Source organism: Ictalurus furcatus, chromosome 14 (assembly GCF_023375685.1).
Source record: "Ictalurus furcatus strain D&B chromosome 14, Billie_1.0, whole genome shotgun sequence".
Taxonomy (NCBI): domain Eukaryota; kingdom Metazoa; phylum Chordata; class Actinopteri; order Siluriformes; family Ictaluridae; genus Ictalurus; species Ictalurus furcatus.
In genome coordinates, this window is record NC_071268.1 from 2,788,955 (window position 1) to 2,861,043 (window position 72,089).

The 72,089-nt window shown below is 42.3% G+C and overlaps 1 protein-coding gene and 1 long non-coding RNA gene across 6 annotated transcripts; one reads left to right on the forward strand and one right to left on the reverse strand.

Annotated features, from left to right (window-relative positions):
* Positions 1-218: 218 nt before the first annotated feature.
* On the forward strand, positions 219-35,798 carry ppp6r2a (protein phosphatase 6, regulatory subunit 2a). Of its 5 annotated transcripts, none has more exons than XM_053641168.1 (24): positions 219-235; positions 9,138-9,296; positions 10,942-11,196; positions 11,544-11,730; positions 11,938-12,075; positions 12,644-12,709; positions 12,853-12,965; positions 13,661-13,774; positions 17,486-17,612; positions 17,773-17,925; positions 18,144-18,344; positions 19,917-19,981; positions 20,093-20,208; positions 20,670-20,755; positions 22,004-22,084; positions 22,220-22,317; positions 25,875-25,932; positions 26,035-26,162; positions 26,335-26,498; positions 26,627-26,753; positions 27,826-27,863; positions 28,080-28,200; positions 30,293-30,403; positions 35,158-35,798. In XM_053641168.1, the coding sequence occupies exons 3-24, from the start codon at positions 10,970-10,972 to the stop codon at positions 35,198-35,200; spliced, it is 2,562 nt and encodes an 853-aa protein (XP_053497143.1). In that variant the 5' UTR covers positions 219-235; positions 9,138-9,296; positions 10,942-10,969; the 3' UTR covers positions 35,201-35,798. The 5 variants fall into 5 exon arrangements, with proteins under 5 accessions (XP_053497143.1, XP_053497141.1, XP_053497144.1 ...); XM_053641166.1 differs by lacking the exon at positions 219-235 and adding an exon at positions 242-548; XM_053641169.1 differs by lacking the exon at positions 219-235 and adding an exon at positions 242-548 and having other exon boundaries at positions 27,829-27,863.
* Positions 18,860-21,624, reverse strand: LOC128617925 (uncharacterized). Its single transcript, XR_008387641.1, has 4 exons — positions 21,203-21,624; positions 20,862-21,065; positions 20,063-20,719; positions 18,860-19,957 (listed from the first exon to the last, which is right to left on the reverse strand). It is a non-coding gene; the product is annotated as an uncharacterized LOC128617925 (long non-coding RNA).
* Positions 35,799-72,089: the final 36,291 nt, after the last annotated feature.

Here is a 72,089-nt window from a genome sequence, read left to right on the forward strand (position 1 = left end):
GAAACGGAGGAACCGTGGAAAATATACAGCAATGTTTGTGCAAGTAGAAGAGCTGGTTTTAGGAAATCCTTTTCCACACTCCAAACCAGTAGGTGGCGGTAAGCTGTTGTTTACGTAACCGCATAAACCGAAGAAGAAGAATCAGAAGACGAGGAAGAAAAAGAAGGAGTCGGCGCACTGGCGCCCCCTGGTGAGTAGGGCAGCTCGCGCGGTTCTGAAACTTAGCGCTCCCGTGGTAGGGTTCGCCATTTTGAATTGAAGAATATGACTTTTTCTTGCTTGCATGTGAAGCTCGGAGTCCGTCGATAGTTTTGTGATTTGTTTTAGTCAGGAGTGTGATGGAGCGCGTCATGCATGCTGCCTGGGAGAGATAAGTTTTGCGGCTGGTACAGAGTCTGTGGAACGGATTTAGCGCCAGTGAACTGCTGCTTTATAGCTTCACAAGCAAAACAGATCCTCTGTAGTGTGTGTGTGTGTGTGTGTGTGTGTATGAGAGAGTGAGAGAGAGAGAGAGAGAGAGAGCAGTTAAACTCCGCGCTGAGCCCGAGGTAAGTTTGTGTAAAATCACGGCGATGTCTGTCAGCGGCTCATGTCTCTGTGTTTGTGTCTCAGTGCTCCTGCTCCTGCGGTTCATCCTCCGGGGAATGTGTTTACTTTACTTCAGTTTCAGTGTCTTGGTGACGTTTTCCGAGCGGACATGAGCAGGGTTAAACAGTCTCACTTAACACACAGCGACACACTTCCACGTCTCCTGTTTCATTCGTTACGAAACCAACTTTACTGAACTAATCCGCGCTGTCCGTCTGATTTTCTTTTTAAACTTGGGCACGGACAGTGTACCTCGCTAGCTATGCTAAGCTAACGTCAGTGGTCTGGCGGTGTTTGCTTTGATCAGGCCTCGGATCGCTGTAACAAATACACTAATAAACTAAGTTACACACTTAAACATACTTCTGATCTAAAAACAGTCATTCGGATGATTTTCACATGTTATAGATTTGAGCTTTTTTTTTTTAATGACGTTGAAATATTTTAGACTAGTTTTTCAAGAAACTGTTAAGTGTACACACACACACACACACACTGGTTCACATTACTCCAGTAAAGCTTTTATTCACTCACTTCACGACAGAAGGCTGATTCACGAGGTAAAACTCAGTATTTTACTGTATAATTTGAGCAGTGTGTGTGTGTGGTTTTCAGGATCATCCCAAAGTTGACATTAATGTTGGAATGTTATTAATATTGAGCTGTATTTCTCTTAAATCGGCCATGCTGTGGTCCAGTGTGTTCTCCTTCCTGTGTAGAGGTGAAGAGGAAACCCTGGACCTGCAGGTGGGATAGTTAGGAACAGACAGCTCTGTAGATTTGATATAAAAGCTCTGTATAAAATCAGGGAGCTGTATTTTTCACCTCATCTCATATTTTCCTGAAGTTTTTCCTGGCTGTCAGTCTTTGTGCAGCGGGTGTAGGTGTGTGTAGGCTGCAGGTGATGACACCTGATCACAGGCTGCAGTATATTATTACTAACGTTTATCAGACCGTCTGTCAGGAGAATATTACAACAATTATTATAATGTCAAACAATTTTTAAATAAATAAATAAAAAATCAGATACCTGCAAAGTGCAGTATTCGTGAGCGGTGAGTATGGAATGGGCTCCAAATCTTTGGGACTGACTCGTAGTTTTCCTCGAACCAGTTAACTGACTCTTTTGGACAGACTCTTAGTTTTCCTCAAACTATGAAACTGACTCTTAATTTTCGTCGAACCAGTATACTGACTCTTTTGGACTGACTCTTAGTTTTCCTTGAACCAGGTAACTGACTATTTTGGACCGACTCTTAGTTTTCCTCAAACCAGGAGACTGACGCTCTTTTGGACTGACTCTTAGTTTTCCTCAAACCAGGAGACTGACGCTCTTTTGGACTGACTCTTAGTTTTCCTCAAGCCAGGAGACTGACGCTCTTTTGGACCGACTCTTAGTTTTCCTTGAACCAGGAAACTGACTCGCTTTGGAATTGACTCTTAATTTTCCTTGAACCAGGAAACTGACTCTTTTTGTGACTGACTCCCAGCATGTTTAAAGTGAACTGAAAGGTGGACGGTGACATGGTGCATTAATGCGTCTTAAGAAAATGAAGTGATGTAAAAATTATTGAACTACTTACAAGCTAACTGGTTCATAGATCTTTACTAGTTTATTTTAAAACAGGACATTAGGAATAAAATATTCAGAAGCTAAATAAAAGAAACAGTGTAAATGAGTTTTGTTTCATGGTATGAGTTGTGCTTGAAGTGAGAGCTTTCAAGTCAAGTGGGTTTTTATTGTCAATTGCGAGACAGGAAATACACTGGGACAGGAAATACACTGGGACAGGAAATACACTGGACCAGGAAATACACTGGGACAGGAAATACACCGGACCAGTAAATACACTGGGACAGGAAATACACCGGACCAGTAAATACACTGGGACAGGAAATACACTGGGACAGGAAATACACAGGACATGGGCTGTAAACTATAAACTATTGTGTAATGTAGCAGCACAAGTATAGCAGCAAAACTGGCATCAAAACCAGTTTCATAATCTAAAAGTGACTGATGCAGCTTTATAAAGTGCAGGTGTGCAGTGGTACTGAGTCTTACTGGGTTAGGTGTTCGGCTAGCCCAGGTGGGTGTTGGGATGCAGCAGGGTGTTGAGTAATCTGACCTCCTCAGGGAAGAAACTGTTGTGGAGTCTGCTGGTGGTGGCACGGGTGCTCCTGTACCTTCTACCTGATGGCAGGAGTGTAAAGAGTCCATGAGAGGGGTGAGAGGGTCATCCTCAATACTGGTGGCTTTGCGGATGCAGCGGTTGTTGTATGAGGTGTCGATGATGGTAGAGAGACCCAGATGATTTTTTCAGCTGTCCTCACAATCCACTGTAGGGTCTTGCGGTCAGACACTGTGCAGTTTCTGTACCATACGGTGAGACAGCTGGTCAGGACGCTCTCTATCGTCCCTCTGTGGAAGGAGGTGGGGATGGGAGTTTGGCCTTCAGCCTGTGCAGGAAGTGCACGCGCTGCTAGGCAGGTGGTGTTTTTGAGTCTCTCCTCGGTTGTTCCATTGATGTGCCGTGACGAGTGGTCCACTCGGGTCCTCCTGAAGTCAACAATCATCTCTTTAGTCTTATCATCATTAAAAGATAGATTGTTGTCTCTACACCATTCTGCGATCAATGTTGCTGATGAGGCCCACAACTGTTGTCTTCAGCAGCCTTGATGATGTGATTAGAACTGAATTTTGCAGCACAGTCCTGAGTCAGCAGGATAAACAGAGTGGACTCAGCACACAGCCCTCGGGCGTGCTGGTCTTCAGTGTGGTGGTGCCGGTGGTGGAGTAGCCGATACTGACAAACTGGGGTCAGAAAGTCCAGCATCCTGTTGTCCACTCGTAGACTAATCATTCATCTGTTCAGTCATTCACAACGCATGACGTTGTCGTATGAATGCGTTGTCATCCGATACGGGTATTGCAGTGGCTGTGGTCTCATGTCTGGTTATTCTGATACGGAAGAAACGTGAACGGTAGTGATGCACCGAAAGGAAAATTTTGGGCTGAAAACCAAAAGAAAAAAAAAAAATATATATATATATATATATATATATATTGTATAATTGTGTTAATATTAGACTTTTTAATTCATTTAATGAATTTACTGAATCTGAATAGAACAACTACAAACCAATAAAATTCACACTTTTATTGAAATTAACACCAAAACAAAAATATTCAATATTATTCTTCATTCAGTTCTGTAACAATTCAATTTAACAGATTTGTTTATCCAATTATCCAAACAATATAGCGATAACTATTAAGATATGCAAAACTGCAGTGCGGTAACGAATGTAGCAGCTCCAGGCTAGCGTCTTGCAAATACAAAAAGTTGAATTAATTTAATATATTTTCGGCTTTTTTTTTTTCTTTCGGCCAAAAGAAAGACATTTATTTCTATGCATCTCTAAAGGTGTATAAGGGATCGGATTTGGAGGTAGTTAGCAAAGTTTTGGCTGTGGTCATGTATAAGGGGCAGAGATAACTTCAATTTCTCAGGAACCGTAAGTGCAGTCAAGCTGAAATTATTTGTCACATTACTCAGCAAACTCTGAATCTCAGTAATTATCTATGTTGAGATTTGTAAACAATATGGCGGCTCCATACTAATCAATCATTGCATGGCAGAGCTTCATTTACTCAAACATCTATAAGACCGGGCTGTCATTGAGCTATCTCCACCGATCTTGAATGGTGTGTCTCTCTAGGGGTCCTGTAGCAGCAGATGCAATCTTGATCAAACTATTCGTTAGGGGGCGCTGTTCATGTCAGTGCACAATTAATGACCAGTTATGGCCTACCATTCATTGCCCGTACAGCAAGTGTGAAGAGCACATGCATAGTTTGTACAAAACCAGTTACAATAAAATCATTAAATTAGATTCCGTTAGGTTAAATTTTGGCAGTCGAGGTCATTCAGCTATGATATAAAATATAGCCTGCAGTATGTGGTATACACTCTGCAAAGCATTGTGCTTTTGTCCTGTTTGTGGTGTTTGCTATCTTAGCTTAGAATCTTGTTTTCTCACTGAATGACAAGACAAATTATATAAAGGCTAGAGTAAACACTGCTTATAATATATAAGGTGGCTTATATTTTACCTTCCCTTACTTTATGTAATTAACTTTGAGTTAAGAATTCAGCCTTACCATTTGTTCTCTGGGAACTGCAATGCCAGTGCGTTCTCTGATTCATGTTATGTTTGAAGGCACCATGTGGTTGCCGGAGCAGACAAAACTGGGAGCTTGAGCACTTGTATTAATCAGCCATGCTTGCCGGCTGATTGGCCGATGACTAATTTACCTTAAAATGTTTGATATTGGCCAGGCCAGTTGATCGGTTGACCAAGTAATACAAGCTACTAATGTTTGGCTAAAGTAACACAAGATAATGTTTCTGATAGGGTATGAAAAATAATAAAACATTACTGTTTGTAGTTGTAAAACCAGTCAAGTAGAACAACTCCACAGTTAATTACCACGGTTCAACCCATGACAATGCACGCTTTCACACTCTGAAACGCTGACCCTTTCACACTCTGAAACGCTGACCCTTTCACACTCTGAAACGCTGACCCTTTCACACTCTGAAACGCTGACCCTTTCACACTCGAGCACTGACCCTTTCACACTCTGAAACACTGACCCTTTCACACTCTGAAGCACTGACCCTTTCACACTCTGAAGCACTGACCCTTTCACACTCTGAAGCACTGACCCTTTCACACTCTGAAGCGCTGACCCTTTCACACTCTGAAACGCTGACCCTTTCACACTCTGAAACGCTGACCCTTTCACACTCTGAAACGCTGACCCTTTCACACTCGAGCACTGACCCTTTCACACTCTGAAGCATTGACCCTTTCACACTCTGAAGCACTAACCCTTTCACACTCTGGAGCACTGACTCTTTCACACTCGAGCGCTGATCCTTTCACGAGCTGCCCCTTTCACACTCGGAAGCGCGCTGACCCTTTCACAGTCTGGAGCACTGAACCTTTCACAGTCTGAAGCACTGACTCTTTCACACTCGAGCACTGACCCTTTCACACTCTGAAGCATTGACCCTTTCACACTCTGAAGCACTAACCCTTTCACACTCTGGAGCACTGACTCTTTCACACTCGAGCACTGACCCTTTCACACTCTGAAGCATTGACCCTTTCACACTCTGAAGCACTAACCCTTTCACACTCTGAAGCACTAACCCTTTCACACTCTGAAGCACTGACCCTTTCGCACTCTGAAGCACTGACCCTTTCACACTCTGAAGCATTGACCCTTTCGCACTCTGAAGCACTGACCCTTTCACACTCTGGAGTACTGACTCTTTCACACTCGAGCACTGACCCTTTCACACTCTGAAGCACTGACCCTTTCACACTCGAGCACTGACCCTTTCACACTCTGAAGCACTGACCCTTTCACACTCGAGCACTGACTCTTTCACACTCGAGCACTGACCCTTTCACACTCTGAAGCACTGACCCTTTCACACTCTGGAGCATTGACCCTTTCACACTCTGGAACACTGACCCTTTCACACTCTGGAACACTGACCCTTTCACACTCTGGAGCATTGACCCTTTCACACTCTGGAGCATTGACCCTTTCACACTCTGGAGCATTGACCCTTTCGCACTCTGAAGCATTGACCCTTTCGCACTCTGAAGCACTGACCCTTTCGCACTCTGGAGCACTGACTCTTTCACACTCGAGCACTGACCCTTTCACACTCTGAAGCACTGACCCTTTCACACTCTGGAGCATTGACCCTTTCACACTCTGGAGCACTGACCCTTTCACACTCTGGAGCATTGACCCTTTCACACTCTGGAGCACTGATCCTTCCACGAGCTGCCCCTTTCGCACTCGGAAGTGCGCTGACCCTTTCACACTCTGGAGCATTGACCCTTTCACACTCTGGAGCACTGATCCTTTCACGAGCTGCCCCTTTCGCACTCGGAAGTGCGCTGACCCTTTCACACTCTTTCAAACTGGGTAATCGGGGTAAAATGGTGTAGCCTTTTACTTTTCTTTTGATGTGTTTAACTGTGGTGTGACTGTGTTTAGTTTAGAGGAGAATTGTAGAATAGCTTTGTGCTGAATGAGTAGCTTGTGGTACAGTTACAGCGTCAAGGGGAGTCACTCCCCTGTGTAGTGTGTTACATTTAAACAGCTACATAACAAATAAAAAGATTTGTTTTACAGAAATCAATAAATGAGTGTTTTCTTCTTGGTGGTTAAACATACTGATCTTCCAGGCAACTAAAACTGATCACTCAGAAACAAAACCTGCAATTGCTAGTGATTTTTTTTTTTTTCTTTTCTGTTAACAAAATTTCTTCAGTTGTCTTCATTACAACATCTGAGCAGTCAGTTGGAAAAGTGTCGACCACTTGGCTCTCGATGTTAGTCTGTTCACTGTGGGTGTGGGGAGACAGATATGATGTAGCTCAGGGATGACGGAGACCCACATTTACACTTGTGTCTTTCATATGCCATGCATCATAAAGAATCTTAAGGCTAAGTGAACAACTTCTCAATGAGCAAGTTAGGAGAAACTTTTTTAAAAATAACTGTTAATCCTAATATAAAGATTCCCAGTTTTCCGGTTTAAGAGTAAATCATAAAGGGTTTTGCTGTTAAAAGCTGCGTTTAAACCCATGATCATCTCAGTGTAGTCTACAGTAGAAGTTCTCATACTTTTTACAGCCAGTCATCTCTTTAATCTGAAATTAATTCCATGTACAGCTGCAGTACATGTTTGTAGTCTTTCATAATTCACTGACTGAAGTTCATTTTGCGAAATGTCATCCGGTGAGATCATCAAAATAGACCACCCTGAGACTTTTATATAGAAAACAATTCAATGACAAATGAAGATTTATACGACAGTCACCTTTTTAATTACTGCTAGTTTGCCATATTGTTGTGATTTATTTGTATATTTGTATTGTAACTTTTCCTGTTTTACTTCAGTGGTCAAGTCTGTGCCTGGTAAATATTAGTGAACTTTACTATTACGTGGAGCAACCACGTTTTGTTATAGACTCAAAGGCCATTTTAATAGGAACACGTGTATATCTGCTCATTCATGCAGTTATCCAACCAGCCAATCAGAAAGCAACAGCACAAAGCATAAACAAGCACAGATACAGGTTAAGAGCTTCAGTTTACATCAAAGATCAGAATGGGGGGGGAAATCTCAGACTGCTGGATTGAATATTTTAGAAATTTTATTTTAGAAGCATTAAAATGTCTCCAGGGTCTGTGTAAAGAGAGCGCAAGAGTTCTGTGATACCCAACATGGTGTGTCAGTAACGCTGAAAACACTAAGACATGACATCTCAAGTTGTTTATTAAAACAGTCTTTACTCTTTTTGCTAGTCCACCCTGAACGACACACGAGCAAACTAATAATAAACCAGAGTAGGAACCATGGAACCATGGTTCCTTAGTGTACATTTCCTCCTCGTTTTGTTTGACAACATGGAGGAGCTGGTGTCTAAAAAAAATTCACAAGGAACTGCTGGATTTCTACACAATGGACATTGCACAAACACGGTTCACCAGAAACGACGCTGAACCAAACAAAAGCATTTGAAAAAGCTGCCCATAAGAAAACAAGTAAATGCTGAAAGGATGTAACTGATGCAGTGAGATTTCAAATGGTCACAGATATAATAATACCCATCAGAATGGCCAAAATGAGGGTTTTAACCAACTTCTAAAAACACGTTATTTATGTGCTTTCAGAGTCACAAATATTTTTCTAACACTGCCATTCCCCAGAGAAGTGGCCATTCTCCCTCCTCCAAATGGCATTCTAGAAGTATAAACTAGACAAGCCAAAGCCAAATAACTTTCTACCCCCGTGTTGAGCAGAAAAGCATCTCAGAACATGCTTGAGGCTCAGAATCTTGAGGCTGATGGGCTTCAACAACTGAAGACCACATTGAATTCCACTCCTCTCAGTTACAGTGGGCACGGGTTCTCCAAAACTGGATAGATGAAGATTGGAAAAAAATAAAAACATTGCTTGTCTTTTTTGTTTTTTTGTTCCATTCTGTGTAAACTCTTGTGTGTGGAAAATCCCAGGAGATCATCACGTTCTGGAATACTAAAACAAACACATCTGGCACCATCATCCTTTTCAGTCAAAGTCACTGAGATCACAATTGTCCCCCATTCAGATGTTTGATGTGAGCATTAACTGAAGCGCTTAACCTCTATCTGTATGCCTTTTCTGATATTATACATGCACTGCTGCCACATGATTGCTTGATTAGATAATTGCATGAATGAGCAGGTATACCAGTGTTCCTAATAAAGTGGTTATTGAGTGTACGTCGTCATACATTTAGTCTTGTTGCAGATAAATTGGTACATGTGTAGTGTTTGTTCTGCAGTCACTGACTGACAGTAAAGTGTTTCCAGAATGAGAAGTGGTTTATGGTCACAGACGTTATGTCGTACTCGTTTGCCTGCGTTTCTCTGTTTTTGTTTCTCACTCATGCTTCTGGTCTTCCAGGGTTCCTCTAAGGTAATTGTGTTCTGAGGAGGCTCTGCTGGGAAGCGGACTCCATGCTGATTACTGCTAGTTCGCTCCATGCCCTCTGCTGTCTGCCACTCCAATGCCTGTCTACTTGTGGAGAAGGTGTAATTAAGGATTCACTCATTTCATCTGCTGGTAAATGACTCTTCATTCATAACATGCAATTTATCCACAAGAGGCCAGACTTTTGACGTAGCAGCGTTTATTTATGAAAACTAGGGTTTATGTGGAACAAATGGAGGCCTGAGAAAACCCTTCACTTGGGCTAAGTCATTTTCTGCTGTATGTAATTGCCGAAATCGGTGCTTTATTTGCACATCTCCGCATAATCAGTTCCAACTCCACTGAAAGATTCAAACATATCTCTTCGTTTTAACGTACGTTGCTTATGGAAAAACTACATTACTTTTAATGAATTATAAGTTTCCAGTGGGAAATGAGTTGACTTGACTCATCAGCATCATCCACAACAGTCTCTGTCTCATGACCTGAGGTGAAAAGCCGCGTAAGCCATTTACACATGAGCCTCGCCATCTCTTCACTCCACAGATCGCTGTCGTCTCTTACATTGGTGATCGTCACTGATTCACTGAGTTCTGCTCTGTTAAATTTCTTGTTATTAATGCTTTATTAATAAGGTCATTGAAACATTTTAAACCGTTGTACAAAGTCGTCTCTACCGATCTGTTTCATTCTCTTTTTGTTTACGTCCATTTCACTACGGCGCATGCAGTGTCGTGAAAATGTAAACGCCCCCTTAGTTACTCATTTAACCAAATTTAATTGATAATTGGGTTCAAGTAGATCACGCGCACCCAGGCTTGATTACTACCGGTCCTGTTGAACATAAACATCGCTTAAATACAACCTTTCCAGCAATGTGAAATAAACCACAAGCTGCACCTTTTTCCACGATTAAAAGAAATTCCAGAATTCAGCATCCTCATGCCTTATAGAATAATGTTCTGTGGACTAATCAGTGGAAAGTGGAACTTTTTGGAAGATATGGGTCCTGCTACATTTGGTGGAACCCTAACATGGCATTTCCACAATAAGAACATCTTATAAACAGTGAAACATGGCTGTGGAGGTGTGATGGTGTGGGGAGCTTTGCTGCTTCAGGGCCTGGGCGACTTTCCGTAATTGATGGAGCCATGAGTTCTGCTCTCTACCAGAAGATCCTCAAGGAGAATGTCCTGTCATCAGTCCTGTCTGAAGTTCAGGCGTAATTGGTTTATGCAGCAAGGCAATGATCTGAAGCACGAGCAAGTCCACCTCTGAATGGCTCAAATGAAACAAAATTAAAGACCAAAGTTTTTAACAAAAAAGTTTAAAAAAAAAACAAAACAAAAGAGAAAAACGTTTTAAGGACCAAATGAACTGCTTAATGTTTCAAAAATCAGACGTTATGATCCAGATTTGGTGCAGTTCATGCAGTAGTAAGCATTGTAGTTAAGGATATAGATGATCTAGATTGCCACTTGTTGTTATAATATTGTTATATTGTGGTGAATAATAATTACGTGTATTTTTCCAAATTTTGAATACTTCTAAAATCATACCCGAGTTGTGAGTGAAGTTACTGACATTACACTGAGATGTTTATCGTGTGTTTAAAAATAAAAGCACCTTTAGGTTTTCATCTTGCATCGTTCCTATGACTTCAGTTCAGAGCCAGATTTGATACTAAAATGTTTATTTTTAATTGTTGTTCTTTTGTTCATTTGCATATGACTGATTCTTTGCCACACACCTACAGCTGCCTACACTCTTTTTCCAGGCACGTGCTTCCTCTTGCAGCCGTTGCCATGTTCTGGAAGTTTGACCTGCACACCACCTCCCACATCGACCAGCTGCTTGATCGGGAGGATGTAACTCTGAAGGAGCTGATGGAGGAGGAAGACCTGCTGCAGGAGTGCAAGGCACAGAACCACAGACTCCTGCTCTTTCTCTCACAGGACCACTGCATGCATGAGCTGGTCGGCCTCATCACAGAGGAACCCTCTTTTGACCTGGAGGAGAAAATACGCTTCAAGTAAGATGTCGCACTGAATCATTTTTTAAAAGGCGAACCATTTGATGAGTCGTGTGTAATCCCAACATCGTTCCACAATCGGTCTCTGCAGACCCGTGTGTTTCTCTGTATTGGACACCGCTTACTGATTCGGATCAGCGGTTTACTCATCATTTTCTCATTCATTATTTCACCATCCAGTTTAATGATTTTTTTTTTTAGGAATATTTATGCTTATTTTATTCACTTTTCTCAGTAGTATACGCTTGTCAAAACAGTAGTCTCTTTACATGGCATTGAGAGGAAAAAAAAAAAAAGAATAAAGACAGTAGGATCTAGGGTAAATCTTTTATTCTCTATTCATCTAGACTTCCGAACATTGCCTGCGATCTCCTCACCTCTGATGTGAACACCATTAATGACAAGCTGGGTGGAGATGTATCTTTGCTGGAGAAGCTCTACAGCTTTCTAGAACAGGATCCTCCTCTCAACCCCCTGCTGGCCTCCTTCTTCAGCAAGACCATCGGTAACCTGATAGCACGCAAAACAGAGCAAGTAAGCGCTTAAAACCTTAAAACGTGATTGGCTTGCAGTGCCCAGTTTACTTTGTTTAGAAGTGGAACTGGCATTTGGATTTCCACTGACATGCAGTTATTTTGTGTGTGTGTGTGTGTGTTACTTGTGACATTACTTGATGTGCTTCGATCATCTTTATTTGGTCAGAAGAGCATGCGATTTTAAAACGATTTTGTTTGCGTCTAGATGATCTCGTTCCTGAGGAAAAAACACAACTTCATCAGCCTGGTGTTGAACCACATAGACGTATCCCCCATGATGGATCTGCTCCTGCGTCTCATCAGCTGTGTGGAACCAGCTCCCCTCAGACAGGAGGTTCTCAATGTGAGGGCGCACACACGTTTCTGGGCTCAACATTTTGTTTCTTATAGTCGATGATGTTCAGCGATTTTTCCCCAATCATTTAGCAGTTCATCTTATGAAATGTGTAGGTTGAATAAAAACAAAAAACGTATACTCTGTAGTAATGGCACAAAGATTTTAATATCTCGTACTGTTCAAGATTTTTAAGACATTTTACTGATTATTTTCAGTAACTAGAAATCACACTGAATGATGATGATGATAGATCAATAACCAATAGTAGGTAGTAGTCAATACCACTGTCTTCTCACAATTCCACCGATTTCAGCTGAGGTTGACTCTACTGAATCTTAATACCTTTCCCACAGCTGAGTGACTCAATGGATTTACACTACACTGAGTTTCACTAGTCATTAATAGTGTCTTGCCAAATTGCTGCTTGTACAACTCATTAAAAAAAAACAAGAAGTTTATTTCTTCCCCTCTTGTGACTAATCTCCGCTGCAGTTAACTGCGGTTTTAATAATCTGTTCGGAGTGTTTCCTCTTGTTTCCCGGTTCAGAAAATGTGCTTAATGTTCTGTCTCCAGTGGCTGAATGAGGAGCGACTGATCCAGAGGCTGACTGAGCTCATGCACACAGGGAGAGATGAAGAGGTGAGAACATCAGCAGTAAATGCATTCTTTATGAAGTCCTATGTGATCTGCATACCAAGGGAGGTGCTGTAGATGATTTGGACAGATTAAGGAACATCTGGCATGTTGGGCCGTTAAATAAAAGTTCTCTTGTATTCCTGCAGAGACAATCAAATGCGTCCCAGACTCTCTGTGACATTATTCGTCTAAGTCGAGATCAGGCCAATCAGATCCCAGAGGCCATGGAACCAGACCCGTTACTGGCAGTCCTGGAGTCGTAAGTTTCCCTGTCAGTTGTTGGAACAGACTTGTCTCTACTATTTTTAATAACGGTCACAAATGGGCTCATCCACCCCAGAAACCTGACCCCCCCAAACACACACACACACACACACACACTATGCCTGAATGAAAGGCATAGTGGTGAATGATTATACTCTTATGAGTTGTATGTGTATCTGGTTGATACATTAGGAGAGAAAATCTTTTCCTCCACAGTGCGTCACGCTCAGGAAGACAGCCACTGTCCACAGATAAGCCATAATTGTCCTTGATAAACATAGATGTGATAAACCATATCCCATCGTTTGCAAACAAAAGAAAACTTTTGAGAGGATTTATTTGCTCCTCTGTAAATCACTTAGTAATTAAAAAAGTGTGTGTGTGTGTGTGTATATATATATATATATATATATATATATATATATATATATATATATATATATATATTGTATATTATATATATATATATATATATATATATATATTATAATATATTATATATATATATATAATATATATACATTTTTTTTTTTTTTATCACATAACTAAGTTCTCAGCTATCTTCAATGGCTTGTACATGTTCCTTAGGAATGCCAGGTATCATTTTGTTTTCTGAGATGATTTTTAACATGCATAAGAGAGAAGTAGTTTTGAACTATTACCTGTTCTAATAGTTTTGTTTATATTTAGAGAAGAGAATGTGGCGCAGCTTTTAAAGAGCATGTTTGAGAAGATGACCAGTGAAGCCTCTATTGTCAATGGAACTCAAGTGCTTCTGACATTACTGGAGTCAAGGAGGACAGGGTGAGTTGAACCCTTACAACACTGAGAACAACTTCCTACATTGTGTGTGGCAGCCTGGGAAAATCCTTCACATGATGAAAGTTTAGTATTTTTCTACGAGATAGATAGATTTGAAAACTACAGGCGCTCCTGAGCTGAAAGTGGTGTATTATTAACACACATGCCAATCACAAGTAGACTTTAAAGCATTTTAAAATCAGGTTAAAAGTGAAAAAGAAGAAAAATGTGTTTTTAAAGTTTCCATTTTCCGATTGGACCTCATCATCGTCTCTTCACTTGACTGATCACTGTCCGATCTTATATCACTTGGGTTCTCAATAAAAAAAAAAAAAATCCACATTGTTTTGTAAAATCCATCGTTGGGATGTAAAGCTATATTACTGGCAGGAAAAAGTAAATGAGCAAAGTGGAAATATATACATAGATAGATATGTAGACATACACACACCCCATCTCCTTATGTTCCCGGTGATGTAAACAGGGATGTCATTCATTAACCCATCGATGATGAAGTGTCTTCCACAGGAAATGAGAAAGCCTTCAGTCTTATTTTGTGAAGGTGTTCAACAAAACAATTGGCCAGTTTCCTCTTGGTTTGTTCGATGTATAGCTCATTGCATCTCTTGCTTAAAATAAATAAATAAAATCCTGCAGTGATGCTCAAGGAGTTATGAGTGACTAATCCTTTAGGGGCTGTGATTTTAGTATCCGCTTTAATAAATTTACAAGTCAAACCTGTAGGATGGTTTGCATACAGAAGTACTGTAGTTATTTTAGACTGGTCATTTAATTCACTCCTGACAGGCAGGTTTTTTGATGTTTCTGTTTGTGGACTTCTACACAGTCCACTGCTAAGACAGAGAGAATTCTTTTGGTGCTCTATTATCAGCTCACTAATAAAACAGTGAAGGAATTTATACTAAAAACCTCAAAATCTTGCTGAATGATCTGGAGACTGCTTTCCTTTTTATAGAACCTTCACTTGTCTCCTTCAGACAGGCCGAAGATGTTCTTGTCAGGAGTGAATTCAATGAGAGTGGAGTTTATTCTCAGGGATGGGACTTTTAGCTGTTACGGGGTCATTTGCTTTTGGGTTTAGGACATTAGCAGAGGCTGTTTATTTTGTTTCTGGGGTGTTTAGCAGAAGGGGATATTTATTTTTTTGTTTGGGGCATTTAGTATTTAGAGGGGTTTTTAGTCATGTGAAAAAATAAGTACACCCCATGGAAATTGTTGGCTTTTTTGACATATTTGAATGAGCAAACATTTGATCCTCTTTGAAACAGTGCTTATTGAAAAAAAATTATATAACTGAACAAAACCACAAACAAAATGTACTTTTTCAATCATTTATTCAACAGAAATATCAATAGATGTGATACTGTTCTGCGGAAAAAGTAAGTACACCCTTGGCCTCGGAAGTTAGTTTTGCATAATTGTCCTCCAGGCTTGCTGGAATTTTTGACCACTATTCCATGCAATATTCTTTCAGCTGCAAGATGTTTGAGGGTTTTCTTGCATTTTCTGCCTGTTTTCACATCCCCGCACGACATTTCAATGGGATTCAAATCCGGGCTTTGACTAGGCCATTCCATAACCCTCCATTTCTTCTTTTTGATCCGTTCAAATCCCTTGGTGGATTTGCTTGTGTGGTCATTCCTGTTGAAAGGTCCACTTTCAGTTCAACTTTTAGACAGATGGCCCCACATTATCTTCAAGCACTCTTTGATATGATGCAGAATTCATAGCTGAATCAATGAATGCACGCTGTCCAGTGCCTGAGGCAGAGAAGCAACCCCAAACCATAACATTTCCACCACCGTGCTTCACAGTTGGTATGAGGTGGTTCTCCTGAAAAGCTGTCTTTGGTCTGCGCCAAACATGTCTGCTGTTACTGTGACCAAACAACTCTATCTTTGATTGTTCTGTCCAGAGCACATTATTCCAAAAGACCTGGTCTTTGCCTGTATGCTCATTGGAAAACTGTAGTCTTGCAAAGTCTTTTTATTGACACGCCTCCCACGCAGGTCAAATCTGTGCACTCTCTTTCTGATTGTAGAAGCATGCACTTTCACACCAACAGTTGCAAGACTTTCTAGTAGACCCTGTGATGAAATCTTGGGGTTCTCTGTGAATTCTTATTGCATCAGACGGTCTGATCTTGGGCTGAATTTGCTGGGACGGCCGGTCCTGGTCTAATTAGCAGCCGTTTGAAATCTGTGCCATTTGTAGATGATTTTCCTTACGGTGGAACGATGTGTTTCAAATAATTTAACATCTTTTTAAATCCCTTTCCAGACTCATAGACATCCACAACCTTTTTTCTAAAGGCGTTCTAGAACTCTTTAGATCTTGGCATGATGCCACCGCACACCTCAATAGCAAAGCGAGAGGGATATAAATAAGACCGGTTCCACCTGCACTCTTTAAGCAGGTTCTAATCACTGGAACTCAATCTTCAACACCTGATTCTAATTGTATGGATTTGAAGGTGTGATAAATGTAGGGGTGTACTTACTTTTTCCCTGTGACTGATCTGTTTTTTTGTTAATTTTACGTAAAGATTACTACAAAATGTCAGTTTTATTTGTCATTTGATAGGGTGTATCACCTTTATTAATAGGCCCTGTTTCAAAGAGGATCAAATATTTGCTTTTACAAATATGTCAAAAAAAAAAAAAAAGCCAACAATTTCCATGGGGTGTACTTATTTTTTCACATGACCATATATTTTGGTTTTGGGGAAATTAACTAACAGGCGACATTTTTTTTTAGGTTTTGGGGTAGTTAACTGTCAGGAATAACAATATAGCAGTTTCTTTATTGTAATTAAAAATTATTACTAATTAAAAATTATAATAGTGGCTTGTGACTTCCACCACCCTAACAAAGTAAAAAAAAAAAATCCTGGATATCTTGGGGCCCCTGAACTCAGTTTGAGAACCATGGTAATGTGTAAAATGATGCATTAAAATCACATTAGGTTTGATGTTGATCTGAAAACATTTGGGAGTTTAGAGGCAAGACGTAACTCTTGTATGCTGTATTTCTGTTCTGCAACAGTTAATGAGGTTTTTAACCTTAGTGGTTCTACAAAGTGCTTTACACTGCTTCTCATTCACCCATAATCACTCACACAAACACACACACACACACACCCCCCAGTAGTAGCAGAGGCACAAGGCACTAGCTTGCCATCGGGAGCAACTTGGGGTTCACTGTCTTGCCCAAGGACACTTTGGCATGTGGAGCCATGTGGGCTGGGATTCGATCCTCCAACCCTATGATTAGTAGACAACCTGCTCTACTACAGCTGGTTGTCTTCTGTGGTGCGCCACACCTGACCACAGTTTGTTCATTACTGGAATACAGTCATAGCGCAATTGTTCAACCACAATTAACAACAATGAACTACAAAAAAAATCTCGGATAAAAAAAGACAACCCTGTGCGTCAAAGTGATGATGATTTACTGATAATAATAAGATAATGAACCTAAGGCAGCAAGTGACTACACTACTTTATGCGAGTACATTTAATAGCACATACCTTACAGCCTTGGATTATTATTATTATTATTATTTTACTGCTTTGAAATACTATAGTGGACTTTTTTTTTATTCTTCGAATATAGGAGCGCTGTATATTTAATGTACACTAATTCTGTTTGTTTTTCAATTGAAAAATGGCCTTTGCCTCTTGTCTGTTTCAGGCTGGAGGGTCTAATGGAGCTGTATTCTCAGGGATGTGAAAGGTCTTACACTGTCAACAGCAGTATTCTACGTACTATTGAGCCTCATCTAAAGGACTTCCAACAACTTCTACTGGACCCTCCTAAGGTACTGGCCTCAGTTAAATCTGCTTCACTGAGTGTGAAGTGTGATTTCATTGAGAGTGTGACTTTTACTTTTTTTTTTTCTTTCTTTTTTTTGAATTTACTGCTCTTTTAATCCACTTATTAATTTTGTCCACTTTTTTCTGCTCTTTTCTCTAATGCAGAAAAGTGCAATACTCACAACTGTTGGTGTTCTGGAGCAGCCATTGGGGAACACGCGCCTTCATGTGGCCAGGCTGGTGGCCTCTCTGCTGCAGACAAGCGACAACAGCATCTGGCAAGAGCTCTGCAGGCTTAACACCATGGACCTTCTGCTGGTGAGGAGTTCTCTTCATTTTTACTCTAACTTAATCTCTGGACTCCTGGTATTCTCTCCCCCAAAACACACACACTTGATTTTATGATTTATTGACATTCTCCTTGCTGCTCATTGACTTTTATGTTTGTAATGGAACAAAAGCCTGTGGGCTCTATTGAGTTTTACTTTGGAAAATACTTTTGAATTTTTAAATTTGGTTTTCTCTCTTGGTTACAGGATTTATTCTTTAAATACACCTGGAATAACTTCTTGCACTTTCAAGTAGAGATGTGTGTGACATCGATTCTGAACCACTCGGCTCACATGGGTCTGCATGCTTCGATTCTCCAGAACCACGAAGACAAGCCTGACTCAGACGGCCAGAATAGCAACACAGACGCACCACACGCGCCCACCCGTGCTGCCTTGGTGGCCAATGTAATCACTGCAACATTTCAGCTGTAGTTCCTTCTGCCCTACTTTCATGATAGTCTGGGAATGATTTGGAGATTTATAGTGTTTTTCCACCTGCCAGTGCAGCGCAGCTCGGCAGTTTTCCCATAATCCTCCACGCCATTGCTAATTCCATGAAACTGAGCTCAGGAGCTCTGTTCCGTGAAGCACAGCCAAGCAAGCCGTGCTGTACTCGAGTACCCATGTTGAATGAGCTACTTGCATGAACACTTCCGCATTATATTTACCATGGTTCCTGTTTCTGGTTCATCCGTTACACTCGTAATCGTAATGGTACCTGATATGTAAAATACTCACTGTACTCTTCGCTATAAATACACACCTACGATGGTAAGAAAATACCTATTAACAGAAACGAACATGCAAGCTAATGTTCGCTCACACAGTTCGCTGCAACATGTCTTGTTGCTCACGGGGTGTCCGAGTGTCCCGGTTGAAACTGGATACCAGTGGATACCATGATAATGGCTTTTAGACACATTAAATTATTATTGTGGATTTCTTTGACGATTTATGTCAGTCTGTCTTTTTTGGGGGGGTTTTTCATGATAACCCAAAATTAAATATCGCTATTGCATGTTCGACATGTTATCAGCATGTAAATGTATTAGTAATTTAATAATAATAATAATAATAATAATAAGGTACAATATTTGGTGTTTATTCTTATCCAGTGCCTTTCTCTCCCACACACTGGGTCGTATTAAGCGAATTCTGTAGCCGTTTCATTTCAAAGAGCGACGGCACTGTACTTTTTGCCGGTCTTCTCTGACCCTCTGTGGTTTTGGGTTCGTCTAGCTGATCTGGTATGAAGTATCTGCCTTTGTATGAGTGGAAACGATGAAGTGGTCATGACGTAGGTTTGTTAACGGTCATCTCCTGTCAGGTCACTGAGCTGGGAAGCTGTTGTCTTATGAACACTCATTTTCATCATGTTGAAACTTGAGAACTGAACAATTTCAAAACGGAAGTGTATAATAGTCTTCAGTGCAAGCAGCCCATTTGGGTGGTGTTCTTGCCCAGATATGGGTGGAGATAAAAATATATATATTAATTTTTAATTTTAAATTACTAATTAATTAATCAAACCCTCACGCAGACATCCTGATTAACGCCTCTGGCTGAAATTGTCTCAGCCACAAAAGTCTTCAGTCGGAGGCTAGTGTCCTGTCTGCCAAAGTTTCTCACTCTTTTCAGAAGTCTTTTCTTTCTGGTCAGTTTAAGAAGCCAACAGTTTTAAACAGTAATTTAATGTTTTGGATTCATTTTAGTTTATTTAGCCATGGTAATAATTTCTTATTGCTATGTAGTTTGATTTTAACTTGTTTTCTCTTCCTTAATCTGAGTTAAATCTACATGGGTTATAACATCCTGCTCAGCTGCTAGACTGTACGCTGGATAACTTTGTTGTCGACTTTCAACTGGCTATTAAAGGGTTTCTCTAAACTTTATGGTCATGAGCCGCTGCTGATTGTATTGAAATGTGTCATTGTGCTAATAGTCCAGCCTGTCGTTCTGTCTGTGTGTATTGTGCAGCTCTTCCAACAGTGTCGCCTGGTGCAAAGGATTCTGGACGCCTGGGAGGAGAATGACAGAATTCAGTATGAGCTGCTTCAGTTTTTCACCATATAACCACTTTTAATTAAGGATATGTAGTATAGCGTAGATGCTTTTTCTCTTACTGTTGGTTTTATGGCCTCTAATATCTCTAGAGCTGAGGGTGGGACCAGGAGAGGTAACATGGGTCATCTGACTAGAATCGCCAACACTGTGGTACAGAACCTGGAGAAAGGACATGTCCAGTCTCAGATTAGTGATCTCATCAAAGGTGAGTGTGAGTGAGAGATCCAGCATCATAGCCATCTTTTTCCTCTGAGTTTTGTGCTTATCCTTCCTTTTTTTCCTTCCCATTTGAGGCTAATGTGGTAACTGTAATAAAAACATCTAACAGCGGAAACTCATTTCAGTTTTTCTCAGTTAAAAGGAGAGTAACGAGGTATCTGAGGTGATGGAGAGCTTTAATTGCTTGTATTTCAGCCAAAAAAAAGCTGCATTTTGAAAAATATCACTGTCCTGATATATTTACTTCAAATGCATCTATTAGTCAGTTTAAATGAGGGAATGTTTGTGCGCATTTTAGACTTTGCAGCAGTTCTGCCCCAAGCCTACAATTTTTTTGTGGGTGTATAAGAATGGCATTGTTTTAATGATGTTTTTGGATAGGCTACAACTCTCTTTTTCTCTCTCTCTCTCTCTCTCTCTCTCTTTTTCTTTGTTGAATATTTTCAGAGCTCCCTGAGGACTGTAGAGGGCGTTGGGAGAGTTTTGTGGGAGAAACCCTTAGAGAAACAAACAGGAGAAACACAGTAGACTTGGTGAGCAGATATTATTATTATTATTATTATTATTATTATTGTTGTTATTATTATTATAAATCACATTACTGTTTTACAAAGTTGTGTTTTACAAAATAATAAATACCTGTTCATCTGTAATTACTAGGGGTGTAATGATCCATCGACATGTACTGTTATATCGATCAAATAACCAATGAGCCGATGTACTGATGCCATGCGTAAACATCGATGCGTGTATCATTTTTCAGATGGACCAGCCGTAGAGGCTAATCGGGAGAATTCCCGGTGGGCCACTCATAAATTGGGACGGCAGATGTACCACTTCTCTCTGTACCTCACACACACACATATGCAGAAAAAACGTCACAGTATTGCATGACTGATGACTAAAGTAACTAATTACACCACATTTGTTTTTAAAGCAGAGCATCAGTTCCTTATGCCTTAAAAATGCTGTTTGCTCACGTCACTTGGCTCAGATCGCCACCTGCGCTCGCTCTCTCTCTCTCTCTCATGCACACACACACACACACAACACACAGGTTGTTACCATGGAGATATAAACAAATGTGACTTCATATTTGTTTGAACCAACATTTTTTTTCATAATGTTAAAGTTGGACTTTTTGTAGCAGAACAGAATACACAGTATGTTATTTGTTATGATATATATACACACACACACTTGTTGAAACATGTTAGTAATAAATATAGCAGGATAGAAAGAACTGAACTGTCACTTCATTTATCCAAGTTCTTCCACCACGAAAAAAAAAAAGGGCTGGTCTTGGGCATTAAACTCCCGAGCTGAAAATGGGTCCCACTCTGTCCCTGAGATGCAGCTTTTATTTAGGACATTCTAATTCCAGCCACTTCAAAAGTCAAAGTTTAAGTTAACAAGTATTTATTCGTACTAAAATATGGAGAATTTAATAGTGGACAAAAGCTAAATAAATATTTCAAAATATATTTTGGTCACATCTGTGAACTAATAGAAATAGTACTGATTGTGTGAAATAGAAACATTGTTTAATATCGGTCGCAGGCCCCTGGACCGGTCGAATTGAAATCGCAGCGAGGAGGTCATCGTGGTATCGGCAAATACCGAATTGCTATTTAAATAATCGATGTTGGATCGTATCGTCATGAAACTTGTGATTTACACCCCTAGTAATTACAGAGTTGCGCCGCTGCTCCACCCTGAATTTGTTCGGTATTTCATCATGCTAGGTCTTATTTTACATGCTAGGTCTTACCTTGTTACAGGTCAGCACACATAACCTGCATTCTTCAAGTGAAGATGATGACATGGAGAGCCCTTTCCCCAATGATCTGTCTATCCAACAGGTATAGTCAATGATTGTGTTTACAAAATATATACTTTGTGACCACTGTCAAGTGTCATCCAGAATGGTATAAAATGGCCGATCTTCCTGACATGACTAACAGCCATAATGTCATTATTACCTGTTTATCATCCAGGCATTCTCTGATTATCAGATTCAGCAGATGACCGCTAACTTTGTAGATCAGTTTGGCTTCAATGATGAGGAGTTCAGTGAACATGATGAAAATATCAAGTGAGTTTCTGTCCTGACTCAATTTTCCTTTTAGTTTTAATTCTATCTGTCTCTTTGTCTGTCTCTCTTATTATTATTATTATTAGTAGTAGTAGTATTAGTAGTAGTAGTAGTGGTATTAGTAGTAGTAGTGGCCCAAGCACAAAGGACCTTTATTATTTTTGTTTGGATTTTTAGGTGTCCAATTCAAGCACTTTTTGGGGGGAGTTAGGGGGATTGGGGGGCCAAGCATGTAGTGTTTAGACACTATTGTTTTCATTAGGGTTTTATTCTTCCCCTTCTTCTTTTTCTCTGTGAAAACTGATCAGAACTGATCATGTACCATAGATGGTACAGGCATGAAACTTGCTCAATAGATAATACTCCCTACTGCTTCTTACGCAAGAGAGATGAGCCTGATTGGCCTGATGGTGACATTATAGTATAGTTTTACGTTTATAGTTTTGCTTTACTTTTTATTTATTTATTTATTTGTTTATTTATTTTAACTAGTTGTATAGTTTTACATTTTGACTCATATCATGTGAAAGGTAAGTCATACAAAAACATCCTTTTCCAAAAGGATTTAAAGTCTCCAAAATAAAAATGAACAAAAAGTCTCAACCTTTTAGCTCAGTTTAGCTTAGATTTTGAACTAATTTGCATAATAAACAAAACCTACTTTTGTGAACTAGTCCTAGGATTTTTATCCTATCTTCAAGAAATTGATCAGTCAGCAGAGTCTACACTTCAATAATTATCAAAAACATGTTGAGATTTCTAAACAATATGGCTGCCACATGGCATAATTATAATGGGGATTATAATGGGGGTGGAGCCTAATTTACTTACAGTTGTAAGTTCTCACTCTTTGGATGGATTCACACAAAATTTGTAAGACACATTAAGGGCAAGGTCATCTGCAGAGTTTGGGATGTGGTCTTCCATAGTGGCAGAGTTACATTCAGATAAAAGTTTCTCATAAGGCTGATCAAGCTAAAAATTGATGCAGCCTGTGTGCTAATCTGTGAGTGGTTTTTTGATGATAACCTTGTTACTCGGTCATAAAAATCGGCCATCAGCAAATCAGATTTCGGCAGCCGTTTAAACAGGGTATGGAGTGAAAATTTCATGTCCTGACTTAGTGACTCGTTATAAAAATTTGCCTTTGTCCCCATTTAACGCCGCCCACTCAAAATGTAAGATCATTTGCATAATATGTGAAACTAACTTTTGTGATCTCATCCTAGGATTTTGGGCCTACCTTCACAAGATTGGTGTCCAAAAAACTTACAAGAGTCTGAAACTCAGTAATTATCCAACAGACGTTGAAATTTTTAAGCAGTATGGCTGCCACATGCCAATCAATCCTAGTGAGGTGGAGCTGTAGTTCAGTGCAGCTTGAATGGATTTACACCAAACTTGAACACCATGTTCAGTGCAAAGTTTTGAGAAAGACTGCTTAAGTTAAAACAGCTAAGTTGAAGTCTGATTTGCACATACAAACAAGCGTACTGCTTGTAAAATGAGGTGTCCAAGTCTTTCTTGGTCTTATTCACTGACTCAAGCCATAATAAATCTCATTATTTGTCTAGTTAGCCCAGCCCACACAAAATTAAGGAGGTTTAGATAATATATAGAAGCCATGTGTTTACAGATGCTAGGTTTTTTAGCCTATTTTCTCAAAACTGATGAGATGGGCCCGATCGGCCTAATGGTGGTGCTGTAGCACAGAGTTTTATATTTTGACCAATTTTTCATTAACCGTATCTCGATAAAAAATATATATATATTTTCTTCCGGAGTTCTTCCAAACAAAACAAAGCCTCAAAATCATTTAGCTCCTAGGACCTTTGGCTTATCTTCACATAATTGGTGTGAGCAGAATAATGATGAAAAACAGGTTGAGATTTTTAAGCAGTATGGCTGTCTCATTCCAATCATTGTGTGGTGGGGCTTAATTTACTCAAAGATCTGCAAGACAGGTTTGCATTGCGATATCGCCATGAAACTGGAGTAGTAGGTCTCTCTGGGCACCCTCTAATAACCCGTGCAGTCTCACTCAAATTGGCCAATTTGGGGTGCTATTAATGTGTTTGCAATTAAAATAAAAGCACATGTCTTGTAAAATAAAGTGTACAGTGAATCTTTTTTTTTCTTCTTCTTCTTCTGGTTTGTTAGCTGAAACCATATAAGTAGCCCCACCCACTCAAGATGGATTTGCAAGAGCGCTGAAGGGCGACTAGATTGAGTCCATGTGTTAAGCCTCAGATGTGGTCCTCCATAGGGGGTCATCCATATAATTGACTTCAACAACATGGCCAGCATCAACCAGTCAAACCTTCAGTACTTCAGTGTTAGCACTGAGCTATTGTCACAAATCATGTAGTGTACTGACTTCTGGTCACTTTAGTGTTCTATGCAACTTGGAAAGAGTAATATCAGTATTAAATAATATTTCTGATACCAAATTGCTTTAGCCTCCCCAAAGTCCTTAAGTATCCTCAGAAAGAACAGATGTTGCTGTGCCTTCAAGTTCTCTTTATTTTCATATGTTTCCGGAATATAGAGTATACAATAACAATGAAATTCTTATGGGTGAGCTGAGTGAGACTAGTCCATGATCATAGACTGGGCTCTTGTCCAACATCTGGATAAGTAAATCATCTGGAGTTGTTGAAGATTTGTGCAGATGATTTTGATGCAGTTACCACTGTCCTGTGAAGGAGTTTTTGGTCGTATGCGCTCAAGTTGCTAAACCGTACAGATTTAGAACAGGTCAGCAAACTTTTTATTGTATTGTACTTTTATCGGTAAAAGTGGCACCAGTTGCAGCGTTTGTCCCAATGTTCTTAAGTCTCCTCAGATGGGACAGATGATGTGCCTTTTTGAGGATGGTGTTGGTGTTTATGGACCAAGTGAGGGAGACTGACAGCTGAACGCCCAGCGTTCTAAAGCTGCTGTTGATTTCTACAGGTGAACCTGTAGAGATGTTGACAGAAGAGTGAAACCCCTCTGTGTTTCCTGAAGTCCACAATTAGCTCTTAAGTTGTACTAACATTCAGAGCCTTCTTGTTGTTGAAGAATCTCCAGGATTCTGCTAGAGTCAGGAGCTGTCCATGCATTGACTCGTTAAATGTTTAAGCGTGTCAGTGTCTGTTATCTGCATTATGGTTCTGCTGGGTGGAACCTCCACATGTGTAGCTGAGTTAGTTTTGTTAAACCAAACATACCAGTTATTGAGTTCATCAGGGGATGAGGCTGGGCATCATCGTGCAGTACAGATGGGTACGTCCAAAATCGCCTGTAATCTTTGTCACATGCTGCGATCTTCAGAGCTCGTGTAGTGCTCTGCAAGCTTTTGTCAGACCGTATGGATTTCTGCAGGTCAGTTGACATTAAGGCGCTGGCCCAAATATAGTTTCACTTCAAGTATATCAGTAGTAAATGGTGCACCAATTAGAAACCATAAAACTTTTAAAAGATTAGTACTTTTATTAGAACCTACACTAATCACCTCCTGGTACTCTGTGTCATCTCTTGACACATCTCACTCTTAATTTCTGTTTTGCTTTCAGTGCTACTTTTGATCGAATTGCTGAGATTAACTTCAGTATTGATGCAGATGATAATAGTGTAAGTGTCTGGAGCTGGTAGTCAAGCATATACTTTTTTAATTTGGATTGTGTTTGATGAATGATAATGCATGTTTGGGAATGCCCTTGTATATAATTATAGGCCAGTGCTGCTGCCTTTGAGGCTTGCTGTAAAGAGAGAATACAGCAGTTTGATGACTGTGAAGAAGAAGAAGACATTTGGGAGGATAAAGAGATCAGCTATGCAACTCGAGTGAAATCCCGATCTAGGTATGACTAGGTATAACTTTTTACTATGTAGGAATAAAATGGCAAACATTTTGAGGAGGTTTGTTTTAAAATTGCGTATCTTGATTCTGCAAGTAATGACTGAGTGATAGTCAAATGTCTTTTTATTTATTTATTTATTTATTCATTCATTCATTCATTCATTCTCTGTTAGGTTTGGCGTGTCTTTATCTTCAGGAAGCTCACCTAAAGGTTCTGTGAGGAACGGGAAGCCAGGCCGCGGGTCGGCCAAAGAGGACGAAGATGAGGAAGGGGAGAGTCAGGTCTCTACTCGAGCAGCAACCAGCACAAAACACCCCACACCACAGACTCCACCGAGTAAGTTTTGTTCTAAACTGCTCCCATGAAACACATTCTGTCATGTCCTACCTAGTGTTTCAGTTACTCCAATGCAAGTCTCAGCTAGTCTTCATTTAGTGAATGACCTCTGAGGTGTATCTGTTTAGGTCCTGTGTGCACAGCTGATTGTGATGAAACGAAGGACACTGCTTGGGGCTCCGCCTCCAACCAGGCCAACAAGGACCATCATGGTACAGGATGGCCCAATTTCACAGAGTTTCAGCCTTTCTGCAGGTAATCTGGGCATGGGACGAAACTGTTTTAACCAGTTGCTAACCTTAAACCTTTAGGCCAGTTCACACCAGACACATTGCATGCATCAGCACGTCACATTCCAGATCAAGACTCGACTCAGTCTCATTTTATAAAGTGTTTCAATACACCAGCTGCATTACAGGTGTCAAAGCGTCAAATTCCAGCTTGCACAATGCTGCCCTTGTACTTTTTGAGTTAATATTTTCCCCCACTTGTGCACAAGTGAAGTGTAAACTCTATAGAAGCCCGTTTATATCTCAAAACCACACTTTCTCAAAGCTGTGCTGTGCATTATTCAGCAGGAAAATCATAATCTATATCATGAGAGTGAGCAACCTGTATTTGAATGACGAAATGTCTGTATACTTTGATACTTTTTTATGCTAAAGACCAGATTCTGCAAGAAAATCATAGACTTGTCGGAGACCCAAAGCTTTCTTACATATAGAACGTGTCTTCCATCTAAAGAGAAATAATGCTTTTGTGAAGTGTGCACGAGGTTAAGGTTGGTCATTTCACACTAAAGCCTGACATTTTCTGTAAAAAACAAAAACTATGTTCATATCTTGGAATGGGAATTTGAGAAAAATGGACATTCGCTTAACCCCAAGCTAAGAAACTAGCGTACGCTGTCGTATCATCATCTCGTGATAATGTTTTAGCATGTTGCTGTCTGGGTGCCCTTCAGAATGTGTAAGCCTGCATCCTTATGAGGAAAAGAAACTACCAGAGTCTTACCACAGTTTATTCAGTTTTCATTTCCATCGACAGCCTTTTAATGACTATGCAGTCCTGCTCAAGCTCTAAATGTTATGCTGACCTCCAAAAGCAGTATAACCCATTCTGAGCATTTCACTCTGCTGAGACAGATCTTCTGTTAATCCTGAGAACTAGTTACTGCTCGTCCCCTGGAAGATGGTTTTCTTACAACACACTTAATATTCTCTGTAGCGCTGTAGTTTTATTTAAATCTCATTCTCGGGGGGTGAGGGGACAAAATATGTACATTGTCTCTGAGCGTTTGCCGTAACTGATTGAGTGTTTGTCCCAGCAGCTCCAGTAACTCTGAGAACCAGTCAGAAAAGAAAGGTGAGTGTTCATTATTTATGTCTTCAGTAATGAAATTTTCCTATAAATATAAACTAAAAATGGAGTGTGTGTGTGTATTTATGTATTTATATATATATATATATATATATATATATATATATATATATATATATATATATATATATATATATAAAAATGTGTGTGTATATATGTATATGTGTGTGTGTATATATGTATATGTGTGTGTGTGTATAGTTTCAGACTGCAGCTCTTCTGTAGGCTCTGACATCAAAGAGGATCTGGGAAATGACGAGGCTGAGGATGCATTCAAATCAGCAGGCAACCGAAAAGAAGCAGCAGCAGCTCAGACGTACAGGTTAGGGTGATACTTCTCATAAACGAATTGTAACAAACACTAGATACTTGATTTAAATGGCATTTCCATGATTTGTCCGTCAGTGTTTCCTAACTAGTGTGGTCTGTGGCATAATTACAGGGGGTCTTTGCGATTATTTAAAAAAAAAAAAAAAAAAAAAAAAAAAAAACCTTAAAATATGTTTGTTTGTTTTTTTTTAAATGTATATTTGTGAATATTTGTTAAATATTTCAAAATATACTTTAAATACATTTTTAGGCTCATTAAATTTCAGACTTACGGCTTTTTAAATGAACCTATATGCTTAGTCCAATGAGTCCAATTCCAATGAGTTTATTCATATGAAATTTTCACCAGACATCAGTATTAACTCAAGAAATCCAGAAGTATAAAGAATTACCAACATTAAAGTCCATAAATAAAGTTATGTGTAATGAAGTGGACACGGGGGGAAAAAGTATCGAACATGCTAACTGAAATGTATTTAATACTTGGTGGAGAAGCCTTTGTTTGTAATGACAGCTTCAAGACACTTCCTGTATGAAGAAATTAATGGGCCGCAGTATTCAGGTGTGATTTTGGCCCATTCTTCTAAACTTACTGTCTTTAAGTCTTGTTCAGTTGGATTCGAGTCAGGTGATTGACTGGGCCATTCTAATACCTTGATTTTTTTCTCTGAAACCAGTCGAGAGTTATCTTTGCTGTATGCTTTGGATCGTTGTTCTGCTGGAAGGTCCACCCATGTCTCATCTTCATCATCCTGGTGGATGGCAGCAGATTCTTCTCAGGAATCTCTCGGAAAAGGCCTCCATTCATCGTTCCTTCAATTATATGAAGTCTGCCAGTACCATGTGATGAAAAACAGCCCCAAACCATGATGCTTCCACCTCCAAACTTCACTGTTGGTGTAGTGTTTTTAGGGTGATGTGCAGTGCCATTTCTTCTCCAAACATAGTGTGTAGTATGACAGCCAAAAAGTTCAGTTTATCTCTCGTCTGACCAGACTACACTCTCCCAGTATTTCATAGGCTTGTCCAAATGAGTTGTAGCAAACTTTAAACGAGCTTCAACATGCCTTTTCTTTAGTAATGGAGTCTTGTGGAGTGAGTGTGAGCAGTGGAGTGCATTGCCTATTGTTTTCTCTGTGACGATGGTACCTGCTGTGTCCAAGTGTTTCTGGAGCTCTTTCTGAGTGGTCCTTGGCTCTTGGGCTACTCTTCTGACTATTCGTCCGAATCCTTGGTCAGAAATCTTGTGGGGAGCTCCTATGCATAGCCGATTGATGGTGGAGTGATGATGTTTCCACTTGTGGATAATGGCCCCAATGGTGCTTACAGGAAGATTCAGAAGTTTTGAAATATGTCTGTATCTGATTCCATCAATATGTTCCACAACAATAAGGTTGTGAAGGTCTGGGGAGAGCTCTTTGCTTTTACCCATTATGAGATGTTTCTTGTGTGACACCTTGGTAACGAAAAGCCTTTTTATAGACCGTCAATTTGCTAACCCAGCTGGTATTAATTTGCACAGATAGGGGGTGTAATTACTTACGGATTTCAGTGGGTTCCTTGCCTTACCTTGCCTTGGAGAACTGCTTTTCCGTAGCGTGTTCAATTCTTTTTTCCCGTGTCATTCCACTTTATTACACACAACTTTTATTTATTCTTTATATTTGCAGATTTCTTGAGTCTGATATCTGGTGACAATTTCATGTGGAAAAACCTCATTGGAAATATATTTACTGAAAAAAAATCTTGGCGCGTTCAGTACTTATTTCCCCCCACCGTATATTAATATATGCATATTGTGTGGGGGTCAGCGAGGATCGGTCATAACATGCTAGGGGTCCATGGTTGGAAAAGTATTGAGAACTACTGATCTATGTTGCACCAGTTCCTCCAAATTGTTGGTGCATGCAAGCATACCTGGCAAATGAAGGGACTCTGATTCTCATATATTTATGTAGTTATTAACTGTTTATTGAGTATAATTAAACTCTCTCTAAATGATCACGTGAGAATGTTTGGACAGAACTGCAAATCTTGGCTTGCAAGATCCAAAAAGCTGTTAACTGTTCCATTGTGGCTTTTAGTGATGCACCTGATGAGGCACTGGAGAAGCTCACTATTTCAGACACAGCAGCACCTTCAGAGTCCCAGACAGCCACACCCAATTCAGAAAACACCACTGTGACAGACAAGAGGTACGAGTCATCTCTACGTCCTTTATCGTATGTGTGTTGAGTGGCTTTACTCTCTTTAAGTAATTAAATTAATTTTAACCATCTTTAGTTCACAGGATTTTACCCCAAATAACTTTGTATAATGGCATACGTTCCTGTACACCTGCTCATTCATGAAATGATCTAAACAGCCAATCATGTGGTAGCGGCACAATCCATAATATTATACAGATACAGGTGAAGAGCTCCTGTTAATGTCCACATCAAACATCGGAATTTGGAAAAACGTGATCTCGGTAGCCTTAACTGTGGCTTTTGGTGCTAGATGGGCCGGTTTTAATTTTAAAAACTGCTGATCTCTTTGGATTTTCACACACAACAGTCTCTAGAGTTACTCTTACACAGAATAGTGTGGAAAAACAAAAAAAAACACCCAGTGAGCAGCAGTTCTACAGTTGCAGTTCAGGTTTATTGTCAAAATTTACAGACTTTCAGCTGTTTGGAATGAACAAATCCAACAAAAGTAATTGTAATAGTTCAACACAGTGTAACACAACCCAGAGCATCACCGAGCCTCCACCATGCTCGACTGTGGGCAGAGTGTTCTTTCTTCATTCTTCTTCCTCCACGCGTACCGCTGATCCATCGTGCCGAAAAGTTCCAGTTTTGTTTCATCGCTCCACAGAACAGAATCCCAAAACTTCTGTGGATTATTTATATAATTTTGAGCGACTTTTCTTGTGCTTTAGGGTCAGTAGTGGTGAACGTCTTGGAGTTCTGGCATGGAGACCTTCTGTGTTTAGTACACACCTTACTGTACTCACTGAAACCTCAGTGCCTGTTGCCACCAAGTCTTGCTGCAGGTCTTTTGCAGTCACTCGAGGGTTTTTCACAACCTGCCTTCTCATAAATCTGCTTGCAGCCGTTGATAGTTTCCTTTTTCTGCCCCGTCCAGGTATTTCATGAATTTTCTACCCCTAGCCAGTTCAGGTATTTCATGTGTACCAGCTTAAGCAAACCTGGTGCAATTAATGAAGCCCTTGATCAGTTGCATCAGGTGTGCTTGAGAAAACACCTGTTTTGCATATTTATGCTGTTGTGAGGGATTCTATTCAGGGGATTGAATCATTTTGAAACTGGAGAAATTATTGTAAGTTGCATTTTCAGTTGAATTTGGGGAAACCACTTGAAGCATTTGTTGTGTTGTGAACTATTTCAATTGCTTTTGCTTGATTTGTTCTTTGCAAACAGCTGAAAGTCTGACAAATTTTGAAAGTAAACTTGACTTGCAATAGGGGTTGAATAATTTTGAGTGCAACTGTATGTGCAGAAATATCTGGAGAAGTTTACATAAACTCAAATTCCTACTCTTTATTCATACCCACTCTTTACACCTGTGGTGAGCAGAAGAGCATCGACTACAACCTCTAGTTCCACTCCTGGTTCAGCACAGGTTCACCAAAACTAGAGATTTGAAGATTGGAAAACACATTGAGAATAACAGGACTCGACGTGTCAAACCTTGAGGCTGATGGGCTACAAAAGTAGGAGACCATGTCAGGATGTGGTCTCCTGCTTTTGCAGCCCATGAGCCTCAAGTTTTGACACGTTGTGTTATCATAGACTTCTTGTCAGTTCAAACCAGTCTGGCCATTCCCCTCTGACCTATCACCAAGACATTTCCTCCCACAGAACTGCTGCTCACTGAATGTTTTTTGTTTTGTTTTGTTTTTCGCACCATTCTGTGTCAACTCTACAGATTGTTGTGTGTAAAAATGTGTGAAGATCAGCGGTTTCTGAAATACATGTCCGGAACAAACAGCCATGCTATGGGCAAAATCACTGAGATCACACTTTTTTCCCATTCTGTTGAGCATTGCTGTAACATGATTGGCTGATTAGAAAATTACACGAATGGGCAGGGGTACAGGTGTTCCTATTAAAGTGGCCAATGAATATAGGTATAAAGACATGGTGGAATATAAAGTCTCTCCATGTTTTCCATTTCCATAATGACCTTTAAAACTTGGCAAGAAAACTAAACACTAAGCCTGGAAAACATTTTATTTATTTATTTATTTATTTTTATTTTTTATTTTTAAATATGTTATATTAAATATTGTAGTTGTATACATTCCCCTCCAGAAGTATTGGCACAGCAAGGCCAGGTTGTTTTTGTTTGTTTGGTTTTTTTACTGTATGCTGAGGACATTTGCTTTTGAGATCAGAAGATAAATATGAGATGATCGATCAGAATTTCAGTTTTCTTTCCCTGATATTTACATCAACTTGGAACATGTCACCTTTGGTGGCAGACCACCCAATTATTAGGTGAGGGAAGAGTATAGGAACAGTTAGACAAAGTAAATCAAAGTAAATAATACTTAAAACTGCATATCCCTTGTTTGCAATAACTGTATCAAGCCGATGTCACCAAACTGTTGCGTTCATCTTTTATGGCGCTTTTCCAGGCTCCTTCAGTCTCCTCTTCAGTTGAAATGCATACTCAATAGGATTAAGATCTGTTTATCCTGATAGCCTCAGATTCTTGTTCTTGTCTGACAGCAGTGGAACCTGATGTGGTCACAGGGCAGGTGGTGCTCATGGATTCATGCTGATGGCGCAAAATAACCCGTTTTGGAGCCTGTACCTACTGCAGCCACAGCTTTCTGTCCTTAGCTGACAGAAGTGGAACCCGACATGGTCTTCTGCTCTTGTAGCTCATCCACCTCAAGACTCGATGTATTCTGCTCACACCAATTGTATAGACTGGTTATCTGAGTTACTGTAGACTTTGTCAGCTCGAACCACTCTGGCCATTCTCTGCTGACCCACTCTCATCAACAAGACATTTCCATCAGCAGAACTCGGAGTGGTTCCTTTTTCTGGCACATTCATTTTGCAGGATGACTAACATAACCGTGTGCTCATCACAGGAGCACAGGTAGAGGGAGGGGGAACTCATCACTGCCCACCCAGGGATACCAAAACTGTTGTAAATCTTTCAAGTCACAGTCAGGAACCAGGAGACCAGCCAAGAGCCAGGCTACATGGAAATGTATTCCATGCAAAAACTGAAATAAACAAAAGAGTGATCTGTAATAATGGTCTGATATTTGATATTATAAAATGTCTTCGTAGTACATTTTCTGCTTCGTAGTTTGGTATCTGGTCTGATGTGCCTCTAAACATCTAGACCATAATAAGTCCACAAAGATAAGGTCATAATGTGTATTCTCAGAATAACATGGTTAAGTGTCAGTTACAATATGTAGGTCATAATGACCATATTTATTTAAGTAAAACTAACATGAACATAATCAAATAAACCAGGAAAACATCCCAGACCTGGTGGTTGTCATTGTCTCTTGCTGCATGATGAAGTTCCTCCCAATTGGATGCATGTTTCTGTAAATTGGAAGAAAAGATTGTTTCCATTGACTTCTGAATTCATTCTGGTGCTACCATCATGAGTTACATCACCAATAAAGATTTGTGAGAATGTTCCAGAAGCAGTCATGACACTACCTCCACCCTGCTTGACCACTGAGCTTGTATGTTTTGGATCACGAGTAGATCCTTTCATTCTCCACACTTTGGACTTTCCATCACTTTGGTAGAGGATAAACTTGGTTTCTTAACTTTTGTGGCTCATCTCTATATTTCTTTCTGAATTCCAATCAGGCTTTCCAGTTCTTACTGCTGAATGCTTTGCAAGATGCAAACAAGATGTTGTATGGCCTCTATATTTCTGTTCTCGACGTCTTCTTTGAACGGGGGATTGTGAAACCTTCACCCCTGCCCTGTGGAGGTTGTTGATGTCACTGACTGTGAGAGCTGTGAAGAGAAACCCAAAAATAACAATATTTGTCATCAACTGCTGTTGTTTTCCTTGGCTGACCTGTTCCATGTCTGGTTGTTAGTACACCAGTGGTTTCTTTCTTTTTCAACACATTCCAAATTGTTGTATTGGCTATGCCCAATGATTGTGCAATGGCTCTGATAGATTTTCCATCTTTTCTCATCTTCACAATGACTTGCTGTTCTCTCATAGAAACCTCTCTTGTCTTCATGTTGGTTTATCCTTTTTAACAACGAATGCAGTATTTACAAGTGAAACCCAGGGCTCAAACTAAGAGTAGATGTTCAGAGCTATCAAATGTTTGCCAATGAAACCGGCACGTCTGGGCAACACCTGTCAGTCACGTGTTTCAGTATTTTTGATCACTTGAAAAATGGATTGATTCAAACAAAAAGTGCCATGTTCCAAGTTGTTGAACACATCTAGATGTAAATATCAGGAAATTACATCTGAAATTCTGATCTATTGTCTGATATTGACCGTCTCAAACTCAAATGTCTTTGATGCCAATACTTTCAGAGGGGGACTGTATATCCTATTTGTGTTATATAGAAAATATTCACATTTCAGAAAGAACAACAAAGAGCAATTGAGAATTTAAGATGGGTAAATGTATTTACTTGTAATTACATTTTAATATGCAGATTAATCCTTTATAAGAGATTCTTAAAAATGTGTTTTATAACTTTGTTTATCCTGATTACTTCCCTAAACATGTTTCTTCATTAAACATAGCTATATTTTCATACTTAATATGATGCAACTTCCTTCACTGAGTTTGGTGTGTAGAGCAGGTAAAATGTGGTGATCATGTAACTGAAAGTGGACAACCTGACAGTTTGAACAGCAGTAGGCTGAGATCTGCTTTACTTTTAACACTTTTTTTTTTTTAAATCTGTGAAATTTTTTTCAGATTTGATGCACCCTCTGAAACCACACCCAACGGACCGATCTGAAGGTGTTTGAAGTGAAGCCAGACAAAAACCCATTTGAACCCACTTTTTGCCACTTCTGTTCTAACTCTGGAAAAACAGTACCACTTTTGGTGTTAAAGTGAAAATGCTGCCAAGTAGTTGAACATGGATTCTACCAATCAGCATGCACCACTGAAGGAAGAGGGATGTGTAGCACACACCCAGTACCAGAACAGTGCTCACAGGAGCTTTTATTTCTTTCAACTTTGTATGAAATTTGCTGTTTTTAATGTAGCAGTTATGGGTTTTGTTTTGTTTTGTTTTTTTCAGTTACAAGATCATTAAGCATTCTATGTTTCTTTGTTTAAGTTCCCATCTTTTAATTCATTATTTCCATCCAGCCCAACCACAGAAACAGATATATGAAGGGTGTTGTAGGAAATCACGGGATATTGAATCATTATATAACGATGCCTCACCCTTATCTTCACTTAAATTAAATTGTTGTTAATATGTACTTATGCAAGCCTTCAGTGTGTATTTAAACAGATCACACAGATTGTTACAGATAGTTTTCTGATATCTGTAATAACTTTCCTACGCCTCTTCTCCACAATAAAACTCATGCATATAAATTTAATCCCCTCCGAATAAGGCTATATTGTCACTTCTCATTGTGTGCAATAATTAAATTTAAGCTCTAGAATTTCAAACCACACTGTTACCATTGATAGTGAGGTGTACTTTTCCAGGACCGGATCTTTTTGCAGAGTATTATAAATTGTGTATACAAAAGCATATGGTTTCTGGTTGGTATCTTTTGTTGGCCTTCTGACTATACAGAATTTTGTCATTTTTTCCCTTTTCAAATCAAAAAATTTCAAAATGTATCTGTTTGTATTTTTTAACACACTGCTTTACCTAAATGTTTGTGTTCCCTGAAAAAGCACTTTACTATAGAACCTTGCCATATGTCCTTTCATGCCATTTCAATCACAAAAAGCCTGCAAGAGTTGTTAAGTGGTCTTTCTCTGTACCTACGCATGAAGAGAGCAGAACAGAAGTGAACCGTCTTCCTGTTTCTCCACAGGTACATCTACATCTCTAATTAGACCTTTTGTTATTGTTACTAGAGGGAAGGCAATAGTCACATGTACATTATAATGTATGTGATGGTTAAGAAAAAAATGCATTTCTGTTAAAAACGACTGTTCATTTAATTATTGCTTATGAATCTCAATGTACTTGTTTGTATCAGGATCTTCAGGCTTGGTTCTGTTGACCATATCTCAAAGCTTAAGGATTAGATGATAGTTCCCCCCCTTCATTATTTATTTTTTGCATTGCTGGGTGGGAAACCTACCCAACCTCAATGCTGTGTAGCTCTTCCTGAAAATCCCTGCTCCACTGTGCTTCAACATCTCAAATTTTCGATAGGTTTGTTTCCCAAAGACAGAATATTTTTAGCCGTTAAACCATTATTTATCACCATACGGAAGGTGAAAATAGAAATTGAACGCATTCTAATTTGCGATGTTTATGCAATCCGAATTCGGTTACGTTCCTGTGTTTGGACTGGTTCTGTGTGTAGACAGCTTTTATAGATGTATATACATGTAATGGTGCAAGACCAGGTCGTGAATTCAACTAAAAAAAAAAAAAATTTAAATTAAAAAAAGGACATGATTAAAACTTTAGATATCACATTTGATAAGTTTTCATTCATTCATCTTCAGTAAACACTTTATTCTGGTGGCTCCGGAGCCAATCCCGATAATACTGGGCAGCAGTCTATCACAGATGTTCCCATATACCACTAAGACTTTAATATTAAATAAAACTGCCTTGTGCTTGTTTTTCCCCAATCCTCAACTATTATCCAGCCCATCAAAGGTGCATAGAATATACAGGATTGGATACAGGAAGATATCAATCTTCTCTTTTTTTTCATCAAAGCTTGCGCTTTTGGGTTATAAATCACAGCCAAATCTGAGAAATGCTACACTGAGCTTCACACAAGTGCATTATTTTGAATGATGATGATGATTTAAATAATGAAGAGATTAATGAGTTAATGGTTATGTAATGAGATGCATTTCCTCACAAATCAAAGCTAGGGAAAAAAAAACCAATTACGTACGATGTGTATTGACTGTGTCTAGATATGGCATTCTCATTCTTTAAAGTTATGTTCGGTATCACATGAATAAATCTGTTATCAGGAGAACTCATTTTAATATTTGAGGCAGCTGTGGCACGGATGATAGAGCTAGTTGTCCATTAATCGTAAGGTTGGTTCGATTCCCGGCCCACATGACTCCTTGGGCAAGACACTGAAACCCAAGTTGCTCCTGATGGCAGGCTAGTGCCTTGCATGGCTCTGTTGCCATTTGTGTATGTGTGTGTGAATGGGTGAATGAGAAACAGTGTAAAGTGCTTTGTAGCACCGCTAAGATTAAAAGGCACTATATAAGTGCAGACCACTTGCTACGCATCAATCTGTAAGGGTCAGTATCCTGGCCACAGATTAAGCTATACAAGCAAAACTTTAAGTAGGAAATTGCTAATGAGTAGCAGATCCAATAGGCACCACACTATAAAAACTATATCTGAGATGATGGAAGTCACAGAAGCACTCTCTTTAAAGGGTAATGGTTCATGAACTGTCTGAAACTACTCAACACTGACTGTGGTCCTGGATAGACAGAAAAAAAGACTAGGTTAGCGGAAACTCCGTACTGTAGTGATGTGGCCCTCTGCAGTGAATTTAGGTTGATATCACCCTCATGGGCTTAGTGATTAGCTCGTTCACCTCACACCTCCAGGGTCGGGGGTTCGATTCCCACCGTGGCCCTGTGTGTGCGGAGTTTGCATGTTCTCCCTGTGCTGCGGGGGTTTTCTCCCGGGTACTCCGGTTTCCTCCCCCAGTCCAAAGACATGCATGGTAGAACTGATTGGCATGTCTAAAGAGTCCGTAGTGTATGAATGGGTGTGTGAGTGTGTATGTGATTGTGCCCCATGCTCCCTGGGATAGGCTCCAGGTTTCCCGCGACCCTGAAGGAAGGATAAGCGGTATAGAAGATGGATGAATGGTTCACCCTTATGTATTTTTAATTGCTAAAACGCTTGAATTAATTTAAAAGTTACATCACAAGTTAATAATTAGAAGTAGGTACACATGTATGTAGGATATACAGTGACTTGCGAAAGTATTCAACCCCCCCTACGTCATCAGATTGCCCCATACAGTATTTTTATTGCAAACCAGTATGCTCTTAAAGTAAATTTTTAAAAGCCTAAATGTATTATTTGTCAGCAGATCTTGAAAAAAAAACCCTGAAAAGTACTCAACTCTGTACTGTGAAAGCTCCAGTTTTACACAGATGAAAGATATTACCCTAATGAGGAAACAATTGGCATCTACCTGTGAATCATTAAAAAAGGTCACTTTTGCTGGATAAAAACCCCCATAATTACCATTGGTCAGACTGTGAATCTGAAGGAAAACTCTGAAAATGAAAAATCAAAGAGCGTGCTAATTAAATTCAATTTATTGACATGCATGGGATAGGAAAAGGCTACAAAATAATATCCAAGGGATTGGATATCCCAGTGAGCACTGTTGGATCAATAATGAGGAAATGGAAGCTGCATCATACCACTGAGGCACTGCCTACAACCCCGGCAAAAATTATGGAATCTCCACACGTTTTTATTTTGTAACTCTCTTACCTTTCAAATACAACGTAAATTCTGATAGCCTGCGTGCTTTTAAGTGCAAAGCTATGCTTCTGTGTTTAACTAGGTACTCATGCAATTTATCTTTGGAAAACTAAGATTCTTGTGATTCGATTGATATAAACCGTTTAAAGAAACAATCACAATAGCAGCTACAATCAACGTCTCTGTCAGATCATCAACATCCAAACAAACTCCTGAGGCAACTTAGCAAACTTTAGCTAGCACATTAGCAGTGGTCTACAACTGAGCTCTGGTGATTCCATAATTTTTGCCAGGGGTTGTAGACAAGGCTGTACCTAAAAACTCCACAGCAGAGCAGGAAAGGGACTGAGGAAAGCCTCAGTGAGGACAGCAATCACACTGAAGGAGCTACAGAGTTCAGTGGCTGGAGACTGGAGTGAAGGTGCACCAGCCAATAAAATCAAGAACTCTGCATACAGCTGGCCTGTATGGGAAGAAGACTGGAAAGAAGCCATTACTGAAGAAAAAAAAAACATCAAATCATTTCTGGAGTGATTCAGATAAAGTGTGGTATTAGGTTTTGTAGTCAGATGAGAGAAAAAATGGAGTCAAAATTCAAAACACTGTGTGTGGCACAAAACTAACACTGCCCATTCCTTAGCAAACACCATCCCAACAGTAAAGTATGGTGGTGGAAGCATAATGCTCCGAGGATGCTTTTTCTCAGTGGGGACTAGGCATCTTGTTAAACTTGAAGGAATGATGAATGGTGCAAAATACAGGGAGATACTGCAAGACAACCTGCTTCAGTCTGCTAAAAAAAAATAAATAAATAAAAAAAAATAACACTTGGGAGAAACTGTTCCCTTTCAACAGGACAATGAGCGCAAACACAAGGCCATAGAAACACAGGAGTGTTTTGAACCAATATTTGTTATCACTTAGTGCAATGCTCATCATAATGCTGATGCACAAATATCTTAGCACAGCAGCTGCATTGCATCTCTACAATGCAGCAAAAGAACCAAGAAGTGACCACAAACATTCACAGTTTTTCTGGAATAATATCTATGTGCTTCAATTCTGATCTGAAAAGAATGACACATTTCCCAGAACTAAAAACTCTGTGTTTTCACTCATATTACAGCAGAACACAGAACAGAGCTCATTCAGAAAGCACTACTACTTAATATATTTAACTCATCATCACACCCTGAACTCAATTAACACACAGTTCTCCAGAGGGGTATTCCATGAAGTGCGCAAACTCAATGACCTAGATTTATTTTAACAAGCAAGGCTAATTTTAACTAGCAAGACTGGTCAGAGAATAAGTACATCCTTTCATGTCAATGGTATTCCCTAATGGCAGTGGCCTCTTTCAGCAGGATAGTGTTACCCAGATGAGGATGGGCTCCTTTTTGAGTCTGGTTCCTATCAAGGTCTGTTCCTCATATCGTCTCAGGGAGATTTGCACAGTGGCTTAGTGGTTAACACGTTCGCCTCGCACCTCCAGGGTTGGGGGTTTGATTCCCACTGTGGAGTATGCAAACCTTTGCTTTCAGTATCTGGTGTGGCCCCCTTGTGCAGCAATAAGTGTAACTAAATGTTTGGGGTAACTGTTGAGCAGTCCTGCACAGAGGAGGAATTTTAGCCCGTTCCTCAGTACAGAACAGCTTCAACTCTGGGATGTTGGTGGGTTTCCTGACATGTACTGCTTGCTTCAGATACTTCCACAACAGTTCTATTGGATGTCAGGACTTTGACTTGGCCATTCCAAAACATTAACTTTTTCTTCTTTAACCATTCTTTGGTAGAACGTCTTGTGTGCTTAGCATTGTTGTCTTGCTGCATGACCCACTTTCTCTTGAGATTCAGTTCATGGACAGGATGTCCTGACATTTTTCTTTAGAATTCGCTGGTGTGAGCCAGAATCCATTGTTCCATCAATGATGGCAAGCTCCACTGGCCCAGATACAGCAAAACAGGCCCTAACCATGATACTTCCACCACCATGTATGGTAAAACGTTCTTGTTTGGCCAAACAGGAGCTCAAACAGGATGAAGCCCATGGAGGCCTGGCATGTCTCCCGGATGGCGAACAGGATGTAGGGAAGAAAAAGGTCCCAGTTCCTTCCTGCCTTGTCCACCACCCATCACAGCATCCTTTTGAGCATTTGCTTGAATTGCTCAACGAGGCCATCAGTTTGAGGTGATCTACAGGTGTTCTGAGGTGCAGGACATTAGCAGAGATATAAATGGTGTACCTTGGTCCATTAGAAGGTCCTTTGGGATCCCCACATGGCTGAAGAGGAGCACAAGTTCCCTGGCAATGTTTTGGAAGGTGGCTTTTCAGAGTGGGACCACCTTAGGGTAGCAGGTGGCGTAGTCCATGATGATAAGGAGCTACTCATGGCCCTGCTTGGAGTTTGGGAGCAGCCCTACAAGGTCCATGCCGATCCTTTCAAAGGGCATGCCAATGATGGGGAGTGGGATGAGAGGGGAAGATGTGGGCTTCTTGGGGGATGTATGCACCTCAGCCTCCATTCCCAGCCAGAGAAGAAGGAAGCGAGAGTCTGGGACAAGTCCCTCTTATGCCATCCTTTGTGGGTAGCGACCCTCTCAAAGGTCCTCTTTTTTGGGTCATTGTCCCTTAAAAGGATGGATCATTGTGGGTCTATGTCAACTTCCCTAAGCTATAAGCCCAGTCAAAGTTTGATGCATACCCTGTGCCAGGCCCAGTACATAACTACCCTGGACCTGTGTAAGGGGTACTGGCAGGTGACCCTTGATCCCACCTCCAGGCCGTACACTTCCTTCAGGACACCTCTTGGTTGTATCAATTTACGGTCCTTCCCTTTGGACTTCATGGGGCACCAGCTACCTTCTTTAATTTACTTTATTTATTCATTTTCATATGATTCATTTACATGTGATTCATTTACCTTTTCTCTTCTCTCCTCCCTTCCCTTTCCCAAATATTTCATTGAGAAGAAGAAAAAAAAAGTCTCCATAAAACAAAGGGAGACAGCAGTGTTTCCCACCAAGAGTTGTCCACAATGTGAAAACAACTCAAAGAGTAAGCCGAACTAACCAACTAAATTACCTAAACAAAAAAAATTCCAGTAAGAGAAAAGTCCCCTACTGACTTCAAATCTGATAAATAGTCTGCACACTTTAACAAATATAATGTCCTTACCTTTTAAAGACTTGTAACAAATAATATAACACAGTGTAGCATGTAAAGATGAGGAAACAACACTAATAAAATGAAATAAACTCTAACCCAGTCAGAGCATCAAAACAGAGAAGGACATTAATACAGAAGTAAATTTAAGAGGAGTGAGTCCACAAAATCTAGACGAAGTAATGCACCGACAATATCTTCAATAAGAATCCGAATTCTGTAGAGCTGGAAGGCCGAGTGCAAAAAAGAATAAAAGTGAAAAAAACTCCACTATATAGGTGATGCAGTTCACCCCGATATCAAGAGTTTAACATAGTCTCCTGCTTCCTCCACTGAAATAAAGTCCTTCTGGACACCGTTATATGTAATGCGAAGCCGAGCTGGGTGAAGTACTCCATAGCGAGCGCCCTCAATACCACGAAGTTGACGCCGAACCTCGTTAAATGCGGCCCGGGCCCAGGCTGTCTTGGCTGTGTAGTCAGGGAAAACGGAGATGGTCAAATCCCTCGTTTTAATCTGCTGGATCTCTCTCGCATGGCGTAAAATATCAACACAGTCACTGTGATAGTGGAATCTGCACACAATAGCTCGTGGTCGTTCACCAGGCTTGGCCTTCGGCTGAAGGGTCCGGTGGGACCGGTCCAAAACCAGCTCCTTTTCCAGACCAAATGCCTCCTTTAACAAGGCCGCTACAGCAGCGGTTGTACAGGTGTCGGCGCCCTCTGGAACTCCGACTATCCTAACGTTATTGCGCCGTGACCTCGACTCCAAATCCTCACATTTATTCTCTAATTGAGTCACGATCGCAGTGAGAGACTCGATAGTAGTCTTCATATGAACTATGTCATTGGTGCAACCGGAGAGCGCGTGCCCCATTTCCCCAACAGTACCTTTCAGTGTTGATATGGTAGCCTCGGTAACGACTTTATCACCAGCCTGCTGTGTTTTCATGGCCTGCAGATCAAGCTGGATAGTAGACAGCGCATCCCCGAACATCGCCTGAAACTCCTTTTTAAAAATATCGGCAACGTCCTTCCTCAGTGAAGCCAGCAACTCAAGCTTGAGTGCGGCGAAGTCAGGGTCACTGCTCGGGGACGCAGATTCAGGGGGAGAAGTGGACTCGCTCACGGCGCGCACACTAGGTCTCAGTCGTGTCTGAATGCTACCACGGGTTTTCATGTTCTTTCCAGACATCTTAACGTGCCACAAAGTTAAAAGTGCAAATAAGGAAATGAAGTAGAATAAGTCAAAATATATTATATGACCAAAAAGCGCTAATTAATTACAATTTTAATCGAAATCAGCAGGAGCCTCCAACTTCGCGTCTTACTCCATCAAACACCGAATTCGAATCCGCACCAGCTACCTTCCAGAGGCTGATGGATCAAGTGCTGCAGGGTTGTGAAGAGTGGTCAGCTGCTTACCTGGACAATGTGGTAAACTACAGTAACACCTGGGCAGACCACCTGGAGACGGACCCTGGAGAGGATCCAAGCAGCGGGCCTGTCCTTGCATTCAAGCATTCAACCAGTATCATGATCCCACCAGTCCTGTGAACTCTCAATAAAGTTATGACCTATTCATATTCAGGATTACTCTAACAAAGCCATAATTCCTGCGATCATCCGCGTCATCAAATGGGTCCCTTACAGTAACCACTTCCACGCTACACTGATCAGGATAGGAGCTGAGGAGGGTTTGTAGATCCAGTGGGAGTCGCTCTAGTGTCGTGTGCCCAGGGGCCTCAAAGTCGATTGGCAGCTGGAGAACGGGCCTTAGGGCCCCCCTATGTCCACTTTGCGTCGGACCCATGTAGATGTACCTAGCTATAACCCTTCACTTCCTCTCGAGTAATGCGCATATATATATATATATATATATATATATATATATATATATATATATATATATATATATATATATATTGTTTCGAATCTAACTACCTCGATTATACGTTTGTTCTGACTACCTCGATTATGCGTTTGTTTAACTGATCAAAACTATTTACTTATTACTTCTACTGCCGCCGTTAGTCTAAGTATGAGTAAGTATGAGTGGCCACTACGAGTAACTACTTGATTGGATCTACACGTCCCTATCTTTCTCAACTGGGCCTGTCAGCCCTCAGTTTTGTATTTGTCGGGACCTGCAGGGTCTTGCTTCCCCAAAGAAAAAAACAACCTTCGCATACAGGGGTGGGGTGGGCGAAAAAACCTCCTATGAGGAAAAATTCCCACCCTGCCGGCACTATGTGCTCGACAGCACCATTATACTTTTCTCGTGCCTGATTACATCACACTTTGTTGCACATCACATGTCATATCACAAACATTTTATAACAACCCAAATTGACAGTCTCTGTTTCTAGTGTTCAGTCCATCTTACACCCCTTGGCAGTGTCTCTCTGAGTGCTGGTTGTCTTCGGCCCAAGCACTTTACGTACTGTAGAGGACCACCCTTGGGGCGAGGTTAGGCTAGCACTTACACCCAGGGTATGGCTCATCACATCATCTTCTTACCCCTCAGGGTTCAGTAGGTGACGGTAGAAGGTCACAGTATAACATCCCTGGAGGGCAGACCCCCCGTTGTCCACTGCGGGTCTGCCGTCCTACAACACAGATGAACACATACAAAACCTCCCCTCACAGGACTTTGCTGTCCTTGTCAAGGCTCATATCCTCGTAGTCCCGTCCCTCGCTGCTCATTGTCTCCCGTCTCATGGTCTCGCTTGCAGGCTCAGGCTCCCGGAACTGGGGGGAATACCACCCCCCGTTGAGGCGGTAACGCCTCACCCATAACACTGTACTGGCTGGAAAAGGTATTAGAGGTGATGGAGGACACCACCATCCGTCGTGCGCAGGGGATCACACAGCAGGCCACAAGACCCAAAAGGAGAAGGAGGGCGAGCAGGGACACCCCCAAGCGGGTCAGGGCAGCAGTCCAATCACCAGAAAGAAACCAGGAGAGCCATGGCGGAAGGCAGATGCCAGACCCAAAACCGGAGTTAGCCGCTTGCTCCACTTGGAGGGCCTGCAGTCAACCCAGGACCTTGGAGAGAGCTCCCTCGGCACCACTGTGCAAAGAGATCGCAGCACAGCACTCGGGACCAATCATTGCACAGACGCCCTCCTTAGGGGCACGCATCTGGTCCAGGATAAAATGGTTCTGAGCGGCCATAAGTGAGGTGGCATGCAGCTGACCACGGACCAGCCCGAAAGCACTCACCGAGTAGTTAATGAAGCGTTGCTCATTGTACCACATGTAATTAATGCAAGCTACATCGCGGTTGATCTGCATGGCCGGGAGCAAAATAGACACCACACCGCTGCCGACAGCCTCCATGGCTTTGTAGCGAGCAGGAACGCCAACGGAGGTGCCCCCAAAGTCAAGATGGATGGTCTCATCAGCGGCCCAGTCAGAATAGCTCGTCGCAGCACGGACATACTGAGTCCTCAGGGCCACGTCGCGGCATGAACGGGATCGGCCGGATGAAGGTTGGTCAGCCACCAGCAAAACACAGGTCTTACCATCCAACCTAACCGGGGCGCAGCACCCCTACCACTCCGCAGGCAAAGTCTGGCATACACGCTGGCCCCCACAGAACCAGAACACATCATCAAGGGGAACAGTACCAGCACTAAGATCAGGGAGGGGAATCGTCACACTCACAGGGCCGGCGGTGCATGGAGATGAATCACAGGCAGAGAGGGTATCAATGTGCAGATCGTCAGCGAACAGGGAGACATTACATCGGGCAGACAAGTTTCCCACGGGATACATGCCAAAAGAGGAACAGAGGCAAACGGGAAAGAACAAGGGCAGAGACGGTTGAACGAGGACAAAAGTCGACGCTCGAGTGGAAACAGGGCGAAACAGGCATGAGGAGCTTGCATTGTACATCCACAATGGGCCAAAGTCAACAGAAAGGGCCCCAAAAAGGCATACAGTAGGACACAAAATATCAACAGAATAGGGGACGGTGAGGCATTCCGTGAGGTAACCCATGGGCAGCATAAAATGGGGAGTAGGGCTACAATCATGATAAACGAGACACGAGCAATCCGTCACAGACCGGGCAGTATGAAACATCCATGCCAGATACATGTTACTCTGCTCCTCCACAAGAGAGGTGTTATCTGAATAGCGTTGCAATTTCATCAAACTATGTGCGACGGGGGTAGACACCGAAGGGGCAATAATGTGGGGGCGGAGAGCATGGTATGCGAACGGTGAACCTGCACTATCATGGTAAGAACATGACGTAGCTGAGCAGAGGAACGGTAACCACAGGGGGCCAATGGTGGGCGGCTTGAAAGAGCACCTACTCACCTACTCGTCCGTGCCATACCAGTAATCCTAAGATGTCCCACGCGAATCTCCGCTGAGCGAGCACGGGAGAAAGTGAATGAGGCCAAATGGGGGCTTCAGGAGAACTAACGTGCACATCGAGCTACGCGGACCCACATCTAAGCCAGGGGCAGACCAGGACCAAGCACGCCTAATACGGGGATAGGGGACTGTGCGGGAAGTAGCAAGCAAACGTGGGCGGAGCGTGCTACAAGAATCCAGGGTATCATTGAATGTATGAATAGTCCTCCCGAACATCGGGTCATAGAAAAAGAAAAAGAACGCTATTAGCCCTGCTGCAAAAATCCCAGCCCAGGCAGCTCCAATCACCCTTCTCCCATACACGCTACTACTCGGCGGAACCCGTGCCATCGGTCCCCTCTGGAACCGGTGGAGGGGGAGTGTGCAAGGATTCATATGGAGACTGAAGCTCAGGAGGTAAGCTCAAATGTGCCTCGAGGGACTGTAACATATCAAAGTCAATTTGCCCAGAGGCTGGTGACGGGGTCGTCAGGGTCCTGAAAGAGAGGGGCAAGTGTGGACAGAATATCCTCAGTTGGGGGTACACGTTCCTGTGAGCCAGTAGCTACGTCACCCGTCACTTCTAATGGGGGCGAGAGTGCAGGGTCAATATCAGATTTAGGAGTGGAGTGAAGCAGAGAGCCGGTTGGGCTACTGACATTAGACTGAGACAGTCTACCCAGTTTCTCATTGGCCCGCCGCTTAGTCTGGGTTCGAGTGCCATGGGCAGGGCTCAGAGACGCATCTGAATCACTGTCACTATGGTTGACACCACTGCCTCAGTAGGACCCGAGGGCTGCCTTGTACTGACTAGGCCAGAGGTCGAAGCTTGTTCATCGGTTGTGTCTCGCTGTAGCGGTCCCTTACCTGGTCCGGCGCGGCTGCAGTGGTTTAAGTGATACCAGTAATCCCTCCCCTCAACTTTCACAGCCATGGGGATTGCAGCGACCATGGTGAAGGGTCCTTCTCGGCGTCCCACGAGGGGGCCCTTCCTCTTGAAGATGCGGATATACACTTGGTCCCCGGGTGCCACTAGACGCACGTCCTCCTGTACCTCGTCCTCTCCATGGGCCGCCTCACGAACCTGTGAATACAAATGTCTATGGATTTGGGTGAGGGTTTGCACATAATCCTGCATTTCCTCCTCCAATTGTGCCAAAGACGGCCCTGAGTATGGACCTCGTGTGAACATCATGGGCATTGGGCGCTCAGTAAGCATTTCATGGGGAGTCAAGTGCGTGATGCGACTGGTCTGCGAACGCATCTTCATTAATGCCAGTGGTAGGGCTTGGACCCAATTTAGGCGAGAGCTCTTGCATATTTTTGCCAGTTTATTTTGTAGGGTACCGTTCACACGCTCCACCATGCCCTGGGATTGAGGATGATACACACAACTGAATTTATGATCTACCCCCAAGGCTGATGCAATATTGTCTATGACATTATTCACAAAGTGGGTGCTGTTGTCCGAACTCAGAAAATCTGGAATACCGAACCGGGGAATGACCTCATGACATAAAAATTTAGCAGTGGACCTAGCATCCTCTTTGGAAGTCGCAGTTGCCTCCACCCACCTGCTAAAGCGATCTACTATTACTAGAATCTAGTGCTTCCCTTCTTTCCTGTTGTCTGCTCCCATGTCTACATAATCCATCATTATGTGCCGGAAAGGTCCCGTTGGCGGGGGAATATGTCCTAAGGGGGCAGTAAAGTTCTTTCGCACGTTGTTCCTGATGCACACGTCACACCTGTTCAAAGCATGGTCCACCATACTGGCCAGGAATGGGGACCACCATTCCTGACGAATTTTTCGGATAGTTTCGGACCTATGGGTGTGATCCAAGCCATGGGCTTCTTTGATCAAGAGCGGGAGGTAGCTGGCTGGGGCTATACACAACCCTTCCACGCTGTGCCACAAACCAGTATCCGCCTCCTTTTTCGCCCCCCGTTTTATCCACGCAGTTATCTCGGCCACTCCTGCGGTGTTTTGCAACTCCACTAAATGGGCCACATTGTCTTCCTATGGATGCCGCAGCTGACTCTCCCTGGGCTGAGTTAGGGCCATCATTTGAGCAGGCCCTACGGCAGCTTTCTTTGCTGCCTCATCCGCCAGTGCGTTTCCTTTAGGAATCATTAGTCTTATGTGCCTTGCATTTCACTACAGCTAGTTTTGTGGGCAATGTCATAGCATATAGTAAATCTGAAATTGCTTCCCCGTGGGTCACAGCGGACCCATCTGCCCGCTGGAACCCCCTCTGAGCCCAAATTGGTCCAAACACGTGGCAGACTACATGAGCGTAAGCCGAATCAGTATACACAGTGCAACTGTCATTGCTGCCCAATTTACATGCAGCTGTCAACGCCCGTATTTCAGCTAGCTGGGCTGAGCAGGGTTGGGGAAGGGGAACACTCATTACCACCTCAAACGTCACTGGGTGTCATCGTGCTTCTACTACAGCGAACCCAGCCTTATTGCACATATCGGTACAATAACAGGACCCATCCACAAAATACGTATGCTTAGCATTATCTATGGGGCAGTTCTCCAAATCGGAACGCGCTTTCAAGAATTTCTCTGATTCTGCAACGCACTCATGGGGTACACCATCTATCGGGGTTACCAGCTTATCAGCCAGATTCACCGTGGTGCACCGTTCTATAGTGAGCTCCGGAGCTGACAGAATGGAGTCATACCTTGTGCGATGGGAGTTCGTTATCACAAATGTCTGGCTCGTCAGGAGCGCATGCAGTGCATGGGTCGTATATAACGTAACCGGGTGCCCCATGGTGATAGAAGACGCTTTCTGATATGCAAACGCGGCCGTTGCCAAAGAACAATAACAGGGTGGCATCCCCTTTTCCACGTTATCGAGGGCTGTGCTATAATAGGCGATGGCCTGTTTCCCCATGCCTTGTTGCTGTTGAGTTAAGACGGCCGATGCGTACCCCTTTCTTTCGGATACATAGAGGTGAAACGGCTTACTGTAGTCTGGGTTAGCCGATGCGGGAGTGGTCATTAAGGCCGTTTTAATATCTGCGAGTGCGGCTAGAGCTTCAGGAGTCCAGACAAGGGGGGCATTTGGCTGTGACTGATCTGCTCTCTTAATCATGTCCCGTAACGGTTGAACCCTTAGTGCGAACTCGTATATCCATGGGCGACTGAACCCCGACATTCCTAGAAATGCCAACATCTGACGCACGGTATTTGGCTGTGGGGCCTTGCGTATGGCCTCTACATGCTTTGACGCTATTGTACAGCTTTCTCCCTCTAACACACGACCTAGGTATTCCACTTTCTGTCTACAAAATTGCAACTTCTCTTTACTTACTTTGTGGCCATTTTCAGCCAACGTTCTTAGGACCTTTAGTGAATCGTGCTGGCATTGTTCTTTGGACGCACTACATATCAAGAGATCGTCGACATACTGCAACTCTGTGCTGTGGCACTCCAAGGCTGAGAGTTCTTGAGCCAGTACCTGATTGAATATGGATGGGCTTTCACAGTATCCCTGTGGAAGTCTGGTGTATGTGTACTGCTGCCCTTCATACGTGAAAGCAAACAAATGCCGTGAGTCTGGGTGCAGCGGTACGCTAAAGAACGCTGAGCATAAGTCTATGACAGTATACCATTTGGCCCCTTCTGGAATGTTTGACAATAGGGTGTGTGGGTCTGGCACTACAGGTGTTTCAGGTATCACGACTTGGTTAATAGCATACAAATCATGTACTAGCCTCCACTTTTCTGAGTCAGGTTTTCTAACTGGAAAAATGGGGGTATTGCACTGATTTCGAGTGGGGATTAGCACTCCGGTCTCTACCAATCCATGTATTGTGGGCCTTATGCCTTCTCTAGCTTGAGCTTACAACGGATACTGTTTCTGGTAGGGTAACCTTGCATTCTCTTTTACCTTAATCTGCGCTAGGTCGGCTGATTTAACAAGCCCTACATTGGTCGAATGTTTTGTCCATAGCTGTTCTGGAACTGTTTTGAGTATTTCCTCACTGTCCTGATCCTTTGCTGCCTGAACTGCCATTTGCAAACCACCTCGGTCCGTGCTCGTGCATATGCAGACACTAGTGGCCACGGCGGTGTCAACCGCGTTGTTGAGATTCGCACAAACTTTCCATCTGGCGATTTGTGCAAATACGGATTGGTTGTCGGCTTCCACTCTCTTACTTCCCTCGCCTGCCTTATCATTGGCCCTACATCTTCTGGTTCAAAACCTTTTGTGACCATGAGAGTGACATGGGGCGCCGCCCCTTCCAGCTGATACCAGTTTGTGATTCTCTCTGGGAGCTTGATCATAGCAGCCACACCCTGTGGGCCGCTTATTATATCCATGGTTTTAATGTCCATTACTTGTCCCTTTTCCATATCTTCCCAAAGCTGAGCATATTCCTGGTCCTGTCCACCATCATCATATTTAATAGTGCACTGTAAAGGGGCCTCCATCTCTGTGCAATTGGGTCGCATGTACTCTAACCATGGTTTCCATTCTGCGTATCTGTGCCAGAGTTCCGAGTTAGATGGATCAGATATCTCCAACCAGTATACCATACTCGCATTACGGGCGGTGCATTTAGGTTCGTGCAAAAGTAGGTATTGTGTGGATATGGATCTAGGGAATGTCACCCAAATCCCAGTCACTTTGCACTGTATCTGAGCCCCCAGCTTACACAGGGCATCCCATCCCAGTAGGTTAACAGGTGCTCCTGGTGAATATAACAGAGGAGCTTGTATTGTCACGCTATCCAGAGTTAGTTCTTGAGGCTCTGTAAATCATAAGGTCTGTATTTTTCCTGAGAAGCCCATAGTTTGAATTGCCTTACAGGTGAAGGGGAGCTGTGAGCCTTCTTTCCCTATGCTTGAGTATGTAGCTCCAGTGTCGATCATAAAGGGCATTCGCAAGCTTTTTCCGATCATCACTGTGACAGTGGCATTCCATAGCTCTCGCATGACAGGTGCGGAGCTCTCGGTCCGAGCACCTGGCCTCTTCTTTTGGCCCTATCCACGCGGTCTCCCCAAGTTGGTCGTGGGACATGTCGGCAATTTCTCCTGAAGTGGCTAGGGTTGCCGCATCCCCAGAATCCTTCAGCTGCCATATTTGGTCTTTGCAGAGACTGGCCCCGTCCGTATCCTCATTCTCACCCCCAGGCGGGTGTCCCCTGGTACATGGGGGCCCTCATATGATATGTGTAATCCATTGGGGTGGGTTGCATCATAGCAGTCATGTGTGGTACTTGTGGTTGCGGTTGGGCCTGATATCCACTGGGATGCAACAGAGGGTCACCCGGTGCTGGGGTTGCTGTTTGTGGATGGGGCACCATCAGTGCTGCTTGTTTGTTGTGTTCTTTCCTCCGTTCCTTCTCTTCCTGTTTAGTCCTGGTCAGTTCTCCAAGCTGTGCCTTACAGAGTTGGGTCATTAGGGTTTCCGTGGCATCTTTGGCTTCTTTTTTCAGCTTTCTGTGTTGATCCATGTGATGGGTCACATGTGCCAGAAATGAATTCCATTCCAATGCGTTGAGCCCCACCACTTCCTCTAACTTCTGCTGCACCTCCCCAGGGAGAGCCTTCTTCAGCAGCAGTTTGAACAGTCCCACACTTGCCTCTGAATCGTCTCATTTGGCGCCCGTTTCATCCCTCCATTTGTCTTGAAACTCTTGTATGAAGGTTATCACGTTCTCTTCGTCTTTCAGCTTTATATTTTCGAGCTTCCCAGGGTCCATTTTTGCCGGAAACATGCTTCTCACTGCGTCCTATATTTCTTGTCGATATAGGCCAAACTGGATGGCATCAGCCTGAGGGTCGTCTATCAAATCCCTGTGTTCCGCCATATTGAACATCTCTTCAGCCCGTCCATTGCCCACTGTTTGGCAGAAAATGGCTTTGATATCACCTATCGCCAGGTGTTGTCCTGATGTTTTTTCCTCGAACTGTGTAATCCATTTCTGCCCCCCTTCACACATGTTGGGTAGTCATTGGATCAGGCCAGTTAGGTCCATGAAACTCCAGGGTGCATAATGCAGGGCTTTTCCTTTGACCATGAGAGGCATCTGACCTGGGGGTGACCCAACCTGATCAAGGTTAGGCTCCGACTGGGAGCGGGAATGAGCTGCTGTGATACCAGGTTGGAATCTCACTGGGGGCCTCAGGCTCACCCTGCTCCATAGTGCTCTAGCTTCACTAGGCTCTGCCTTCATCGGGTGGGTGGCCCCTGGGTCCTCCTCCTCGCTGACGTCCTGTTCAATTTCTCCTTCGTCTTCTGTTTCAGTCCGCTCGCTCTCAGTCCCCCCTTGTTCGTCCAGATCCATGTCTGAACTCACTTGTTTCTTCTTCTGCTGGTGGTATATTAGGACCTTTGAGGCCTTACTCAGGCTTTTTACCTGTTTTCCTACTGACTGGTTCAGTGCTTTTCCCGACCTCTGTGACTTTGATTCGCCCAGACGGGGCTTGTGCGCATTCTTGTTCTTCGCAGCCTTCGCCATTTGGAATGCTTGGCCTGTGAGATCTTTCAATTCATCCATTTTACCCACACTGTATGATATCCCGTTCTCCAGTCGTCGAATCCTGCCCTCCAATTCCTTATCCTCCTCTGTAGCATATGGGGTGAGCACCACATCCCCTTCTATGCGGACCACCCGTCCCTCATTGTCTCTCAGCTCCCTTTTTGTCCTCCTCTAGTGCGTGGAGCCTCTTGTGCCCTGTTTTCGCCCTCAAGCCCTCTCTCACTCCTACGACCCTCTTGCTTCTCACTGGTACGGTGCTCCTCTTGGTCCTGTATTTCCTCCAGTTTCTTGTCTCTTTGCTTGCACACCATCGGCTGTGACCCTGGACTCAGGGTGCTAGTGCTAGTGGGAAACTCCCCGTGCTCTGGTCACCCCAGAGTGTTGGTCCAGTTTTTCATGTACTCCTGTAGTTCCCTGTCCCTCTCTTTGTTGCCTACATGTGGGAGGTCCAGCCGCAGGCTTCGGCTCTCGACCGGGGTTTCATCCTCATGTCCAGCAGCTCCATCTTCCATTCTGGTTGGTTCTCCGTCCTCCCACATGGGATGCCTCATTCTTTGGTATCCAGTGAATGTTCCCTGAATGTCCACCTTGGTTTCTTTCCATTGATCTTCTCTGCCCTCCACCTCTTGCATCATGTACAGCCCGGCAGGCGGGGCACTTCTGACGGGTCTCACCGGTGGGCGGAACTGTGGGTTACATGGGGGCAGGGGCTTGGACTCCCCCTGCCTCTCCCGTTTTGGTGCAGTTCCTACACTGTCTGCCTTTTTCTCCGAATCGGCCCGTTCTTTCTGAATAGCCTCCTTTATCTTTTTTGCTAGGTTCACTTCCCGTTCTTCTTTCTTCCTCTCCGCCACCTCTGTTCGTTCTCTCTGCCGTCTTTCCTTCTCCTTTTCTTCCGTTCCTGCATTCACAAACCAGTCCACTATCTTCCCTTTCTTCCTACATTTCTCCCTTGCTCTCACACCTTTTTTTCTGTTCACTCCATATCGCTAATCTCGCCCTCATTATCTGGCATAGCTGTTCATCAAAAGTACCTTCCTCAGGCCATTTCCACTCACCACTAGTCTTCTCACTCCATTTTTTACAATAATGCCTAATGTCTTTCTCATCTGTGTGGTGTTTGCTAATCACCCTCTCTATTGGGCTCACCTCTATCTTACACTCGGCCATAGCTCTGCTGCAGGTCGTGTCTCACACCTCTCAGCCCTTAGGGTCCTTAAGGGTTATGTACGTGCCCCCCTCCTAGTCCCCTTCGCAGTTATCCCTCACAGCCAAATGTTTTTCTTCTACCTTGTCCCGCTCTTCCGGCCCGCTTAGACTACCTCATACTGTTTTATTCCTGTTTCTTCCGTCCGTACTCAGTCCAGCTGCCCTAGGGACTCACACACACACAGTATACATATCAATGCCGACATGCATTTCATATGACAATTAGTCTTAAGTTCTGAATAAGTAATTCACACAAGGCCAATCTGGCAGATGTCTTAAATGTCTACACTGTTCTTGGACACAGTATTAAAACATATATTAAATTTTATCCTATACATTCAATATATTAATGATACCAACACTTAACACACAGGGGCAACGATGTTGATGCGTTCTACCTCATCACTCTCTTTTAGGTAAGTATTATTGAAATTTTCACTTGCCCATACAGATGGGATATTAACGTTTGTTTTTTTGTTGTTGTTTTGTTTTGTTTTGTTTTTTTCACAAATAGTCATACATCACAACTACATCAAAATACAGTCACCAATGGTCCCAGGCCAATGGACCCTTGTTTCTTCCATTCACCAAAAGAAATTCAGGAAGGGATATGAATCTTTGCCACTTGGGGTCTTTAACAGTTTAACTAAACATCAGAGTATAAAGCACCTTTATGGAGAGGTGCCATATGGTCGCCAAATGCTGGCTCAAATTTAGCTTATTACCTGAAGACACTTAAAAATTTAACATAGAAGCCAATACTCACATATTCAAAACCAGTTGGAGATAGAAAAATCAGACACCAGCCGTGAGTGAGAAGAAGCAAGGTTCCAGGTTTATTGGTTCCACCACACACGAGATCCACACCGATGAGAATTCTCAGAAGTGATCTGACACCTGGAGCTGAAGCTCCCTTATTTATACAGTTTTCTACACCCAAACCAAAAGAGCTTTCCCATAATACCAATATGTTTAGAAAGAGCCTTCCCATAACACCATTATGTTTAGAAAGAGCCTTCCCATAATACCATTATGTTTTAGAACGAGCCTTAACATAATAGCAATATGTACGCGACTCAACATTTCGGAGAGACCTTGGTCTCACGGGGTCCGCTGTTCCCATAGACTGTTATCTCGCGGCCCAAGCCGTTCCCATCGACGGTTATCTCGTGGCCCTAGCCATTCCCATCGACGGTTATCTCGCGGCCCTCGCTAATCCCATTGACGGTTATCACACAGGTGCAACATGGCTCAACTACCCTTATAAACGGCCCGTCTTGGTTCTCTCTTAAAAATTAAGGCCTTTGTCTGTGTCACTCCTGACTTTTTCTCGTGAGAAAAGGATCCTCCACACCTTCAAGTACATTATGAGTAAGTTTCTTTCTCATTTTTCTGTATTTCTGTTTTATAATGCTTTTTCCTTTCATATTTGCTCTACATTTCTGTTTTATATCTGGTTATACTGCTTGCAAGTATTTTACCCCCTTTTCTGTACTCCATACTTCATAATATCCTTATAATATCCTAATACTCCTTTTATTATCTTTTTAATGTTCTGCTTTCCTTCTGTATGTGTGTACGTGGCGGCCTAGGCCTCCGTGTGTGTGTGTATGTCTGCATGCCTGACCTTGACTGTGTGAGTTTGTGTGCCTCTGTGTGTGTATGTTTCTCAGCCTGCACTCCTCAGCTCCTATATTTCTCTGTGAATAATAAATCATAATGTTAATCTTAAAGTGTGAATCCAATTCATCAATATCCGCCTAATACCGTTTATTCGCTTCTGTGTGTCCTATGTGCCCGTCACTTTTCCTTATCTCCTTTACTGGAGGGGCTGGATTTGGGTCTGAACACTCGCTATCAGCTCGCGCATCTCACTGCTAACATCGCTATGCTACTCGATGTTCTGCGCACCCCCTCTGGAAATGCGGGGTTCCCCCCACCTCTCAGATACAGAATCCACCCAGCAAATGTGTGCATTGACGCCTCTACGCAGACAGACCCTCTGCCTGACTCTCCCTCCAGCTGTCAGACTGAGGATGATGTGACCTTCTCTGACCTGGGCTCTGACCATTCTCCCCTTTTCTCACCTGCCAGTCCCCACGTCCCCAGGACGCACCCCATTTTAACACCTGTTTTCTCCCTACCGTTCCCCCCAGGATTATGATCCCACCAGTCCTGTGAAACCTCAATAAACTTACATACTAATCATACTTGGTCTCCCTCATATTTATTTCATGTATTTTTTATACTCAACATTAGTAATATGCGCATCAATAATTATAGTAAGCAAAAGTAAACAAATAAAGAAACAATCCTACTCCCGCCGCTTCCCCAGCTAATTTGCAGCATGGATTAATCCAGCGGAACCAATTGACGGCAACTGATGCTAGCCTGTCCTTTATTGGAACGGACCTCCACAGACAGTGCCGAACCTCCACTCTCCTCACACAGGTAACTCAAACTCAAAAGAAAAAAATATTAACCAAACATGCCACTAATAACTAGAAAATGTGCACCCAAACTAGTCAAATGTGGAATGAAAATACAAATTGGAAATAAAACATTGAAACTGAACCAAATCTTTGTCTGTCATGATTATGAAATATGTGGCATGATCTGCAACGTTTAATCATGAAACAGTAAAGGACAACCAGAATAATGTATAGACAAACAAAAGAGAAGGATGTATGTATGTGTGTTGTTTAGTTACCGTCTTACTGTGTGGCCACATCATCGGCCATAATACACCCCCCCCCCCTTCAGGAAACTGACACAGCGAAAGAGGAAATTAGCCATAGCATTGGCTTTCCCTGGAACATAATGGACAATAACTCGAAAGGGCTCCATGGCCAAGTACGATCAGGTAATTCTGTTGTTTGCATCCTTCATTCTCTCCAACCACTGTGGAGCCTTATGGTCAGTTTCCACAATAAACTCTCTACCCGGCAGATAATATTTTAGGGAATCCAGAGCCCATTTCACAGCCAAGCACTCCTTTTTGATTGTAGAATATCAGACCTCTCTAGGGAAGAGTTTACGGCTAATACAAGCCACAAGTTGTCATCCATTGGGTGGCCCTTGCAGTAGCATGGCTCCAATGCCTCGTTCCGAAGCCTCTGTTTGCACAATAAATGATTGATTAAAGTCAGGATTATGCAACACAGGGTCCTCACCCAGGGCAGTCTGGATGTCTTCATCAGACCACTCAAGTAGGTTGGGGCATCTTGAGCCCACCATATCAGTCAAGGCTGCTGCTCTGCCAGAGAAATTGGGAATAAATCGGTTATAAAAGCCTGCCATACCAAGGAATGTTCTTAATTCTTTGTGTTTTTGAGGTAAAGGACACTGTTGAATGAATTGGATCTTCTTCACCTGGGGTCTGACCACCCCTTTATCAATGATGTAGCCCAGATATTTAATTTCAGTTCGGGCCACAGCACATTTAAGTGAATTGATGGTGAGGCCAGCTTGTTGTAGTTGCAGCAAAACTTCTTGAAGATGTTGTAGGTGCTGTTCCCAAGTGTCACTGTAGATAAAATTGTCATCTGAATAAGCGGCTCTAAAACAAAAACCATGTAATATCTGGTCCATGAGCCTCTGGAAAGTGGCTGGAGCCCCATGCAGGCCAAAAGGAAGGAACCTAAAATGAAATAGCCCCCATGGGGTTCTAAAGGCAGTCAACTCTCTAGATTGAGGAATGAGGAATTTGCCAATATCCTTTGGTGAGGTCAATGGTAGTCAGATACTTGCTTTGACCTAGACGGTCAATTAGGTCACTTATACAGGGAATTGGATAGGAATCAAACTTAGAGACAGAGTTCAGGAATTGGAAATCAATACAGAATCTTACGCTTCAATCTTTTTTTTTTTAACTAAAACAACTGGGTGGCACCACTCACTCTTAAAAGGCTCAATGATTCCCAATGCCAGTATCAGACTAGTCTTTTTCCTCAAGGAGGCCTGTAATGGCTCAGGTATTCGATAACTCATCCTTTTAACAACAGCATCACTTTTCAAGACAATCTCATGTTCAATCAATGTTGTGACTCCCAGATACTCAGAAAAAAGATCAGGGTGGCAAAGAGCTCTCACCTGTATTTGGCAATCCTTTCTGGCCACGGTTAAAACTCCACACACACACACTGACCGATCATATCATGACTTCTGGTATCTTTGTGCTTCAACCATGTGAGTTTGAGCCAGTTTTGTCATTGCCTCCAACCGTTCCCTCATCTGCACAACATAAGAGATCACATTTACAGGGTCCCCAATACTCTGGGTTCCTTCCCACAGTTCTCAAAGCAGGGTCACCTCACCTCAGGTCCATATATCAACTCAAAAGGAGAGAATCCAGTCAAGGCCTGGGGAATTTTTCTATTTGCAAGAAGGAGATAGGGCCACCACAAGTCCCAATCCTTGCCCGACTCACTGATAAATTTGCAAAGCATTTGTTTGAATGTTTAATTGAAACATCCTGTGAGGTCATCTGTTTGCGGGTGATAAGGAGTTGTATGTAAACTCACGATTCCAAGAAGCTTATACACCTGCTTTAAGAGACTGGACATAAAATTAGTGCCTTTATCAGGAAGAATATGACAGGGGAACTCGACTCTAGAAAAAAGTTGTCAAGCATGTTGCTACGTACTTACCTCTCGAACACATTGTGGCACGATAAGCTGTTTTGTGGACTCAAACTGGCGATAAAGAATTCCTTGTTGGAATAAATACCTTTCGGCAGAGTCAGTGTCCTCAGCATTGGCCATAACTTCCTGTTGTGCTTTCTTGAGGTACGGTGCAAGGCTGATGTCCCCTGCTGGAGCTGAATAATGTTAGTGGGCACCGGGAAACTTTGAAACAATTCACATGGGGGTTATCAGCTATTTTGGAAAGCATTATATACAATTTTGTCCCGCCATTTTTCACTGCGTGACTTTCGAGACTTTGAAGTTTCTGCTTCAGTATCAACATCAAAGAAAGGCAAGGTGCTGAATGTCTGCATCAGCCCGTCTGCCTGTTTCATTTTTGCCCTGGTGACTACAACATTGCAAAGCTCTTCTGACATCACAGCCTCATCTTAAGTGAGGCTTACCAGAGACAACTCCTCTGGTACTGAGAGTGATGATTGACATGGGATTTACGAGACTCTCTGCCACACCGCCAACTCCAGGGCTGGTTCCTTTCCTGGGCATCAGCAAACACATCTGCCAATGATGTAACTTCGGCAGCAGTTTCCAGGAATTTGGGGTCTTAAATACTTACTTATTTTACCTCCCTGTTGGTAGTGCCCAAAAAGGTGCGAAGTTTGGTCCTATAAAGGGAGCTCTGTCTCATTCAGAGGGAGAGTGGTGGAGTGTTGGAGATTGGAGACTTATTGTGCTATAAGTGAACGTGCAGCAGAGGTGCCACGAGCCATTATTTTTCTGTGTGTATATATATTTACTGTATATATGTACATATTTATTTGTTTGGATTTTTGGCTTCATTCTTTTGGCTCTTACGGACTGTTCAAGTCTGATGACAAACTATAAAACATAGTTAGTCCTCAATTCACCCATTCACTGATTTTGGCCTGCATTTCAGAGATTGTTATGGGGAATGTGTGTGGATGGGTCCTGCAACAGTGTAGCATGGTGTGGGATGTGTGCAGCATTGGCTGGGGAGGTATTGCCTGGGTATTGCTCCATGTCAGGAAGACATAAAGGGTGGGGAGGGCCCCTAAATTCTCTTTGGGGATTTCCTCTTTGAGCAGACACAAGACAAAACCCTCAGGCACGCCTTTGACCAAGTATTTGATGGGCAGCGGGTTCAGCTCAAAGTTGTGCTCTCCTTCCCCTATAATTCAGTTATTAAAGATAGGTTATATCAAGTGACACAAGACACTTAAACAAAAGAATAGGTTTATTTATTTATTTGTTTATTTAACAGAGATGATACAGAATAACATTGCTACAATTTCAAGCAGCCGATGCTCTACATACAGGCTTCTATCCAAAGGCTAATTTGCAGACCCAGTCCCTGGTTCGGTTTTTGTTTTAATAATAATGAAAAAAAGAATAACAAGAAGCTGGGACTCTATCAATGTTCAATAATTAAAAAAACAAAAAACAAGAAGCTGATACTGTCTAACAACCATCAGTGTTCACAAACCTGCTTTTGCTTGAACCATTTTTTAGGTTTCTTTGAAAAATGTTCAATTCTGTTTGCATTTTCAGTTCAACTGGTAAACTGTTCCAAAGCAGTTTACCTTTAACTGAAAATGTGGATTGTGTAAATTATTTAGTTTTTCTCCTTGGTACTGTGCCATTCTAATTAGTTGCACCTCTTACTACTCTGTTTTGATATTAATTGACATATGACATCTGGGGAAAGTGTCACAGCTCAGTCAGATCAGAACTCAATTTCCCAAGATGCAACACTCACTTCTCATGCACGCATGCGCTCACCATCCCCGGAGTTCTGATCAGACACACCTGGCACCAATCACACACACACACACTCTCACCGCTAGTACTTCGGGATGTCATTCACCTAGACTCAATGCGAAGTATACGTTCAGTCAACTCGTTTCTCTGCGTTACCAAGCCTTTCTAGTTAGTTTGTCTTCTAGTTATCCTCGACCCTTGTTTCCGGCTTCGACTACGCTCTCTGCCTGACCCCGTTTGTGTTGTTCGTCCGATCGCTTGACCTTTGCCTGTCTTACGACTACGTTTCTTGAACTTCCCGATACCACGCTCTACACCTGCCGCCCGCTTCTGCTTCCGTACCGATTCGAGGTTCGTGACAGAATGCTTCGCCTTCCAACGGAAGCAGCGGGAGATCCCCGTTGGCCGCAAGCCATCGAGGGACATAGCCGGATGATTAGTGACCATGATCACCGTCTCACAAGCCTGACTGAGCAGGTAGCTTGGCTAAACCAAACCGCGCAGTTTTCTATGGCACCGACCACACGCTTACCTCCCACTCCAGCGCCGGAGAAGTATGACGGAGATCCGGCACGCTGCCGAGGTTTTTTACTCCAGTGCTCCCTGTTTTTTTCAACGTACCCAGACATGACGGAGAATCGGAAAATAATCCACTTCATGGAACTCTTAATCGGGAGAGCTCTCCTCTGGGCCACAGCGGAATGGGAACAGGAAGGGAACATCATCAGCACATATGATCAGCTGACATCACGTTTCCGCACTGTATTCGATCATTCTCCAGACAACCGGGAGACTGGGGAGGAATTATTATCCTTGACGCAGGGATCATGTTGTGTGGCGGATTACACTCTTGAATTTCGTACTGTGGCTGCTAGGAGTGGATGGAATCAACCCACTCTAAAGACCATGTTTCGCCGGGGATTAAATGCCGACATCATAACGGAGCTGGCGTGTCGCGATGAGCAGCTGACTCTCGACTCACTCATTAACTTAGCGATACTCCTGGATCGTCTACTACGGAGCCGCCGCTCCATACGCAGCGAGGCGGAAGTACCAGCGTCTGAGAGCCCTGGTGAACCCATGCAGCTGGGACAGACTCGGGTGAGCATGCAGGAGAGAGAACGACGGCGCCGTGAACATTGTTGTTTCTACTGCGGCGAGAAGAGCCACTTCGTGCAACAATGCCCTCTCAAACAGGGCTCTACCCAAAGGGAGACCAAAACTCCCAAACAACCTCAGTCAGGGGTGAGTTTTTCCCCATTGCCCAGTACTCAGTTCAGTCTGCATTTGTATTACCAGTTATATTAGAACATTCAGGCGTTTCCTGTATCTTAGAGGCACTGATCGACTCTGGAGCGGCAGGGAATTTCATTGACCAAGAGACCATACACCAATACAACATCCCCGTTCGTCCTCTCAGCACCCCCCGCCGCGTCCAAGCCATTGATGGAGCCCCCATTGGAGATGGTTTAATCACTCACTGCACCAAACCTATTAACCTCCGCACCAGCGTTCTTCATCAGGAAAAAATTTCGTTCCATGTCATTATGACGGCCCGGCATCCAGTGGTTCTCGGTCTTCCATGGCTCGAACATCACAACCCACAAATTTCATGGAATCAAAGGGAGATCACTCGCTGGTCAGCTCACTGCATCAGTCACTGTTTCCAAGCCCCTGTGATCACCTTAGCGTCCACATCCGTTGAGAGCCCTGACAAGGCGGACAACGTTCTGATCCCCAGTGTTTACCACGACCTCATTGAAGTATTCAGTAAAAAGAAGGCTAGTGGACTACCTCCTCATCGAGATTACGACTGCGCAATCGATTTGCTTCCAGGCACTACACCACCGCGAGGGAGAGTCTATCTGTTAACAGTAACTGAACAAAAAGCCATGGAGGAGTACATTCAGGAAGCATTGCACCAAGGTTATATACGACCATCTACTTTTCCAGCATCAGCGGGGTTTTTCTTCGTAGAGAAGAAGGGAGGAGGTTTACGACCATGCATCGATTACCGAGGACTAAACCGGTGTTGCGTCAAGTACCGTTACCCACTACCTCTAGTACCAGCCACTCTGGAACAACTACGCACTGCCACCATCTTCACGAAACTGGACTTAGCAGTGCATATAACTTGGTCCGGATTCGAGAAGGAGATGAATGGAAGACTGGGTTCAGCACAACTTCAGGTCACTATGAGTATCAGGTCATGCCGTATGGGCTTTCTAACGCTCCCTCGGTCTTCCAATGTCTAATTAACGACGTGTTACGTGACATGCTGGGACGCCATGTGATCACCTACATAGATGACATTCTAATATATTCTAACTCCCGGGAGGAACATGTTCACCACGTCCGCCAAGTTCTACAATGACTGCTCCATCATCAGTTATATGTTAAAGCTGAGAAATGCGAATTTCATAGAACCACCATTGCGTTTCTGGGATACATCATCAGCCCCGAAGGGATCTCCATGGACCAAGAAAAAGTCCAGGCAGTAGTAAACTGGCCCACACCCATGACGATCAAGGAACTACAGAGGTTTCTGGGGTTCTCAAACTTCTACAGAAGGTTTATTAGAAATTTCAGTGCCATCGCCAACCCCCTAACGTCCCTGCTAAAGGGGAAACCCAAACGTCTGTCATGGAATCCAACTGCCCAAACAGCCTTCGACAAGCTCAAGAAAGCCTTCACTACTGCACCCATCATCAAACATCCGGACCCATCTAGACCGTTTATAGTGGAGGTGGACGCATCAGAGACCGGGGTAGGAGCCATTTTATCCCAGCGGTTCAGAGAGAGGCCAAAGCTCCATCCAGTGGCATTCTTCTCACGAAAGCTTTCCCCCTCTGAGAGAAACTACGATGTGGGAAATCATGAACTCTTGGCAGTTAAGTTAGCGCTGGAGGAGTGGAGACACTGGTTAGAGGGGGCTACACATCCCTTTGTCATCTTCACAGACCATAAGAACCTGGAGTATCTTCGCACTGCAAAGAGACTCACACCCCGCCAGGCCCGATGGGCCCTGTTCTTCACCAGGTTTCGCTTCACGTTATCATACAGACCAGGGTCCAAGAACATAAAAGCTGATGCCCTGTCTCGTCTCGACCACAGAGAACGTGTCAACGAGCATGAGGAGTATATCATCCATCCTTCATGTATTATCAATGCGCTAGAGTGGGATCTGGGCCAGGAACTAGAGGAGATTCCCCAGTCACAAGTACCCGTAAAAGGTCCCCCGAACAAACTATTTGTACCCGAAGAGTACCGTCAAGAACTCATCATCTGGGCGCACACGGTACTCGGTACAGGGCATCCAGGGGCACAGCGCACACACCATCTCCTAAAAGAGAAGTACTGGTGGTCCAATATGGAGGGAGATATACACAAGGTGGTGGCATCCTGTTCATCTTGCGCACAGAATAAGGTACCTCGGACCCTCCCAGCTGGGAGGCTCAAGCCCTTACCCATACCCGAACGCCCATGGTCACACATATTAGTTGACTTCGTAACGGATTTGCCAAGATCCCAAGGAAATACCACAGTTCTAGTCACAGTGGACCGGTTTTCCAAGTCCGTACGTTTTATTCCATTACCTGCCCTCCCCACCGCCTTCGTGACAGCCGAACTTCTATTCCAGCATGTTTTTAGATATTTCGGCATTCCGGAGGAGATTATCAGCGACAGGGGCCCATAGTTTACTTCCAGTGTGTGGTCCAGCTTCATGACTAAGATGGGAGTAACAGTGAATCTCACCTCCGGATATCACCCACAAGCCAACGGACAAGTTGAACGAATCAATCAGGAATTAGGGCGATTCCTCCGTACTTTCTGTGCCAATAACCCCGAGGATTAGAGCAAGTTTTTGCCATGGGCCGAGTATGCCCAAAATTCACTACGTCATTCGGCTACCAATCTCACTCCTTTCCAGTGCGTACTAGGTTACCAACCTCCACTGTTCCCATGGAACGCGACTCCCACCGCAACTCCGGCCATTGACCAATGGTTTCAATTAATCAATGAATCAATCAGTGAAGTCACTTACCGTCTGGAACTGCCACGACACAGCCGCATCTCCACCTTATTCCACGTATCACGTCTCAAACCTGTTGTCAACAGTCCATTAGCTACAGAAGTACCATCTGAAACTCCTCTGACCCCTCTGGAAATTGATGGACAACCGGCTTACCGTGTCAAGAAAATCATCAAATCTAGACACAGGAGAGGCAAGCTGGAGTACTTGGTCGAGTGGGAGGGTTATGGACCTGAGGAACAATGCTGGGTTCCCAAGCAGGACATACTGGATCCACAGCTTACTAAAGACTTTCACGCAACTTAACATTTTCAAAACTAAGCAAACTATATATTTGTAAAATATTACAATGATGCCATGATTTCTTGTCCAAAATTTTTCGTGTTTGTTTATATAAAGATCTAACAGGTTTAATAGTCAATTGAGAAACCCGACTCCAGATTGTCACACAATAAGATAAATGTTGTCACATAATTTATGTAATGAAAGTTTAGGATGGATGCAAGTGCAGTTAAAGACGTTTATTAGAGAGAGAGGCAGGCAGACAAATCCAAAATGGTAATCAAACATGTGGTCTAATAACAGGCAAAAGGTCAGGCAATTGACAGATGGGCATAAACAGAGCAAGGCAAAACACAAAAGGAGAAACGAGAAGAAGGTCAGTGAACATTAATCAAAACGAGAAATAAGGAACAACCACTTGGTAAGGAGATAAACTCAATACTATGCAATGTGCTAAGAGACACGAGGGATTTAAATGACAAATGTAATCATGGGTTAAACACAGGACAGCTGAAAACAATGATGCCACACATTTGGGAAACAACCAATACCAAAACAGGGGCGGAGATAGAACATAAACATAACAAAAGCACGTGTCCAAGGTAAACATTGAAGAACCAAAAGCGTGCGTTCGCTAAGAGCTCATGCAGCGAGCTTGTGCTTTGGTTTTCTGAGCACGCTGCAATACTGCAGCGCTAGCTTGAGGGGAAATCATGACAAATGTGAGAACACCATTGCATGCATGTATAACTTAGCTGCTTTTAGGGATATATATGGTCTAATCTAAAATAACACCTAGATATTTAAATCATTAACTGTCTCTATTGCCTTTTCATTTATCTTAATTATAAAACCATTAATTTCCTTCACATTGAGACAGTTTTTGAACAATTCAAAGTCAAACAATTCTTTTGCAGCCACTGTGACACACCAATCATTTCATTTGTTAATATATCTGCTGCTAAGCGTGCAGTCTGTGCTGATACATAAATGACTGTGTCATCTGCATATAACTGACATTTAGTTTCCTTACAACAATTTGGTAAATCATTCACAACAGTGGACCTAGAATTGACCCTTGAGGGAGACCCATCTCATTATTTTGTAAAGATCATCTTAAATTATTTATTTTAACACACTGATCTTGAGATTCTAAATATGATCTAAACCAAATGATTGCCTGCTGAGAAAAACTGAGCACATTTAATTTATGAAGTAGTATTTCAGGATTCACTGTAGCAGATGCCTTTTAAAGGTGTAGATATACTGCACCTACCACATTACCACTATCTAAAGCTCCCTTAAGAACTTCTGTGAGATAGCAGTTTGCCATTTCTGTTGAATACTTAGGACTAAAACCAAACTGTTTAGAGTGAAGTATATCTTTTTTTTTTTTTTAGACAGTTGATAAGTTGTTCAGCTACCAACTTTTCCAGAATTTTAGAAATTACAGGGTGTATAGTAATTGGTCTATAATCCTCGTTAACTGATCCTGCCTTAAAAATTTTGGTTATAATAGAAGTTTTCCAATTTGAGGGGAATTTACTTTCTCTAATGGATAAATTTATCAAATTTAACAAAGGCTTTAGCATACAAGCATTATACCTTTTTTTATTTAATTATTTTTTAAATTATTATTATTTATTTTTTTTACAAATGCGGTATCCATTCCAAATATATCCTTTGCCCTTGAATTATTCAATTGATTAATAATTTTAAGGATCTTATCTTCATCATCCTCAGAGATATAAAAGGATGAGGTATTTTATTGTATATTGAGTGTTTTTATTGTATATTGAGGTTCAAAACATATAGCAAGTTCTTCCACAGACTGAAAAAATAGCTATTAAATTAATTAGCAGTTTCAATGCTATCGGTACTGTCTTCCATTTATGCCACAGAGAAACGTTATTCCATGCTGCTCATTATAAACCTATGGGTCAGGACAAAACACTGAACAGTGTTTCTATAGGCTGGGCATTTGCAACTATGTTCACCGGTGGTGTGTGGCATGCTGCAAATGTCAGCTGGTGAATCAGCCCACACCAAAATCACCATTGCGTCCCCCTCCATTAATCGAGGCTTCCTTCGAATGAATTGGTATACACCTCATTGGGCCATTGGTATAACATGCATTTGTTGATTTGAATATCCACTAGTGGCCATCATTATTCAATTCTGGGGACAAAACCATAAAATAGAGGTGATGATTACTCCTCTCCTCACCGATCCACTGATTTTTGGGAACAAATTGACCTGCATTTAAAACATTGTTATGGGAAATGTGTGGGGATGGGTCCTGCAACAAGGCCATCACTTTGTGTTAGTCCTTGAGGATTCTCTTCATGACAGCTCACCATGCAGCATTGATTCTAACTAATCAGGGCACCACATTTATTTCATGCACACTTTGTGAACTACATGGACTATTAGGAATTAAATCAATGCATATCATCCACAGATGGATGGTGTGGTTGAGTGGTTTAATTAAACACTTACAAATATGATTCAGATCTTTGTGCTCAAGTATGCTCAGAATTGGGATAAGTGGCTCGAACCCCACATCGTCAGAAAAAATTGGGAGGAGGGACCCTCAGAGAGCAAGTGAAATTTGCTACGTTCTTGGCCTTGAGTAAAACTCCACATATTGGGACAATTAACATGTGAGAATTTGCTACAGGTGCAAGAACGTCAATCCGAGCTGCATAAACGGGGCACTTGGTTATGTAAGTTTTCACAGCGAGATAAAGTGCTCATGTTATAGCCCACATCATGCTCCAAATTACTTGCAAAGTGGCAAGGGCCCTTTGAGATCACAGGGTGAGAAGGAGACGTTGACTATGAGGTAAAATGAACGGAGGGCAGAGCATGGCAAATATATCTCCTTAAACCATGGAGATGATGGTCCCCACAGTTTTGGCAATGGTTGTTCTGGAGAGGGAGGAGCAAGTAGTAGAGGTGAATCTATCACATATAAAATCACAGAAGTTGCAAACAGAAAGTTGCAAATGGAATTTTTCAACATGTTTTTGCATTTACCTTGTTGCACTAATCTCATAGAACACCACATTGAGACACCATCAGGGATGGTGCTATGCAGCCACCCCTATTGTTTGCCCAAATACAAAAAACAAGTGACTGGAGGAGCTCACAGCCATGGGTGTAATTAAAGAGTCCCACAGTGACTGGTCCAGTCCTCTGGTCCTGGTTCCCAAGGCAGATCCAGTTCTTTGTGGAATTTAGAAAAACCAACGCAGTGTCTAAATTTGGCATGTATCCAATGCCCTTTATTGATGAACTGCTCAATCCGTTAGGTGCCGGGTTATTATAGTTTTCAAAATATTGCTATTGCTGTTTTTATTTTTATTTCATGTGGTATTTTGGTTTTCAATTTTAATTTTTTATGATTTTAATGGTGCATAAATATAATCAGCAAATCAGCTTTACAGATCTTTATCGGAAAGGGTTTAAACTATGTTTTTCATGCTTGTTCAGTGAACCATAAACAATTATTGCACATGCACCTGTGGAACGGTAGGAAATTAAGGTCACAGTTACAATAAGTTAGGACACTAAAGAGACCATTCTACTGACTGTGAAAAACACCAGGCGAATGATGCCTAGGGTTCCTGCTCTCCTGCGTGAACATGCCATAGACCTTCTGCAGGGACACATGAGGTCTGCAGATGTGTCTAGAGCAATAAACTGCAATGTCTGCAATGTAAGATGCCTAAGACCGTGCTACAGGGAGGAAGGACAGCTGATTGTCCTTGCAGTGGAAAATGACATGAAACCATGTGTCCCTCCAGACGTGATCAAGAACTTGCAAATGCCTTGGTGGAAGAGTGGAGTAACATCTCACAGCTAAATCAGCTGTTTATTTAGCTGTTACAGCTAAATAAAAGCATTTATATCTTATTGGATTTACTGAGCACTTTCTGGATTCTTTGTTTGCAACCAGATAAAAATGTCTTCTTGTATTTCTGTCTCTTTCCACAAGTAGTTGATGGGAATGAGCAGGAGGCTGACTGCTTGGAGATGTGTTGCAACTTTCAGTCTGAAATAAAAGGGGGCATAATTTCTGAAGCAACAAGAAACACACTTCAAATTTATCTCCTGGCAAACTTCTTTCTGGTGCAACTTCTTTCAAAAGCATTCCAGATAAAGAACAGACCTATTTATGTTTAAAACCTAAATCTGAAGAGGATGTTTATTGATTAGCAAAGAATAAAAACAAAAGCAATATATTGTTACATATAGCTTAGGTAAGACAGTGCCTCTTTTGCCCAAATGAAAGTGGCACCTATAGAAGAAAATCTTCTTGGGACAGGTTGAGGCCTGTGTTTCGGTCATCCATCCAGTTTCTGTACTGCTTATTCTTACTGGGTCATGGTGTACCTGGAGCCTAAACCACAAGGCAGGGGACACCCAGACCAGGGTGCCAATCCATCGCAGGGCACAATCACACACACATTCACACACCCATTCATACACTACAGAGACTTTTGGACATCAGCCTATGCATGTCTTTGGACTGGGGAGGAAACTGGAGCACCCGGAAAAAAACCCCGAAGCACAGGGAGAACATGCAAACTCCACACACACAGGGCCGTGGTGGAAATCAAACCCTCAACTCTGGAGATGTGAGTAAAACATGCTAACCAATAAGCCACCGTGCCCCCCAGTATATTTAGCAGCACTCTGCTCCACCTGGCCTATGGACAAGTTTCCACTGAACAGACAAGACAGACAAGGTGTGGGCATGAGATGAATAAAACAGAGAGAAGCCAATATCAGAATACAACACAGTCGTGGAAACACCAGCACATAAAAAGTACAAGACTTTGCTCCTGGTTAAAGAAAACCAACAAATCATTAAAGTGATCTTTTTTCTTTTCTACATGTATAAATTCTGACTGAATATCCATCAATGATTTAATCAACATTCAATAAAAAATATTTCATTATTACCTTATGAAACAATGCTAAACCACAATAACCACAATAGACAATGCCATTTTATTTAGTTGTTGTTGTTTTTAAAAATGTTTTTTGTTTGTGTATTTGTTCTTATTAATATATATTTACATTATTTTTATATTTGATGTTTGTTGTTTTTGTTTTATTTACTATTGTTTGTGTTGGGTTTTCCTATTGTATTTGTAATATATATATTTATATAATTTAAAATTTTATTTTATTTATTTATGTATTCACCAGCCCAGAAACCTCACTTGGAGAGTCCTGAAAAACAAAATCATCTACAAAATAATATACAGGAAGTTCCAAAAGTCTCAGTTCACTACCAACAACCGTTCAGCAGTTATCACCAATCTGTACAGTTTTACTCCAGCCTATCAAAGGGGCACCAAACATCCAGGACTGGATCATTCTCTTTTTTTATCATCAAAGCTTGGGTTTTTTCATGGTTATGCATTACAGCCATACTTGAGCAATGCTACATTATTGAGCTTTACAAGACTGCATTATTCTGAATGATCATTATAATGGAGAGTGAGATCAGGAATGAGTAGGCAGCTGTCTTGAAACCAGTGGGACTGTCTGTATGAACAGATCCAGTCTAGTCAGGTCAGGTTTCAGAGTATTTATTGTACATCCAAGCATGTATTTATGGGCGTTTGTGAGTGTGTGGTTTCTAATGAGAAAGACAAAGGAATACAAGGTTTAGGTTTCTAATACTCAATGCCCTGTCAAAGAAATAGCATCTGCAAATGTTACATTAAACTAGGAGACTAACCGGTAATAAACTTAGGTAAACTAATCTAAACAGTACATGAAGCATCTGTCTACATGTACTATAATCCTAACAAATTCATATCTAAAATCAACTAAAGCACATGCCTATCTAAGCAAGCAGTCTAACAATGACATGCATGAAAATGAGAAGCACATTCAGGACAAACTCAAGTTATACAAAAATAATCTTTAGAATTTGGAACATAAGGCATTTACATTTTCAATTACGCACACAAAAATACAGGATAGATCATAGACTTCTGCACAGTTCAACAAACAAGAACAAATGGAGAAACTGTGGGCACAGGTGCCATTAATAAGGCCTGTGAGGCCTGACATTGAGTGGGTGGAGCTGGCCTCTTAAGCCAGAGAAATGACAGGACTAAGAGGGGCATGACACTTAACACTCGGGGGTTACAGCAGGGAAACAAGGGAATACTTCCAAACTGTCACCTTTTACGTTGCCTTTTATGCTGATCACAACCAGCCAGTTATATTGTTTCAGATTTTAGTCTTTATTTAGTCTTTGTTGATGCTGAAAAGCAAAAGTCTAAGTAACCCTTAACCTTCAGCCTAATGATTTTCAATTTCTGCAAACAATGCTTGAAAAGAAACATGTATAATGAAGTTGAAAAAGTAGAAAGGGGTTCTATGAATTAGTTAATAGGCTCTCTCTCTCTCTCTCGCTCTCTCTCTCTCTCTCTTTAGATCGCTATTAAAGTAGTGCTTAAACAGATACATAGCAAACAAATATACATTTAGACAGTTTTATTTCGTACACACATACCAACTTAATTTTCAGTTATCATCATTCCCTGTTAACCAAATCTGTCACCACCTAATTAAACAGTTTAAGTCACTAACCAAAGTAAGTATACAAACTGAAGCTATGATTAAAAAAAAACAAAAACAACTAACCTTTCTTAAAGAAATGCCTAAAATCATCTGACCAAGTATATGGCTGTGCCATCTGTCTATTGAATAAATGCCAGTCCTTCATGCTGAAAAATGAGGATCAAAATATTCTGCCAGTAGTTTAGCACTGTGACTAAAAAAGTTGTTTTTCATCTGACATCTGAAAGCTAACTACTGTCCCAACTGTCCCTAACTACGGTCCCAACTGTCCCTAACTAATATCCCAACTGCCACTAACTACTGTCGCAACTGTCGCTAACTACTGTCTGAACTGTCGCTAACTACAGTTACAACTGCCGCTAACTACTGTCCCAACTGCCGCTAACTACTGGCCCAACTGCCGCTAACTACTGGCCCAACTGCGGCTAACTACTGTCCCAACTGCCCCAACTACTGTCCCAACTGTTGCTAACTACTGTCCCAAATGCCGCTAACTACTGTCCCAACTGCCCCTAACTACTGTCCCAACTGTTGCTAACTACTGTCCCAACTGCACCTAACTAATGTCCCAACTGCCCCTAACTACTGTCCCAACTGTCGTTAACTACT

Bases quoted from the DNA above. Each gene is read 5' to 3' on its own strand.
- ppp6r2a (XM_053641168.1), top strand. From the start codon at position 10,970: ATGTTCTGGAAGTTTGACCTGCACACCACCTCCCACATCGACCAGCTG. The intron at 19,982-20,092 runs GTATGAGCTGCT...TAATATCTCTAG, and splicing joins GAGGAGAATGACAGAATTCA to AGCTGAGGGTGGGACCAGGA. The intron at 20,209-20,669 runs GTGAGTGTGAGT...GAATATTTTCAG, and splicing joins GATTAGTGATCTCATCAAAG to AGCTCCCTGAGGACTGTAGA.